Source organism: Seriola aureovittata, chromosome 13 (assembly GCF_021018895.1).
Source record: "Seriola aureovittata isolate HTS-2021-v1 ecotype China chromosome 13, ASM2101889v1, whole genome shotgun sequence".
NCBI lineage: Eukaryota > Metazoa > Chordata > Actinopteri > Carangiformes > Carangidae > Seriola > Seriola aureovittata.
Genome location: NC_079376.1, coordinates 13,703,024 through 13,755,168, shown reverse-complemented (window position 1 = coordinate 13,755,168; position 52,145 = coordinate 13,703,024). Strand labels below are relative to the sequence as shown.

At 41.6% G+C, this 52,145-nt stretch overlaps 6 protein-coding genes across 9 annotated transcripts; 3 read left to right on the top strand and 3 right to left on the bottom strand.

Moving 5' to 3' along the window:
• Positions 1–5,263: 5,263 nt before the first annotated feature.
• Positions 5,264–15,127, bottom strand: pkdccb (protein kinase domain containing, cytoplasmic b). The gene is made up of 7 exons (XM_056394415.1): positions 14,328–15,127; positions 13,357–13,497; positions 11,356–11,627; positions 10,924–11,003; positions 10,517–10,624; positions 6,639–6,815; positions 5,264–6,270 (listed from the first exon to the last, which is right to left on the bottom strand). The coding sequence occupies exons 1-7, from the start codon at positions 14,937–14,939 to the stop codon at positions 6,164–6,166; spliced, it is 1,497 nt and encodes a 498-aa protein (XP_056250390.1). The 5' UTR covers positions 14,940–15,127; the 3' UTR covers positions 5,264–6,163.
• A 3,284-nt stretch (positions 15,128–18,411) lies between these two features.
• On the top strand, positions 18,412–32,265 carry disp2 (dispatched homolog 2 (Drosophila)). Its single transcript, XM_056393907.1, has 10 exons — positions 18,412–18,675; positions 21,959–22,103; positions 22,264–22,541; positions 22,776–22,805; positions 22,935–23,058; positions 23,694–23,809; positions 24,438–24,553; positions 25,397–25,494; positions 25,714–25,872; positions 27,198–32,265. The coding sequence occupies exons 1-10, from the start codon at positions 18,581–18,583 to the stop codon at positions 30,537–30,539; spliced, it is 4,503 nt and encodes a 1,500-aa protein (XP_056249882.1). The 5' UTR covers positions 18,412–18,580; the 3' UTR covers positions 30,540–32,265.
• Positions 32,266–32,403: 138 nt separating this feature from the next.
• On the bottom strand, positions 32,404–35,666 carry rpusd2 (RNA pseudouridine synthase domain containing 2). Of its 2 annotated transcripts, XM_056393909.1 has the most exons (4): positions 35,514–35,666; positions 34,863–35,340; positions 33,590–33,886; positions 32,404–33,450 (listed from the first exon to the last, which is right to left on the bottom strand). In XM_056393909.1, the coding sequence occupies exons 2-4, from the start codon at positions 35,331–35,333 to the stop codon at positions 32,587–32,589; spliced, it is 1,632 nt and encodes a 543-aa protein (XP_056249884.1). In that variant the 5' UTR covers positions 35,334–35,340; positions 35,514–35,666; the 3' UTR covers positions 32,404–32,586. The 2 variants fall into 2 exon arrangements, with proteins under 2 accessions (XP_056249884.1, XP_056249883.1); XM_056393908.1 differs by having other exon boundaries at positions 34,863–35,655.
• A 605-nt stretch (positions 35,667–36,271) lies between these two features.
• Positions 36,272–39,183, bottom strand: pcmtl (l-isoaspartyl protein carboxyl methyltransferase, like). 3 transcript variants are annotated; one of them, XM_056393463.1, is made up of 9 exons: positions 39,110–39,183; positions 38,626–38,761; positions 38,326–38,430; positions 38,154–38,185; positions 37,929–38,033; positions 37,691–37,811; positions 37,506–37,591; positions 37,119–37,288; positions 36,272–36,963 (listed from the first exon to the last, which is right to left on the bottom strand). In XM_056393463.1, exons 2-9 carry the CDS (start codon positions 38,741–38,743, stop codon positions 36,951–36,953), a joined length of 750 nt encoding a protein of 249 aa, XP_056249438.1. In that variant the 5' UTR covers positions 38,744–38,761; positions 39,110–39,183; the 3' UTR covers positions 36,272–36,950. The 3 variants fall into 3 exon arrangements, with proteins under 3 accessions (XP_056249438.1, XP_056249436.1, XP_056249437.1); XM_056393461.1 differs by having other exon boundaries at positions 36,272–36,927; XM_056393462.1 differs by having other exon boundaries at positions 36,272–36,927; positions 39,071–39,110.
• Positions 39,184–39,284: 101 nt separating this feature from the next.
• ccdc32 (coiled-coil domain containing 32) lies at positions 39,285–41,818 on the top strand. The gene is made up of 4 exons (XM_056393494.1): positions 39,285–39,404; positions 39,699–39,934; positions 40,565–40,718; positions 41,001–41,818. Exons 2-4 carry the CDS (start codon positions 39,700–39,702, stop codon positions 41,188–41,190), a joined length of 579 nt encoding a protein of 192 aa, XP_056249469.1. The 5' UTR covers positions 39,285–39,404; position 39,699; the 3' UTR covers positions 41,191–41,818.
• A 4,946-nt stretch (positions 41,819–46,764) lies between these two features.
• Positions 46,765–49,827, top strand: prlh2r (prolactin releasing hormone 2 receptor). The gene is made up of 2 exons (XM_056393984.1): positions 46,765–48,051; positions 49,056–49,827. Exons 1-2 carry the CDS (start codon positions 47,134–47,136, stop codon positions 49,380–49,382), a joined length of 1,245 nt encoding a protein of 414 aa, XP_056249959.1. The 5' UTR covers positions 46,765–47,133; the 3' UTR covers positions 49,383–49,827.
• Positions 49,828–52,145: the final 2,318 nt, after the last annotated feature.

The window sequence follows — 52,145 nt, the reverse complement described above, 5'->3', positions numbered from 1 at the left end:
GACATACAAAAGTAAAATAAAATGTGAGTGTAATATCAAAATACACTACAGGTGATTGCCAAAAGGGAGCGTAATTAATAAGAGTGAAAAGGCCTCTAGCCTGTTTTAATGGGTCTATGTTAATGATCCTCCAATGGCAGCAGCAGTTGTATATGCAGGTACTAATGAACTCTTAATAGTGTTAAATCTAACAGCCTCTGAATGATTCCACTAACTGTTTTATGGCTGTGTGGGCAGAACCGTAATTGGGGACTTGTGGCAAAGATCTGCAGTTCACAGCTCTCCACAGGTTTAACAACCTGCACAAGCCAACTGAAGCTACACTTCAATGTGCCAAATATAAGTATCAAAATTACAATTATAGTTAGTTACTCTATTGCCAACAGTTTTGTCCATCAAAAATACAGCAAGGCATCTGGTAATACATGTAGAATGCTAAAGGAAGACATTGGTGATACAGAACTTTACAATTTCAAGTAACATACTGTATATTTACGTGCAAAATTTTTAATTAATTGTGCATCAAATAGCAGAAAGAGGAAACTAAGGGGCGTTTTTGATTGTGATAAAAGGCTTTTTACCTCATTGCACAGTCTTCAACGTCTGATAAATTGGAAAAATACGAGTGGTGAAAGTTTATGGATCAACAGGATTACTCTGAGGAGAGTGTTTGCTCATTGTGTCCAAAATAAAAAGGTCAAATTTTATGTGCAGAACAAGACCTAGACTTGTTTGTGTGTATCAAGAAATTGGAAAATCTAATTAAATTTAAAGTTCTGAATGCGCAAATTAATTTAATTTGAGTATAATTCAGTAACTCAGGGGAGGGTGGGGGGGTGGGCGGATGGGGTGGGGGGGACAAAGGATGTATTTGTGATAGAAGATTAACTGTAGAGAAGGAAGTCTTCCTCTGTCTGGGGGCAATGGTCCCCCCGCTGAGAAATGGCCGAGGTGTGACGGAGGGGATTCCAGAGCACGCAACAAAAGGCAGGCACTTTGATTTGAAAAGCAGCGGTAGTCAGCAACACACACACACACACACACACACACACACACACACACACACACACACACACACACACACACACACACAAACCACAGTCCCTGATCCTCAGCAGCCCTGCCCTCAGGTCTCAGCCAGTTGAAAGACGGGGGAAACTCCAGATGCTTCACAGCAGTTGTGGGCTGTGACTTGGAAGAAGACAGGAGCAGTGGAGGACTGGCAGGCGGAGGACACTGATGGAGGGTTGGAGTTATGTATGGAGTGGAACAATTTAACAGCAGTGGCGGAGGCCTAAATTAATAGTAAAGCAATGGAGGGTTTTTTGGCCTGAAGGAGTGTTTGAAACAGAGCGGGAGGGCAGCGGCAGCGGCAGCAAAGGTGGACGGGTGGGGTGAAAGGAGTTTCCACAGACTCTCTATGATGGATGGACTGGTGAGGAAGAGAGGTGGGGGGCGTGGGGGAGAGGTGGGGGCTTCAAAAGAAAAATGACCCAGCCTGCTGCTGTGATGTAGTGGGAGGGAATGCAGGGCAGAGGAACATGTGGGGATCTCATAACGAAAAAAAAAGGTTTTGCAATCCCTCCAAGTGAGGCTGCCCAGAACACAGATACTCAGTGAAGATACAACACTGAACATGAAATAAATTGACTGTTTTCAGGCTTTTGTGAAATATGCTATGGCTCAGATTTTTATTTCTTTTTTATTTTCAACACACCATTGTGAGGCAAATTGTGCAGCACTTTAATAATCAGTTTTGCCATATACCAGATAACTACGCAGTGGGTCCATGGGGATGTCACTGGATACAATGCTGAGCTATTACACCTTTCAAGATGCCTCTGTGGCTTTAGTGGTAGGTATAAACCTTTTGACTGGGGTTAACTTCAGGGCTTTTAAAACATGATCCAGCCACACCCCCACCCCCCACCCTTCACTGCAGACAGACAGAAATGAAAACCTCTCCTCGTCACACACACCTACTTGCTCTCTGCTTCAGGGGCCTGCTAAAGCCATTATGACTCTAAAAGAGATAGTATCGGCTCCAGGCAGACAGACAAATAGTTAGTTAGACAGTTAGATATACAGACAGCAACCTGCAAACTAAGAAGCCTCTGTGCTCGGGACAGGCCGGCTAAATGTCTGGCTACTCTTCAGAGGCTCTCAGGTGTGACCGGCTGGTCTCCTGTGTACCGCAGCCAAGGCGGCAGACAGGCACAGAGGTGTTTCTGTGAGCCTGGAGTCGAGTGAATATCTGCTCTATCTCTCCCGTCACAGGCTGCATACGCTCCTGTGAGCAACTCAAACACAAGCCAGATCTTCTTTCCTGCAGAACTATGCAGGCTTTCACTGAGTTAATGCATATTTTTAGTCTGAGCCAAGGTCAAACATTTTGCCAAAGACCTGCCTCACACGTAATTTTTCCCAGCAGCTGCGGTTTCTAACATTTGATGACTAACTTTGCATTTTAATCAAAGACTTTAGCCAGACCACAAATGCATTGCATGAGGATTTTAAGAGAGAATGATGGAGGCTTTGGATCTTAGCTCAGTCATAGTCATCTTTCTCGCTGCACTAACACATTGGTAGAGCCTGAACCCCACTGAAGAGGCCCTAATGTCCCCCTCCCTGAACATGCACACAGACAGACACACACACTCACACACTCACACACGCACACACAAGTCTTCCCTAAAATTGCTGATGGCTTGTTTTCATGGACATATATTATTTCCAGATGGAGGTCATGAATAAAACCCGACGGAAACAAGTCGGGTGAAACTGGAAACTTAAAAAAACAGAAATGGTGGGGTATGGAGCTGAGTAAAAAAAACAATCTTCCTCCTCCCCCGCTTGTTCCCTGAACCTTTCACAAAAGACCAACTTGTCAATTACACGGTTAAAAACAGAGGAGCACTGTACCACACATGAACATGAGGACAGTAATACCACATGATGGTTTTAAATGTTTCACCACGATGCAAACATGAAAACATACCTAAACAAAATATGACTCATAACTAACAAAACAAACAAGGAGAAAAAAGGGGGGCTCAGAGTCTTTTCAGCTTCCCAGCTAAATAAACAAAGTCAGGAAAGAAAGGGAATACTTTCAGACTCAACTGAGAATACAAAAACTGCACTGTGAAGACCTCCTCTGGAACAACCGCAGAACACGGTGCTGATTCACCAATCCCAGACTCTCCACCCATCCTGAATATGAAGAAAGATGCATTGTTGTGCTGTGAATATACACTGCATTCAACTGAATAACCTAATGAATCTATCTCTGCTCACATTACTGATGTGTTTCAAAACATTTGAGCATGTGCAAGCTCTGCATGAAGCCAGAACGTCCATTAGCTCTGTCAAAAAGATTGCCAAGACAAACCAGACGCCAGGCATTTTCTTCTCCGAGCTGACGTGGAGGAGGATGAACCACAGCTGTAAGTTTCAATAAATCAAAGCTTATCACTTGAAGAAATTGAAGGGGTGTGCTTTGTATTATCATGATATCGCTCCCATGTCTGTACGGTAATGAAACTATACCCAGCAGCCAGTTAGCTTAGCTTAGAACAAAGACAAAAACCTAGCTCAAAAAGGTAAAAAAAACAAAAATAAACCACAAACCAGCATCTCTTAACCTCACTAACTAGTATGGTATATGTTTGTTTAATCTGTACAAAAGTGTAAAAAGTGTCATGTAAAATTTACAGTTCACCATTTTACATGACGTTATGTGCCACGATATTTCTTGGCAGGTATAACTTCCCCCTAAAACAGCATTATCTTGTGATAGAGTCAGGCTAGCATTTTGTTCCCCTTATTTCCAGTCTGTATGGTAGGTTAAAATAAGCTAGCTGTTGGCTATAGATGTATATTCAGCAAGAAAATGACTCCCAAAAAAATCCCAAAACTATGCTTTCAGTGTAAATAACCAAGTGTTTCCAGTCTTGCTAAACTAAGCTAATCGGCTGTTCATGGTGGCCTCATGGTATCAATCTTCTCATCTAACTGTTGGTAAGAAAGCAAATACATTTCCTAAACTATTCCTTTGCTTTTTTGTTGCTCACATTTTTGTGGCCATCTGCAGTTCTTTTAGTCAGGTTTTAAGTCTAATTACTGTAACTCAGATAAAACGCACACTTATGTGGGGGATTATATCCCCTCCCCATGCAACCAGTTCTTCTACTCAGTCCTGCTGTGTTGGTCCAGTGAGTTGGTTTGGTCTTATCTAATCTGACTCAGACTCCTTATCTCCATAATCAGACTCTAATCAGCCAGCTTTGTCCAGACAAAAAGGGGCCAACATGAGGCAAAGAGGATCCTGAGGCCTCCCCGGTGTCTTAGCCGTAAAAGTGTAATTTGTAGACAGGACATGTCCTTTCAAGTCAGTGGTAGTGGTATGGCTGAATGGTAAAGGAATCACCACAAAACAATCTGGAATTGGCAGTATCTATGTCTATTTTTTCTTTCTGATTTCTGGTTGTGTTTCTCCAGCTGGATTTTGGATAATTTCAACATCAATAGATGTTATGTTATTAGAATTATTGAGAATTTAAACATTTTAAGATTTTTTTGACCAAAATTGAGCATCAAGATGAAAGTTTTAAAAAATGTTTTCTCTTTGCAACTGCAACAGGAAATATGTGAAGAGTGGGGGATGATATGTTACAGAAACCTCTGGCTTGTTTCAGGACATCGCAGGTATGTGGTCTGCTCTTTCTCTCCTGTCAGAAACCCTGTGGCTGATGAATCTTGATGCTACAAATCCTTCAGTCTGCCACCCTGCAGTCCTGCCATTATCAGAACCTCACCAGGTTCCTCCTGGCAGGCACAGATGGCAAGTCCATTCGTGTGCAAACCGCAGATTCAGCTCTGATTGTCCTGCTGACTGTCTTTGTCTTACAGTATCACCGCCTCTCTCACCATGAGAAAGGGCTGGTAAGTAAGCTAATTTACATGTATTAATTAAGGCTCATAATGAGCCCAGCATGACAAGGCATTTGAATGCATTCCTCTGGTATTGTGCAAACTCTGCGGAGCTCTGTAGGTTTGCAGTCTCACCCATTCAGATGGGCTACAGATTGTAGATGTGGGGGCACGCGATCAGATAAAGGACTTAAACACACACAAAACCAGGTCAGTATACACATGCAAGTTTCACCTCCCCCACTGGCGCCCACACACACACACACAAGGTGCTAAAGAGATAGTTACACTTAAATAAAATAAAAATGCAAATAACTACCACAGCAAAAAGTAGAAACAATACATTTATATAATTACAAATTGTAAAACTGTACAGGTACAATTAGTGAAGTATAAAAAAAACACTGAAGTGAATAATTTTTCATTGAAAATAAAAGTTTCACCCACAAGGTGCACGTAAGCTATAATGCACAATCATGTAAGAACAATTACATTTCATTTGATCATATAAATATTTAAGAACTAAGCAGGATAAACTATGTTTACAAAAGTGTGTAAAAACAGACTGCTTTGGAATGGTTTTAATCATCTTTGCTCATTGTTGATGTGTAAATGCTTACATGGTTGTTGCCATCTCATACCACAGCGCAGCTAAGCCAGGGAACCGTGAAAAAACAGCCGCAACCTCAGCGCATTAACATCAAAGTGTATTTCTATAAGAGCTTGTTTTCTTTTCTCGTCCTCAGGCTTCAAACGCTGAGCTGCAGTGGCTGTTCTCATTACCTCTTTGGCTTAAAAATCCTACAACGGGGACGCGGCCTCACTACGAAAGCCAACACACACACATGGCAAATAAAGACAAGGTAGAAAAAAAACATGTCAAGGGCACAAGGCTCTCCCTCCTTAATTGTACCTGAAGGGAAATCCCTTTAAATAGTAGTTGGCAGAGGCAGTGAGCTGGCAGGCAGATCAAACAGTCACTGAGCAGAAGCCCTATAAATACATCACATTCACTTGCCTCACTTCAAACGCCTCCTCCTCAGCCCCTGCGCTCCTCCTGTGAACCCACAGAGCTGAGCTACGTTCAACATGTTCACGAGGAGGACTCAGTTTCTGATCTTAAGCGCAACATTTTGCTTTGCTTCACATCACCGGCTGTGCGTTCTCTCTCATCCCACTCCACAGTAACTCCAACTCGATATAAACAGGACTGCTCTGTTTGTTCCTCACGTCACACTGTAGACGTTTCAGGAGCTTTGGTTTTCTTCACATAGACCTCTGATGTCCCATCAGGCACCAGATGACTGAAGCTGCTTCTGAAAGAGGCCAGGAGGCGACCTGCAAAGCACGGAAAAAGAAAGAGAGAGAGAGAGTGAGAGAGAGAAAGAGAGAGAGGAAAAGAGGCATGTTTAACACGTTGGCAACTTAGATAAAGTAACATGTTCTGGCTTGATATCCTTAATATCTGTGTACATTTAATAGCTTCATCAAGAGATTGACGAACTAGTGGCTGGGCCCAGTATGTTTACCCAGCAGTCTCAGTCATGTGACAAACATGATTTAATTGCTAATTATACATGCTTATTATAGAACATTCTCGGTATTGTAGTAAAGACTTAGCCGTTTGATGAGAAAAAACTGACAAACTTTTAGATGAAATGACAGAGCAGAAGAAAGAAAATCCATTAATCTGTAGCTTTACGAACCCGTCCACGTCTTCTGTCCGGTCAGAGTGAAGCTGTTGCACTGAGAATGGGAGTTACAGATGTACGCAGCCTCTCTGGCGCTGTGGACCGACAGCACGCAGCCCTGCTGGCTGTAGGACGGCCAGCAGCGGTACTCCACGTTCCCAGAGGTCCCCATACCTCGCATCACGGTGTAATCTAACCACAGAAGACAAGATGCCACTTCAGTACATGAGGCTAGTGAAAGATTTTGAAGTGCTCTCTGAGGATAAGATGAAAGTTTAATGATCCCTGCGCAGCAAGAAGAGAATACAGATACGGACATGAAGAACAACAACAAAGAAAACATGCTGAAGGTATTTGTCATGCAACCAGAGAGCTCCTACTGACTCAGAGGGATTACTATGGTTATGATAGACAGATTTAAAGTAAAAAGATACACCACTAGGATAATAAATCACAAGAAACAGTCTTCATTGAGAACGTGAGTGTCTGTCCTGACAAAATATATATAATGCTTTTAAGAAAATATTTAGTATTTGGCCATTTTACAGCCCTAAGTTACACAAAAAAAATTTCCTACAAAATATTTTCCAACATTTTATGCATGTAAATATTGACAAGGTAGCACAAAATGTATGATGACCATGAACATTTAGATTTACCTTTAATTTTTGTTGCCAGTTTTAGTCTTTGCCAGTTTTTCTCTCACAAGAACCAAAGAAAAGCAGCAAACCCTCAACTGAGAAGCTTGAACCACAAAACCTTTGGAGCTGTGCTTGAAAAAAGCCAAAATATAAAATAGTTGCTGCCAATCTAGTAATCGACTAATTGTTTCAGCAATGCTAACCACACTTTTTCTTTGTTAATAAACCAGAACCTTGAACATCTATTCTGGTCTTTGTAAAGAGAGAAAGCTGTTGCTCTGCACTGAAAAAAAAAAATCACCTTCCTCCTGCCCAACATTTGTGTTACATTCATCATTATAATTCTTTCAGTCAGACTTCTTGTGGATCTGGCCTTAAATCATCTGCTACACATTAGCAGGAGCAGAAAGAAGCATGCACACACACATGCCTACACGCAGACACACAAGCATGCACCTACGCACACATGCACACACACACGTACACACGTACACACGTACACACACACACACACACACACATACACACACACACACACACACACACACACAACACACACACACACACACACACCAGAAATGGACAAAAGCCTGGTCTGTGAGTCCGTATGGAGGAGGCACACTGTTACAAACTGTTAACCTTCCTAAATGGCAGGAGCTGGTGTGTGTGTGTAGGGGTATTGTTAAGAGGAAAAAGACACGAGGATCTGCCTTCTGGGTCTGAGAAGAGGGAACAAGGAGAAGGAGTATTTTCGAGGATCCTTCTCAGGGGAGAAAAAAAATGAGGCCTGCCGGGGAGCTGAAGGGTGGCAGGCCTCAAATGTTGAGGACAAAGAGACATATGAATATATGCTCTGTGTTCAAGTTGAACAGTGGGAAACAGTGTTGCTTTCATCTTGATTTATTAAACTTATTTATATTTACTACAGTGCTCAGGGCCTAAATAAATTCACTCCTTGCTTTTTAGAACACAACTAAATTTATACTTGCAGAAACAGACGTTTTAAGAAACTATCTTTACCAGATTCTGGCTTCCTTCATCAAATCACAAATGATGTCAGCTGTGGAAAAGTTACATCCACATAACCAATGAATCTCCATCTGTCAGCAATTTCAAATTAAGACTTGGGATGTGATCAGCATCTTTTTTTCTACACACATGCACATTCACGTTATTACACTGTGTTCCTCTTTGAGCTCTGTTGCCATTTGGCTTCTTTTATCAGGCTTTATGTTTGTGTCCTTGGCTGCAATTCTAATTTCTTTCTCTTGTGAGGAGACATGTTAATGAGCCCATGTGTTTTTTAATATACAATTGCAGGATCTTTTGATTTTTTTTCCTTCTCTGGTTGTTTAATAGTTTCACATTCAGAGAAATATGCTCCTTTACTTTTTTGCTGTGAGTTAGACAAGAATATCAAACCACCCTATTAGCTGTCTATTAAATATACGGCTAAAATTACCACACGGCTAAAATTACCACACGGCTAGCTTAGCTAAACACAAAGACTAGAGACATTAGTAAACAGCTAGTCTGGCTCTGTCCAAAGGTAACAAAATCCACCTACCAACACCTTTAAAGTTCACTAATGAACATATCACCTCTGGTTTGTTTAAACTGAACAAAAGCATAAGTGTAAAAATGAAAGTTTTATAGGGTGTTAACATACCTGACTATTTCTTGGTCTGGAGCAATCTAGTCTATAATGTGATTTAGCTAACCAGCTGCTACTTTTAGCCATATATTTACCAAACACTTTATGAGAGTGGTTATCTTATCTAATTCTTGGCAAGAATGTGAATAAGTATAAATATGTCAAAATAATAACGACCAAAACAAAATGAAACGAGGTTAAATTAAGCTGAACTAAAAATGTTAGCTTACTGTAAAAACTGGAAACGGGGTAATAGCAGGACAGGCCGTCTAAATATAACAAAATCTACCCCACTTATTAACGTGATGTATCTTGTTTGTTTAATCTGTATAAAATCTGAAGTGTACAAATGAGAATTTGTGGTTATGCTTGGCTAGTAGCAGTAACCTCCTAAAGTCTTGTCATCAACCAGTAGAACCTTTTAAACAAACAAGATATAACATATGCATCATATTTTTACCTTCTTGACAGAGTCAAGCTAGCTGTTTCCCCGTTTCCATTCGGCGTGATAAATTAAACTAACTGGCTGCTAGCTATTTACCAGACAAACACTGTGTGAAAGTATCAATCTAAAAAGTGAATAAGTGTATTTTTCCCCAATATGTCAAACTAAGCTTAACTAAATTAAACTAAACTAGGTTTATCTAAACTAAACAAAAACGTGACCAGGTTTGTCCTCGACCCAAACCCTACCTCTGTTTTGTCAAAATCCACAAAATGGTAATAGAATTTAAACAAATTTTTTTAGGTCTTATCACGCACACTCAGCAGCAGCAGCAGCAGGGCTGGCTCATGGCACCTCCTTGTTAAGCTAAAACACTCCCTCCCGGTGTCAGCTTCAGCGCCCAGGCCTCTTTACCCTGAATCTGTGATTAAATTCACAAAGCGCTGCTATATAAACAGTCCAGCATCTGGGGGACGGAAAAATCTCACCACAGGAACGCAGGCCAGTCATTCTGTTATTAATATTTCATAGAGCTGAGAGGAACGGCGGGAGGGGCGAGGGGGCTGCAGTGGAGGGAGTGGAGGCGAGTTGGAGAGAAGAAAAGTGAAGGACTTTTGGTGCTTATACTGAAAGTATACAAAAGTGGCATGGAAAGTTTGCAAAGAATTACTTTATATGACCATTTGGAAAGGAAAAAAAAATCTGTTAACCAGAGTTTTTTTTTTAGATAGGGAATTCAAAGGCAGGACAAAACATTTTATATATAACTATCCTTAAAAGGCAAAAGACCTAAATAAAACATTTCTTATGTAAAGAATAACTTGATGTAATCTCAGCAATGTTTTGTTAAATGAACGCCGACTGTGCTTTCTGAGCCAGAGACATGCAGGATTAATCCCACTTTGTTGGTCTTGTCCTGTCATTCCAGCTGCCTAATAAACCTGTCAAAACAGCCTGAATGGGAGAAGCACCGCCCCACCCCCCCTTCATTTTTTTAAAGATACAAAATGAAGGTGGTTTTGGCTGTCTGAGTTTTCTCAAAGAGTGAATCAAAAAGGAGGCCAAGCATTCTCTCCAAGAAAAAAAGGTCTACATGAGGGCCCACTGTACTTAATAAAAAAGCAGCCTTCATTCCAGTCTCCAGCCTTCTTACCTCTGATTATTGATGGAGGCAGGTTGTCCAGGTGCAGGCCAGACTTGTAGAGGAGGAGGATGTGTTCAAAGGCCTCCAGCGTCTGATTGATGTCAGCTTTCAGCTCGCCTGGACACACACAATGCATTAAGTCTGGTAAAAGATCTAACTGGCTACAGGCATAAAATCATCCAATATAGATGATTTGTGTTTTTCCCCACTATGCTCTCCCCTCTAATCCTAGTTGTGTGATCTCAACAGAACTTGTATACACTACCGTGTTACATGTCGTGAAGCATTTTGTCGAGCTCATTAAAAGAAGCACTTAAACCGAGACATGTCATTACACGACTCCAATAATGGAATGATTTGCTTTCTGATCTCCAATAGTTAGTGTCCCGTCATGTCAAGACGTCTCTTGTCCTCACCTGTGGAGTTCATGATGTGGTCTACCAGGTGTGTGAGGCCGGGCGGGGCCTGGTGAGGCAGCAGGTAGGTGAAAAAATACCTGGGGCCAGGCAGAGACAACTCATTCAGATAGACAGAAAGACAGACAAGTCCCATCACATAGTTCCCACAGAACATGACTTGTCTCACATTGGTGTTAAAACAAATAGTCCATAAAGCTGTCAAAAATCTGAAGGCCTTTTAAAAGGGGAAATGCACCTTTTTTTCCCACTGGCGCTACCAATATTTATCACATCTCCTCCATCAAGCCACAGATTTTTCAGCTATATTTCTTTACTATGAACAACATTTTAGGTGTCAGCTGAGCCTGTATTTAAGCAATCATTCATGTAGCTGCTGCTCCCTCCATCCATCACACGTCTATCATGTTGTAAAACTGTCACTTTTCTTACCTATAGGCGTTGTAAATGTTCCTCTTCTCATTCAAGCCCTCGCACACTCCCCGATACGAGCAGGGCAGAGTGAAATTTCTGTGCGGAAACTGTAGGGTGCAGTCTGCATCAGTCTGACAGGGGGTCTCCTCGGCGCTGGCGTCATCCAGGTCCGTGAGCTTCAGCTCGCCGGACACGGTGACAAACTGCCGGGGCTGGAAGTCCAGCAGAGCTACAGAGCCCAGAGGAGACTGGGAGAGGAAGTGGAGGAGCCTGACCAGGTCCAGACACACCTGGGAGGAGATCAGACATGCCAAACCCTGATCAGTTGGACTGATGACAGTTTGTTTAAGTGCACAGAAATGCAGTCGAGGAATAACATACTGTTCTGTGACTCCAAAAACATTTTAACTAGGGCTGAGACAATCAATCAGTCAACAGAAAATGTATCTGCAACAATTCAGATAACCAATGAAGTGTAATTTAGTAAGCGAAAGTGCAAAACATTCAATGTTTACAGCTCTATAGTGTGAGAATTTTCCTTTTTCTTTTTTTTTGATCATCCTTGACAATTCCCTTCTGAATTAATCACTTGGGCCATAAAATACATAATAAATATAACTCCCATCATGATTTCCTGAAGCCCTAGTAGACATATGTAAACAGCTTATTTTGTCCAACCAACCCAAAATATTCAGTTTACAAAGATACAACACAAAGAAAACCAGCAAAAATTGAGCTGAAATCAGTGTTTTGTTTTGTTTTTTGCAATTTTGCGGAGAAACTGAAAAGTGTTATCCCATTATCAAAATAGTTTCTGATTTATTTTTTGTCAATCTTAATGAAATCTTCTTAATGAAAATAATGGTGAGTTACAGCTGTAGCTCCAAAGTTGGGTTTGGTTTTCCTGGTTACCACAGGGTGATCTGATTTAAATAAAAAGCTTTTAAAAATGTTGGACGAAGAAAAACATTTCCTCGTGCTCAAGCTAAAAACTGAAGGTGACACGCTGGACAATATAATTAAGTTTCATGATCTAGCTAAAAATGGTAAAATATAAACTTTCAGTCTTGCAAAAAACACAGTGTTATTTACTTTTAAGACATTTCACCAACCACATTTGCAAGCCATTTCCTGAGACAGTTTTTATAGTACTCTTTAAACCCCATAATAAAAACAGAAAGAGAAAATAAGTAGGCCACTAAAGGCAAAATAAAGGCATTAGCCACGCACTGACAGAGCGTGAAATGATTCTGTCACACTGCAAACATAGCTGCAGTGTTAGGTAATGCGAGTCTATTGGACGTCACTTGGTGGGATCGAAGCACTGTAAAAACAGGGCTGGGTGAAACCAAACACCCCTGGATTACTGTAGTCTGCGCAGATGCAACGTAGCTGAAAGGGGCTGAGCAGCTTGGGGGGGGGGGGGGGGGGGGGGGGGGGGGTATTATGAACGGCTGTTTGAGTGATGTTGCAAAATGAGGCCCACAGTTGAGATGATACTTGCAGACTGTGATGCTAGTTTTGGTAATCCGAGTCCAAAACATGCAAACTCACGCACATCCATGACTTCAGACACTGATTAACTTACAATGTTTAGCTGTCCAGCATGGCAAACACACACACACACACACACACACACACACACACACACACACACACACTTGAATTCAGCCTCTGTTGACTCCCACTGTGAGCATACCTGTGATGGGGGTTGAGCTGAAGCTGTGTGTGAGTGTGTGAGTGAGTGAGTGAGAGGAGATGACATTCCTAGCCTCCAGTGGATTAACTCCAGGACCCCTCTCCATTTCAACCAGGGCCTGATCAAATACACTGAGGGACAGATGTCAGACCTCCAGAAGTTTCAAATGTCCGCCTCCCCTCATCTTTCAGTCTTCGTCTTTCCTACCGAGAAGAAACGAGGTCTTGCACATTCATTACGCGCAATGCGTGTGAGAGTGTGTGCAGTATAAACGACAGCGGGTGTATTGAGAGCTAAAGAGCGGGAGCTAATGTGCTTACCCTGAATCTGTCCTCCCAGGGGCTCTGGAGCAGCTGGATCATCTGAAGAGGATTCCCCTGCTCCAGAATGACTGTGACTCTTCCTCTCTCTGCTCCTCTTCCTCCCTGGCCTCTTGCATCTCCTGCACAATGACCCTTGAGCTGTTGAGTGGAGAATAACTGTGGTTAGTCACAGTAAAATAGCACAAGTGTTGGTTTGATGATTCAAAGAAAAAAATGGATAATGACCCTACTGTTTGTGTTTTTTTTCTTTTTTGCATTTTAACTCTACAGACATTGAATAAAGCAACAGGCTAAAGTGTCCAAAAGTTGTGAGTGAGGGGGTAAATTGAGAGGACATGATGTTCTGCCAGCCTTACTCCCTGCAGCTCAGACTTGTGACAATAAAATCACATTATAGCCTACAGGGGAATGTGCTCTGTACATTTGTGAGCTGGATTGAGCTGCCGGACACACCGCTGTCACACGACTGCTGGATGTGAGAAACAAACCCATCCGTTTAGTTTAAACTAGTTCTAAATTGGGCTGTAATGGTTTGAGTGAATAAGCACTGGGGGGGGGGGGGGGGGGGGGGGGTTCAGATGCAACCAGGGATAGTAGAGAGGACAGAGGCACATTGTCAGCTCTTGCCAAACTGGACCCAAAGGTCAGTAGAGGGTCAGTGAATTTAATTTAATTACATGGGAAGGTCCTGCGGAGCCAATGAGGCCTTTCTTTCAGTTCGCTGTGTGAGACAAAGGAAAATGTGAGCAGTGGTGCATGGATTATGGAGAATCTTGATAATCTTCCTTCAGTGTTTCCAGTGTTTGGAAGTGGGCAGCAGCTCCTGATGCCACACACCTTCCTTAAGTTTGAAATAAAATATATTGTCTTTAATGTTGTGTTAGTATTTCAACACTGACTTTACTTTTTAGTGGATAAAAGGTTACAAATGGATGCACACAAAGCAGAGAGAGGTGCAGACACTTTACCTTTATGACGTTTGGATGCTGCAGCCTCTGCAACAGGACTATTTCTTTCTTCAGCTTGTAGGAAACGAGCTCGCGGCAGCCTTGTGGGTCTTTAAAATCCTCCAAACACTTGCCCATATCTATCCCCTGCTCGTTGACCAGTTTTAAAGCGACGGGCTGACCTCCGGCTAGATTCACTTTGACAACCAGCTTGGTGTATCCAGACCCGAGGACCTCCATCGCCTGCATGTCCACCAGAGAATCACAACCCATTTCATCCATATGCGCTTTCCTGGAGCCGTGCGTGATCTCATTCCACAGATTATAATCCAAAGGTGAGTATAGTTGGGGAGAAAGTCGAGTTCCCTCCGACAGTCCGTTTTCATCATCGTCATCATCATCACCACCATCGGGCAAAAGCAGCGGGATAATTTCTTTGCGCCTCTCGTTGAGTTGGTAAATCAACGCCCCGCGGAGCGACGCGAACTCCTGCTCATCCACCGCAAGAGTTGCGTTGGAAAAGTGCGATACTCCAAACTGCTGCACGCTGCTGATCAAGAGTGACACCAGAATAGAGAGAACCACGAAAGCCAGGAGGGCAGCCGCGCGTAAAGAGTTGCCCATCTCGGGCATTTCGCCGTCTCTCTCTCTCTCTCTCGCTCTCTCGTGGCACGGATACTGCTGCTGCAGGAAAGGACGCGCACAGCCGCGGGCTCCGGCCACCGCTCGCTCCGAGTGAAAGGACTCCTCCTGACTTTTCTGCAGGAGAAGTGATCAGCTCCTTGTTTCCACCTCCCCGGGAACTCCCTCTAGAGGTGTGTCCTGCGCCGCTCGTAACTTTACACCCGCTGAACAACTTTGCAGGAGAGCTCGACCTCATGTTGTCAACTCAGTCAGTCAGACAGTCCGCGTGTTGAAGCGCCTCCCGCAGCTGATTTGACAACAACAATCAGACGCTGAGGTTGTTGTGTCTGAAGAAAATCTGCTGCCGGACAAGAAACTACATGTTCTACTGAACACACGCACACTAAAAGGAAAAAAACAAACAAACAATGAAGTTAGAAATTAAATCTGCACTTAAAAATTGATTAAAAATATAAACCTAAATTAATTTAATTGAATATATAAGACAATTATGTAGTTATAAAGAGTTAAAACGTGTGTTCATATAGTGCTGTATATTTTACAGTATGAGGGAGAAAGAGGGAAGAGGGTGACTGCTGTCACCTCCACAATGTGTCCAACAGGTGGCGGCAAAACACCCTTTTTGTTTCTATGATACAACATCCCATTGAGAGACAGATTTCTTAGTCACCGGGAGCTTTATCAATCCAATCAAAATAACACATCAGATCTATACAAGCTCACAAAAACACAAGGGTTTTCCTCTTTGTTTCCACACAGTTTTTTATGGCGGAGATCTTGTTGCATCTCCACTTATCCAACTGTATTTGTTCCACAGATCTGGAGGCAGCGTTGAAGCTGTAATGAAGCGTTTCCCAGAAATCTGCCACAGGAAATTACCATGGCTGTCACCTCAGCACCAGCCAAAAGCCAAACCCCAGTCTCCTCAGCCTCTCATTATGTGTGTGTGTGTGTGTGTGTGTGTGTGTGTTTGTGTGTGTGTGTGTACATATGTGTTTGTGTGCTTGTGTGTGTGGTATCCTGTAGACTATGTGCCTGTCAGGCTTCGGGTACGTGTGTGTTTGCAGTGTTTGCATGTTTTTTTTCTTGTGTGTGTGTGTATGTGTGTGTGTGTGTGTGTGTGTGTGTGTGTGTGTGTGTGTGTGTGTGTTTGCCATGTTGGACAGCTAAACAGTGTAAGTTAATCAGTGTCTGAAGTCAACAAGACATTAGCCACGTCAGCTGCAACACAGGCTGTTCAGAAAACGACATGCCAGCCACCAGCACAGCAGGCCTTTGTTGAATACAAAAGGACTTGAGCTGGAAGATAGTAGAGAAAGTCCTCAACAAATCATATCGCCCTGTAGCTTTGACTGATTCCCTCTCTCATCTACAGCTTTGAATCTGTCAGCTTAGATGTTTACTCCACCTATAAGGATGAATCAGTTTTGAATGTCATGACTCACTGAAGCCCTAATATATATAAATGAGGCTAGATCAGTGAGATAAAAATAAAGATATCCTCCACCACTGTCTCTGCTTCTTATTTCAAATAGGACTTTAATCTCTCCTACAAAACTTTCTCACACCCTCCTTTTCCTGATCTCTGCCTTTCCTCCAATAAATCACTTCCTTCTTTTCCAGCGTGGCCCTCAGAGACGAGGGCCCAGTGCCATGATTCATATTTATAACCAGAGCCAGACCAGCGGCCGCCTCATTAGCAGCGAGTCACACTGGTCTGCTGTGTCGGTTTCTCCTTTCTTTTGAGCTGCTCGGCCTTGGCTTTCTTTCATACTTCTCTTATTAATAAGTTACCCAAAGTCACGTTCTTCCTTCTTTCTTCCTCTGTTCTCTTCTCTTCTTACTTTGTTGCTTCATTATGTAAAATCTAGAGCAATTTCTAAACCCACTAAAGCTTAGTTTACCCTGATTTTTCTTGGCCATTGCAAATCAGTACCATACTGACATAATAAAAAAGAAGTAGTTTATAGTATCACAAAATTGATCTTCCTTTTGCACAATCCACATCTCGACCAGCTCAAAGCTTGAAAAGGATTTGCGGGAGTCTCTTTATCTGCAGAGGACGGTAACAAATTAAAGAGGATTTAGAGATACTGCTTAAGGATCTCCATGTTTTCCCTCTTTATAATTGTACTCCAACACATTTAATCAAGAACTGTATTTTATGGCTGTAGGATTATTCACTCTGCATGTGAAACACAAGCTATAATCTCATAAATATGAGAAAGAATTAGTGAAGTATGCTGTACTACTTTCTGGTAAGTCACCCCTCATAGAGAGCTTATAAATTGTAACAGATTATGTTATTAATGGTTAATGAAGAAACATAAGTAGCAAATGCACGTAAGTATCAAACTTGGGCCTAGAAACATTCCTCAGCCAGGTTTCCTTGCATTGTCATCGCAGTACAGTAACAAAGAAGAAGCATTTTGATGTTGTAGCCAGTCCAAGTGATGTTAATTCCATTTGTTTATAATAAAACACCATTCATAAAGCTGTAGACATTAAGTTGTAAATACAGTGGCTTTATTAATGGATAATAAATAATTTACTCTTGCCTTTTAGATCAATCATGAGGTATTGATAAGAGCAGCGTTTAGGTTGCCAGGTTGTGAAAAATCCATATGTCTGGTGTTTAACTTTTCTGTTTGGCAGTAATAATGTTAGTTAATGTTAGCTAGTCTGCAAATAAAAAATAAATTAATAAAGGTAACATATCTGCAGCTGCACATGGTAATGAAAGGCTTCTGGTGTATAAAGTGTCAAATCAGTTCAACCGCTAAAAGGAATTTTTCACAACCTGTCAATTATTAATGGCTTATAACTTATTAATCATCATTAGAAACAACAGTATTAAAGATAGACTTTAAAAATGTTACTGTAATGAAACAAAGGTAAAATGGAGAAAGCTTAAGACAACTTTCAGGCTCTATTTGTGACACTTGGGTGGATTCACCATTAATACTTAAACAAAAGCTTAAATAAAAACACTTGTTCTTGTAGCCTAATGGGAGTGTTGTTTGAGCATTTGTTCAATGTAGGAATCTAATACGGATTATCTAACCCTCTCTTTTAGTGATTGGCTGATTGGTGTAGATTTAAATACAAGAAATTGATTGGGGGATAGTGGCTTTTACCTGAATTCACCTCATCAGCAGTGACATGTGGAGCATTCACAATATTCAGTGCCTCGGTGGTGATCAGCAGCTGGAGGTCCCAGTTAAGTTATTGTTTAGTTGAACCCAGCATCACTGTCTGTGCACCTTCCTAACGTACATTAAACAGCAGCTGTAGCTCCTGTCCGAGTCAGTTGAGCAGGCACTGATGCCCACTATCCGTCACTTTGAGCTCCAGCACCGCGGCCGGTTGGACAGCGACCAGTGAGCGTCCTCCTCAGCATCACCGCGGCTCCGCCAATCAGAGCGCAGCTCGGGGCAGATTAACCCAAGCAGCCCCGGTGCTGCTGTGTAGTAGCAGCCTCAGACACAAGCCCTTGCCTCCGATCCTCGTGGACCAAGTCTGGGCAGATGGGGGATTGTTTGGGTTAACCCAGGTCAAAATAACAGGAAATTCATAATTGCCTCTTTTGAAATTTAGTTTTAGTTTTCAAAGGCGAAAACAGGAGGGAGATGGATGCTCGCTCGATAATAGGAGAAAGCACGGATGCGATAGTGATGGATGATTCTCCTACAGATGAAAGGGATATTCAGGAGGCTTGCCAAAGGTAGGTTGTGTTTTTTTTTGTCTCAGGATCTTTCTGTAGCTTATTGGGGAACTTGATTAGTGGAGTAAAAAAATAAAAGAGATTTACAGTGAGTAGACATGGATGTGTTTTTACCCTCCTGTGGCCATTGTGAGTATTGTTCAATGACACTCAATCCAGCTGTGTTTCTGCTGTGGACAATAAGATTATGTGCAGGATGTGATTTCTGCTCTTGTTATTTTTCCATAACAGTATCACAATTGTTTTCTCAGGATCATTGACTCCTGATTATGTTGCTTTGTTTGTGCTGTTGAAACCAAAAGATGCACATGCGCTGTTGTAAACTTACTTTTCACAATTTATGTTTGGTAATCACAAAATTTACATGTTTCGTATTATCTTCTTTAATTTACGATCATAGATTTTTTTTTTTTTTTTTACAGATATACAGTATGCAGTAATATATAAACTCTGTTTCACACTCACACTGCAGTTGACTCAAGGACTGTGAGGTCTGTTCTGTGTCATCGGCCTCCTGCTTCGGTCACGCCGGCTCTCTGGGTCACTGCTGTCACCCTGTCACTCACTCCATGCAGCAGCCCTACATATATATATATATATATATATATATATAAAAGAAAATCAAATGGCTGAGAGGCTTCAAACATGAAATTGGGGCTGGAAACAGCTGAGGCCTGCCACTCTTTAGCTCAACAACAGGCCACATTTGTGCCCCTCCAAGAACAGTCCTCTCTGCAGATCCTCAAGCCCTTTTCCTCTAATAATACCCCCTCAGAGGAGCAGCTCAGGCTTTTTAAGAAGGTTAACAGTTTGCCTCCTGCATACAGACTGAGCTTTAGTCCTGTTTTGGGTGTGTGTGTGTGTGTGTGTGTGTGTGTGTGTGTGTGTGTGTGTGTGTGATTGGCAGTTCAGGAGATGTTTGAGGACATGACACTGACTGGCGTCCAGAGAGTTGATGAATGAGACATGTGCTGTAGAACGGGTGAAAGACAGGCCTAAAGGCAGACAGAGGGGAGAGCAGAGAGCGCTGACACGACTGTAGCCTCAGAGAGACTTTGTTGAGTCTCCTTGCTGGAGTCTTTCAAATGCCTTAAAGCTTAGTTTGGCTCCAAATCAGCAACTCATGCACTTTACAACAACTATAGTCAAACTCAGTGCTGACCACAGTAACATTACAGCAAGTACATTTTGCTAATAATACTTGTGTGTATTTTAACTTTAGTAACACTTTCAAGGCAAAACCTTTACTTGCAACAGAAAATTTTCACAGTGCGATATTTCAATATTTACTTGCGTAAAGGATGTGAACGCTTCTTCCAGCACTACCTACACTCAGTTGCTGGTTAGTGAATTGCACCTCACAGAAACTGATGCAGTCTAATGGAACAGTCCTGCGATAAATGCTACCTTCATCAACGTTATAATCTTCCCTTTTTCAGTTGAAACTGTTGGTGTTGGTTCAAATTTATGGTTATGTTGGAGGTTGTAGTCTGTGGTGATGCTGAACTGTAATACTGAGAGGTGTTTCTTATATCTGGTTTACAGCCATTGTTATTGCCGGGCCTTTGTGTACAGATTTAGGAGGCCATTGTGATGCCATTGTGATGTCAGTCAGTGTCTGTTTTTGTTTTTGGAGCATCTCGGTGACACCTTACTGGATGTATTTTTGTATTCATGCACTGAAATATTGATGAGCTCCACAAATTGCTCTCCTCATATGTGTGTGTGCACACTGGCCATCCCTGTGAAAAACCACCAAAGAGGAGTAATAGGCTTAAATACTCATATCTTGAACCCTGTGGTGAGGAGGCAGCCAGGCACAGGTTACACAGTATCTGCTAATAATTCAGTGTATATTCTAAACTGCACTGACTTCTGAATGGGTGGAGTTTATCGCACTACAGCAACAGACATTGTGTTCAATTAGTTGACTGTTGACTTCCAAATTGTTTTTATGAGTGTATTTACTCACTCACTCCAACTTCTAAATAGGCTAAACCAAATGACAAACATTTGCTGTGTGACTTAGAGCTGCTGAGGACACTGTGAGCTATTTATTATTTAGATCATGTTACAGTTTTATTGTGATAGAAAGAAAAAAATACTGAGGTTCGGTTCCTCACTGAGCTCCGCCATTATTCAGCTCCGTAATCCCTCTGCTACCGTATACCACCAATTCAGCGGACCACTCATCATCTGTGCGCCTTATTATGGGATGCAAATAAAACCGTGTGAGGTCATTCAGGCTCTGTTGACTTACTCCGTTGCCATGGTGACAAGACAGGAAATGCGGTTGCATCCAGTCTACTGTGGAAAAACAAGCATGTGGTAGACTACGGAGACCTCATGGCCCCTTCACTGAGGCACAGCCAGGGCGTCAGTTCAGCTGGGTCCATTTATTTACTCTAGCTTCAAAATCATGAGACCATAAGAGTTTTTTAAAATCAAAATTCTGGAAAAAGGTGAAAAAAAAAGTAAAATAAATGATTCTATCTGATTGAAAGGCAAGACTGTGATCAGATTTAATTCCTTAATATGTAGTTTCTCCCTTTAAGTAGATCTAAGGTTGGAAAACAGTCTTTTTCCACAATGACAATATTGCACTGAGTATATACAGTATCATCTTGTTCCATTTCTTCCTTTTAGCTATATTATAAGTATAAGTATGTAAGCTTTTTACAGGACGTTTATATGAGTGATTGAGATTCCACAGCCATGCCAGCAGCTCTGAGTCAGTAGGATTCATCCTCTGGGGACCATGAGTGTCTGTACAAAATTTCATGTATATCGTGCCAGTGTGCGTAAAAACAGACAATTTCTTAAGTTTCATAAAGTGACCATCATATTCTATAAGAAGGAGAAAGGAATATGTTACAGCCTCAGACTGGATAAGCGTATCATTACACAGGTAAATGCAGTGTTCTCCTGACTGCTGCCATAACCCATGAGTCATCACTCAGTCTCATGATATCTATCCTGGACAGCCACCGACTTTTTTTTAATAATTGGGCCTTGTTGCATCCAGTTGCCACCGTGTGTTAGAAATCCATTCCTTACCTCATTAGTTCTGCTGGCCCGTTCAGTTCTCCATGGAATATGAGGAGAAGCTGAAACAAGAATATAATCAAGAAGCTGAGATGTCAGTCAATGTGTAGTGGGAGAGATACAAGCTCAAGTTTTATAAACAGGCTGAACTTCCTCACTTTAAAAGAACTCTGTTGCTTTGATGCATTTTTCTCGTACTTATCTGTCACTTTTCTCTTCTCTTCTCTTCTCTTCTCAGTGAGATCCCAGCAGTTTCTCTGTGCCCCCCTGACAGCGACTGCTCTGCCGAGGCCCCGTTGACAGTCATCCAGTGTGAGGGGGAGCTATGTGACAGCTGCAGCAGCCTCGGCAGACCCTCTTCGTCCTGCCAGCTTTATCACCAAGTATGCCTGAACACTGACTGTACTGCGTGGTGTTTAGGACAGATATATGGGGAACCATTCAAATGGGCCCAGAATGTCTAAAAAGAAAAATAGTTAGACATAGATCCAGGATTTGACATGTGTACAATTTCTGTATATTATATTGTCTTTTCTCCTTTAGGTCCCCCAGGGTTCTCGATCGAGGGCCTACGACTCAGCGCAGCCCCAAAAATGCCCCCACTGCAGCCATCATGGGCCAATCAAACCACACACCTGCCACGACTGTAAGTCAAACACAACTGGTCCTCATGCTGAAGGAGGTGTAGTGGTGAAAGTGGGACATAGCTGTAGTTCTGCTCATCAGACGTCACGTCACGGCGCGGTGAGGTGCCACTGGCTGCACGGGTCAAATGAGAGCGGGACACAGAAACCAACACAGCGACACGTGGTGACAGTAAGGTGCGTTTCAAGGAGACGGCTTGACATTTTGGTAAAATATGCTCATTCGCTTTCTTTCACGAGAAGATTGATACCACTCTCAAATATGTGAGTGGTGGCAATCTTCTCATCTAACTTTTAGGAAACGAATAAGCACATATCCAAAAACTATCCTTCTAAGGACACTTTGGGTGGCATCCTTTTCAAATTTGTGTGTGGAGTCATTATTATAATTAACTCTTCAACTATTAACAGGGATGGAGGACTCTACTGCATTCTTAGACAGTAAGTACTGAAACCAATTTTCACTATAAAGCCCAAAGCTATTGCAAATCACACTTCCTCTGATCATAATAATGAATCTTTACTCGGTGCCACCGACAGCTTCTTCTTCTGTGGTTTTCTATTTGGCAGTTATTCCCAGGTGATAGTGGACTACCCGTTAGCAGTGTTGGTGGGTTGTGCTGTTCTGCTGCTGGGATGCTCATTGGCCGGACTCTTCATCGGTCCACTGCCTGACTTCTCTGACCCGCTGCTGGTGAGTCTCACACACACACACACACATACACACACACACATTCATACACACATATACAAAAGCATACAGTCGATAAAATGTAATCCTAAAGTCTCCCTTGTTGCAGCACATGCATCTGTGCTGTCACGCTTCTGTCAGATCTACAATACACACCTCCCTCACGACCTTAAACTGAGTGTTAATTACTGTTTCCCTAATGACTCACAGTCTCAGCCGCATCCATTTACTTCAGTCTCATGTCAGATCCAATGGACCGCGCTGAATTAGATCACACTCGCTGTCATCTTAATTAAATACATCTTCTCACCTATGAGATGCAGGTGTACAGGACAAAGGGCGATTAAGAAATTGTTCTGAAAAACGCAACATGTGATTCACAACAATGAGCTGTCAATGAGTAATCTGAAAAGATTCACATACAAAATTAATATTGGGTTATACAAGGTTTTCTGTTTCGTGAGTGTAGGGCTCTTTCTTTTGAGGGTGCTTGTGATGCTGATTAATTCAGTGAGCTGCTGCAGTGCATTGATGGGCACCAGCATTTACACTGTCTCTAGCTTTGATGTCTGTGTGTGTGTGATTGTGTGTGATTGTGTGTGTGTGTGTGTGTGTGTGTGTGTGTGTCCTTTCTACAGGGTTTTGAGCCACGGGGAACATACATCGGAGTTCGCCAGTCCAGCCTGTCCGAGCTGCAGGAGAACACTGGCCCGGGGAAAACTCTGTCTCCTTTACCGCAGCAGCTCAGCAAAAGGTCAGCAGAGAGTTTCGGTAGAGCGCTGGGTTTCTGCACAGGGGGACTGCACCACACAGATGGTTTCCAAATGGATATGAGCTGCACACATAGAGCAGTTGTGGTCATGTCGTGGTGTGTGTGCACAGGGGTGTGTGTTTGTAATAAGTCAGGGTTTGACAGTAGAAAAAAAATAGACTATGAGAATATGGATAAAAGAACATATGATTAAATGTAGGGAGAGTCAATATCATTCCATTATATCAAATTATGAAAGCTGCTCTATCCATATTTTTTATATTAACAATCACATGACTGCAGCTTTTTCGTGCCTTTCAGCTTGTTGTTTTGGTGTCACAGCCTGCAACTCTATCTTTTGTTCACTATTACCAATCTCTGCAGCAACTGTTTGCTAACACGTTCAGGCCGACAGTATCTATCAACTGAAAAGCTAATAATCTGACACTGTTGTGTTTACAGCTTGTTTTTGCTGCCCACAAGTGGCCAAAAAAAAACAACAATTAATGCTGGTTTAAAATGACTCAATTGTGAATATGATCAGTTTTATACTTGTTCAAAATAAAATGTATGCGTTTGATGACCGGGAAAATGTGTGTGTGTGTGTGTGTGTGTTTTACCTGTGCTATAGTTTTGCGGCTCCTGTCAACGGAGACAGTAGTGATGGGCAAGACACCTCCAGACTTCGCTTCAAGAGGATGCTGGCAAGAGACTCGTCTCCAAACACCTTCCTGTGTGATACTCCAGGTGGGTCAGTCCTGATGAGGTCATCCCTTTCAATAAACTATTAATTCAGTGATGATAAGAATAAAAAATCTTAGATAACACTGAGAACAGAAACAATGGAAATAACAACCACATCGAAATAACAACCATAACCTTAATTGTAGATTTGTTGCTGTGTGAAGCAGCTTATGTAACACAGTTGGCTCCAGTACACTCAGCGATGCGGTAAATTAAATGGAAATATTAAAACAATATAAATAAGATGGGTGCCAATTCTGCGATTAAGCAAATTTTCATAAATAATGTGAGCTGAATGCAAAACCCTCCAGCTTCTTAGGGAGTAATCAGCATCCCCCAGCAAAATAAAAGGGAAACAATACACCATAATAAACAACGGTAACTACTTAATAGTTAAAAGCATATGTAGAAAAAATAGTAAGATATTAAGAAGATGTGAACAATAGCTTTTACTGTGGCTTCAAAGAGAACAGTTTGCTGAGTGCTTTTTCTTTGGGCAGGTTATCCAGGATATTCTTCTTTCAGCTCTACTTTGAAATAGTGTGCTGGTAGATCAAAGACTATACTTGTGTTTGCCCCATAAAAACACAGAAAGCTCCCTGAATGGTTTTATTAGCACCTCTGAGCCTTGGGCTTTTTCATTATATGATGCCTAATTTTTATTCAATACAGGCAGCAGGATATAACACACATGAAATTGGTTGTCAGCTTGGTTTTACCTTTATGAATGTATACCCCCTCAAAGTTGAACCAATTTGAACATTTCTAACCAACCCTATGAGCTGATGAGTCACTGCTAGTCATCCTGTTACTGTACATTGAACCCATCTGTCTGTCTCCATGCAGGCGAGCGTTTGGCCCAGCTGGTGTTCCGATCAGAAAACTCAGCCAGTCTCTGGAGCCTGAAGGCCATCCACGCCATGTGTGAGATGGAGCAATCCAGGGTTCGCTCTGATCTACTCAGCCCTTCATGTCACCTGTAGTGCTCTGCCTTTAGCCATCACCCTCTGTCAATCTCTACCCTCCCCTCTACCCGTCACATTTGAATGCTCTGCAGCAATTAAAAAACACTATTTTGTATACATTACCTTTTGTACATAAATTCCCTTTTCATTTCAAAACTGGGCATGCGTTCAAAAAAATCTTTCCCTCGTCTGATTCAGATTCGCTCCCAGGCTCAGTTCCAGGACCTGTGCCAGCAGCATGTGAGGGTGGAGGCTGAGGGAACGTCCAGGAGCGGCTGTTGTCCGAGCTGGTCTCTGGGGAATTACTTGGCTGTCCTCACTAATTCCTCCTGCTGCCTCAGCCTCACCTCACACCAAGTACTTTAGCCTTCTTTTCATTTTTAACATTAGCATACAAACAAATTACCATATAAATTATAATCATTAACATGAGGTTTTACTAAATAGCACATTACAGTACTTTTTTTCCATTGTGAAAGGTTGTTCTTGACCAAATAATCTTGAATCGAAGTCAGTGTATTTGATAAGAAACAGTCTGTAAAGTGAACCTTGAATTACAGTAAAATTATGTTAAGTCCATTTGTTTGTTTAGAGGTATTTTTTTAATTATTGTCAATGAATGAATAACACATATACAACATGTTTTGTGTCAGACCCTCACAGAAGATAGATGTAGGACTCACTCATAGTTTTACATTGTTTAACATTCATAAAGAAAAAAATATTCAAAGCGAATTTCTAAACTGACAGTATACCACAATGCACAAAACCTCATGGGATATGTGAAGAAATTGGGAACTAAAGTTGAAGTTGATGATGTAGGTTATAGGATTGTAATATCCTACATCTTATATTTTTCTTCGTCTCAACAAATCCCATGAAAAGACTGAAACTAACAATGACAGTGTTTGTGTAACTAAAGCCTGATATAGCCTGTTTCTTCTTCAAAATTAACTTGGGCACTTGGTTTTGAAGCTCAGAGTGGGCTGCTCCACTGTTGGCATCTTGGCAGTGCCTGACTCCCTAACTCCCAGCTAATCTAAAAGGACAAAGACGTGGGTCGTGTGGAACTGAGACTTTGGTGAAAGGTGGTTTGTGGCAAGCATACTCTCGCCCACCTGTCACCTAAAACGACGTGCCCTCAATTATGCATAACTGAGTTTTAAAATTTATATGGCTGAATTATATAAAAATCCACCCCCTATACAGTTGTCAAGGACCAAAACCGTTTTTTAAACATGTTTATTTCTGCTGTAAATTTGGGTATTTTAACATGTAGGTCTATGGGGAATGACTCGCTTTTGGAGCCAGCCTCCAGTGGACTTTTGAGGAACTGCAGTTTGGCACTTCCGCGATTGCTTCATTTTTCAGCCCCAGAGCTTGTTGCTTAGAAAAGTATTAACCCGCCACTGAAAACAGTCCTCATAAATGCATTTCCTCTTGTTTGAGTAAACATTTGCTAAAAACTACAGTGCCCAGCTGTTTCAGGAAACAAATTAGCCTTTTTAAAAATGTAACAACATACTGTACATGCTATATGTTGTTAAAGATTAGTTTTTCGTATTTTCATGGGAATTGCTGGCAATATAAAAACTACAGAATAACAGCACCCTCTTTCAACAAGGGAAATTGATCGTATTGTAGTGTCTGAATGTCATTTCATTTCCTCCCTTTTACACCAGGTTTCTGAGTCTCTGAACCTTCTGCGGACATGCGCTCTGTACTATCATGAAGGACATCTAGTTGAAGCCTGTGTGGACAGACCCAAACATGGCAGCTGTTCCTCTGTCCCATCCCGCTGCAAACAATCACGCGTGGTGTTCCAGATCCTGCACTTCCTGGTTGATAAAGACTTCCTTGGGCCGCAGACTGTTGAATACCAAATCCCAACACTGAAGTACAGCCTTCTGTTCTTACCCCTCGACAAAGGGGAGCACATGATGGAGATGTATATGAGCAGTCTTGAAGGCAGGGATTTGACCTACAATAATACCACTATCACTGGCATGGACTTCGGCATCAAGCAGACACTCTTCAAGCATTACCTTGCAAGAGATTCAGTATATCCTGTCCTAGCTGTTGTTTGTCTTCTCTTCACTATGGCTCTTTATCTCCACTCTCTCTTCATAGTAGCATTATCTGTAATAGCAATCACAGGCTCCCTCCTGACCTCTTATTTCTTGTACAAAGTAGCATTTCGCCTGACTTTCTTCCCCCTGGTCAACCTCTCAGCAGCTCTTATCCTCTTGGGAAGCTGCTCCAATCAGGTTTTCATCTTTGCTGATTTCTGGAATCTGCAGCTATCCCAGAACCCCTCAGCCTCCCTGGAGAAGAGAGTATACAGAGCTTTGCAGGAAGTCGGCTATTTGATTCTAGCGTCCGGGCTGACCTCCAGCGCAGCGTTTTTCTCTGGTTATCTCAGCAGCATCACAGCAATCAGATGTTTCTCTGTTTATCTCGGAACTGCCTCTTTCATCAGCTCACTCCTGGCGTTAGTGTGGCTGCCGTGCTCATTTGTTCTGCGGGAACGCTACACTGAGGCGTCTTCTGCATCGTTGGCAGTGCAGGGATGGAAACCATGCTGCTCCAAAAACACAGGCGGCTTCTGGGATACAAGCTCACGCAAAAAATGCCTCTTCACTCTCGGCCAGAAGCTGAGAGAATTAAAACGAGGGCTCACTGACACTTCAAATTTATTATTTCTGAAAATTTTGCCATGTGGAGTGGTAAAGTTTAGGTACATCTGGGTGTGCTGGTTTGCGGTGCTCGCTGCCGGGGGCACTTACATGTCCTGCATTGACCCAGGCATGAAGCTGCCCACCTTAGAAAGCAAGGTCACCCAGCTTTTCCGCTCCAGTCACCCGTTTGAAAGATACGACGCAGAATATCGCCACATGTTTATGTTTGAGAGACAGAGAAATGGAGAGGATAAACCTGTTACATTAAAGCTTGTTTGGGGCGTCAAGCCAACAGATAACGGGGATCACTTTAACCCTAAAAGCAATGGGTCTTTGGTTCTCGACCCAGACTTTAACATGAGCCAACCAGATGCTCAGGTCTGGTTAAGGGACCTGTGTGGACGGGTCCAGAATCAAAGCTTTTATTCCCCCCCATCACCTGAGGATAGAAACGTTATGACAGACAATATCTGTCTTGTGGAGCAGCTAATACACTGGGTATCTGTCAGACAGTGCTCAGAGAGTGATGACGCCCTTCACTTCTGCTGTAATGACATCCCTTTCCCCTACCCTCCCAGTGTTTTTGAGAACTGCCTCAGCATGATGCTGGCAGAGAGGTACGCTGAGGGCCATCTGGCCCACAGCGGAGGTCTGTACTTCCAGCCAGATGGCAGGGTCGCTGCCCTCGTGTTGGCATTCAAAACCACATACCTCTACAGCTTCAACTTCAGCAGAACCAGTGCTTTTTACAGAGAAATCCTGACATGGTTTAACAAAGAAATCTCAGGAGCCCCACAAGGACTCGAGAACGGCTGGTTCATCAGTCAGCTGTCTCTTTTTGATCTACAACAATCCTTGAGCTCAGAGACTCTCGTAGTAGCTGGCTTCTCAGTAGCTATCACATTTGTGTTGCTTCTTTTAACCACCTGGAATATTCCACTGAGTATATATGGCACTGTAGCTGTCGGAGGCAGTGTGTTTGTCACTGTCGGCCTCCTGGTTCTTCTTGAATGGCAGCTGAGCGGCATTGAGGCTCTGTTTATATCATCAGCAGCAGGACTTTCTGTTGACTTTATAGCTAACTACTGCATATCCTACAGCTTGGCTCCTCATTCAGACAAAATTGGGAAAGTAGCACACTCCACTAAAAGGATGGGATGTCCTGTAGCAATAGTTTCTGGTGCATTTTTCTCAATGGGGATCATCATGTTGCCTGCCACAGCGTTGCTGTTCAGAAAACTGGGGATTTTCCTGTTTTTGGTGAAATGTGTAGCATGTGGATTTGCAACCTTCTTTTTCCAGTCCCTGTGCTGTTTTTTTGGACCCCAGAAAAACTGTGGAACGATCACGCTGCCGTGTTTTTCGGACCAGGCTGACGGCGTACTGTCAACTTGCTCGGCAGCAGAACCTGGTTCCTCCTCAGCTGCTAATGGCGACTTTGGCAGATCTAGAGTGAGGAGGAGTTATGACAAAGAAGCAGGTGGCTATCTCTACCCCAACCACCAACGTCAGCACAGACAGAAACAGATTGGGGCAGGAGGAGGAGGGGGTGGGGGTGGGGGCAGAGGGCCAGAGCAGTATGAGCTGCAGCCGCTGGCTTATCGGCTGAGTGACAGCTTTGAGAACAGCACCTGCACCAGTAAACTGTCCAACCGGCCCTCTGTGCTCTCTGATGAGATTGAATATTGCGGGAGAGATGTGGGAGGAAATAGCATGGATGGGGAGAGTGAAGAGAGATGCAGTCGTCAACATAAGATCTACCAACCACCTCCAGCCCTCCAGACTTCATCACCTTACAAAGAAAACACCCTGCGGCCTGTGGGACCGGCCCAAGAGGACCTCGCCAAGGACAAGCTGCTGTGTAAGACATGCAGAGGTCAGCCTGGTGCGGTGACGCACTGGGGCAATACATCTTTCTCCTCATCTTCCAGCATACAGGAGACTATAATCAGCCACACACTGGAGACCATTGACCAGCCATCTCTCAGCACAGAGGAACAAACCACACAGGAGCATCTCCATCACCACTCCCACAAAGAGCACCTCTCCTCCTTGTCCCAGAGCTCCTGCGAGGGTCTGGAGGATTCCTGTGAAACATGCCTCAGCGACATCGAGCCTGGGCCTTCAAACCCACAGCAACATGAAGAAGGAGAGGCTCAGTTACAACCAGGATACCTAAATGGGAAGAGAGATACGCTTCGCCTCTCACTGAAAGAAACTGTTTATGAGACTTGTAATAAGGGCCGCACCAGTCAGAGTGAAGAAGTGGTTATTTTACCCAACAGTAAGCCAGACTTACCAGATGTTTGGATAAAGAGAGACGGAAAACAGGAGGATACGTGTTGAGCAAAGTTGGAGGAATCTTTGTAAACACTGTGCATTAAATGCTCTGAATTTATATTTAAAAAAAAAAAAAAAAAGGAATACAAAAGCATATACAAATTACAAAAGGAACATACAATGTTTCTTTTGTATAATACTCAAAGGAAATATAAGCTAACTGCAAATGTAACATGTGACAGCATGTTTGTCTTATGTTGCTGCTAAGGTTGTTACAGTTTCTTTCACAAATGAGGTCAAAGCATGAGTGTTTCTTCAGAAAAAGGTCAAATCAAAGCATGAGTTGTTCAACCCAGAATTTCCAGGAAGACCATAAAAGATGAAGCTTTTTTTTCTGCCTTGATTTTGCACCAAAGTCACACTTGAAGAAACTACAGCTACAAGGATGTCAGCAAAAAAACAAAACAAACAAAAAACACTAAGTACTGCACCTGCTGCTGCAGAATTTACTTTGTGCCTGGAACTTTTTAACATCTGCACCGACTGGGTTATTAACAAATACAGTGCCACCTCTGTGCAACTGCTGGCCTTTCTCCATGCTGGAATTGACCTTAATGAGCCATATACATTCATGGACTTCATAATATTAAAAGATAAATGTGAGATATACAGAGAGAGAGATGCATTATGTGTGACTGTGTGCAGAATTACATACAGTATATTGGCAAGAGTCAGTTATCACATCTACAGTAGCAAAGAGCTCTCACTAAACTACAGTCAGTTGAGTTTGCACTTTGTGACAAATGATATGTACAGTATGTCATTGTGACCATGACGTAGAAAATCAAAAATGTGTCATTTCTAGTGTCATGGTTTGGTTGCATTTAATGTTTCACTGTCAATTTAAAAGTCAGGCTGTTTATTCCAGTGTCAGTGCCAAAAAAATGTAATGTTTACTTACTATACTGATTCTAAAAGGCAAAAATGTTTCTAATTCAGATATAACACTATACTGTGTACACTGTGGGTTTATACACTGTTGGCAAATTAAGGTGCATACTCTTGCTGGATCTGTGGATGTCGGTATATGCCTTAGCCTTTGTAAAGAAACAGGAGCGAGTTCTTATTTCGATTTCCAAAGCAGTAGTTGTACCATCACATGCCACAGCTTCAACAGCTAAGAATTTGTATATAAACCTTGCTGCACCACTGTTAAGAGAAACGCCAACAGGCAATTATCTGAGGAACAGAACGCCTTCCTCTACAGCCCATCCCACAGCTGAGAGGTAACATCACGTGTGTCTCAATACCAACGGTATTTAGGACATGAGCATGTGCCAAATGTCTTTCAATAGGTTGAAGCTAAAAATGTGTGTTTTGTGCAAAGGGTGTGTCCTTTAAAAAATAAGATGTATTTATGGTACTCAATAGGATATTAAGTATAAAACAAAGAGGTGTAAGAGTTGAAGTGTTGATGGTGGAGCCTTGACAAAATTATTATAAATATATATATATATATATATATATATGAAACATGCCTATGAGCAGGGTTATTTTCAAGCTCTCTTGTTGTAAGAAGTGTTTGCTTTTGACATCTTAACTGTATAATCACAATTCTTCAAAGAGCCTTCACTTTAAAATCACTCAGCAGAATTCTCTGCCTTAGAGAGGAATAAAATCAATCACAGGCTTTCTACAACAGAAGAAATGAAAAAAGGTTGCCACCACTGTTATTTACAGCTGTTAATGTTGTTAATTTTTCACCAAACTGAAATAAAATGAAATACATTTATTTTTCCTGCAGACTGGCTTTAATTTATTTAAATTTTTTGGCTGTTGTACCAGACAGATTACAGGCATAAAAGGATGAAATTAAATTAAAACTATATTCTTGACATTAAAAAACAGTCCTCAAAGTAAAATGAGAAAGAATACAATTTCATTTTCTTCTTGTGTTTAAGGCATAAATAGCTTGGAGCCAAAAGAAAAACATATTTTTGCAAAAAAAAAAAACTATCCAAAGAAATGCAGCAGATTTCTGGTCTTTTCCATGACATGTCTGACCGCAGTCACCTGAATGCCAAAGTCTTCATCAGTGTTCATCAGGCCAGATCTAATCAGCTTCGACCCAGTCTTCTCTGGCCCAATCAGGTAAACATGTGGAATATTCAAAGTCAGGTCCTTTGTAGCGTAAAGCGTGGAGATACATGATGAGCTCCTTTTCTGTAGGATCTGGTCGTACCAGCTTACATTCACTACACAGGAGGTCTCTGGTCCCTGGAGGAGTGTTCTGGGTAGAGTCAGTAGCTTCCGTTTGATTTCCATTTGATTTGTGATGGCTTTGAGACTCTTGGAGTAATGTGCTGTTACTGTTTGGGACTGTGCAGCCCTGACTCACCTTGTTTATCGTCTCACTGTTTGAGTGACAACCTGTCAACACCTGTGTCTCTATCTTTTTGTTGCCACTGCACGCATCAGTCGGTGCCTGATGACTTTGTCCAGTCTTGCCAGGTTCAGACGCACCATCTGACTTGTCTGTTTTCTCAGATGTTTTGTTTTTTTCTGCCTCATTCCCAACACCGTCACCTGGTATATCCAACAGCTGCACACTTTCCTGAGATCGATGTTCCTCTACCAGAGCCTGCAGCAGCTCCTCATCGCTCTTCCCCACCAGACCCCCCTTACCTCTGTGAGGACCCCATGCTGAGGACCCATAGATGGGGTCATTGAGGATGGGGAAGCCCAGGTACTGGAGGTGGACCCTGATCTGGTGTGTGCGGCCAGTAAGGGGTAAACAGCGGACCACGCTTGTTTTTCCGTTAAAGCTAAGCCTCTGGAAGACAGTTTGGGACTCCTTTCCCTTGGGGTCAACCCGGCAGACGCCGATTTTAAAGGAAACAACCAGAATGGGCTCCTTGCAGTTCAACTCACCCTCTGGAAACTCCCCCTCCACTCGGCACACATACTCCTTTTCAAGCTGGGAAAGAGAATAAATGTAAAGAACTTCTAAAAACCCAGTAGTATATTGATCATAGTCAGAAATCAGTAATGGGGTACTTCAAATTTGCCTAATCACCTGAAAGTCAGAATTTAAATCCAAACCATCCTGAACGTACCTGTCTGTCTCTCACCAGCTGGTCCAGTTTCTGTGAGGTCTCCAATGTTCTGGCAAACAGCAGCACTCCAGAGGTGAGTCTGTCCAGTCTGTGGACAGTGTGAAGCTCTGAAATGCCCCGCTCTTTCCCCAGGATGAAAATCACTGTGTTGTGGCGAAAGCGACCACAAGGGTGGACTGGGATGGAGGCAGGCTTGTCGACCACGAGCACTTCACCGTCATCCGCCAGAATCTCCAGGGGTCTGTCGACCACGGGTGGCTCGTGACGGTGGACAGTGTTTCTCATGTGGTCATTATTCTGTGGATAGTAGGACAACATAAGTGGATGTTTCATCCAGGACGTTTGCCATCCTTCACAGGTTAAAATTCAAATGTTTGAATTTTGTTAGGTTGCCTATTTTATGAGAGGAATAGTTTTTAAACCTCGGGCTCGATCATATGAGATATGTCTGTCAGTGCAAGAAAAAAATCAAGACACATTTCCTGCAGGATTATTTGATATAGGAAGAAGACCATTTCAATATCATTATGCTGCACACCATCATATAATTGTTTAGGCATTGAGAATAACCTTTTAATTATTTTCTGCTGATCAAACTGGTGGTCCTGGTGGGTCAGTGGAACTGTAATTTTCAGATGGCATTGTCAAGTATTTCAGAAATCATTCTGGAAAAAATCTGACTTGATAAATCTTTGTATCACCGGACAATGAAATTCTGTGTTGTAATGTAAAATGGAAAACATCTTAAAATTGCCTTTATCTAATTAACATAACAGGCAAACAATAGATTTTAATAAATTAAAAGTCTTACAAAATGTGAAATATTTATGTATAGCATATTACTTTTTACCATGAGTTGTCAAGACTGGTGCAGATATTGGTTTGGTTACAGTTCATTCTCCACCATGGAAACGGGACATGACAAAACAATCTCAACTCAAACTCCACTTCAACATGGATGAGAAGTACAGGAAAATTCATAACTAATACAGCAGCTGAGCAAACTCAATCTGCCGATGGGGATCATGTGATGCAGGCACTAGATCCAGAACAAGCCTTAAGTTGAGTTGAGATTGGTTGTCAACTGATTATTATTTACTTTTGGCTCAGATGCATGAAATCTAGTGACGAATACACGACTTTTAAGTGAGCCCACATTAGTATGGTTACATCTACCATGCTGTTGAAGACCTAGCTTCATAGACCACACCTGTGATCCTGAGTGTTACCTGTATAATAAAATCATATACATGTGTGTAGTGATGACACTGACCCTGAGCACCACAGACAGGTCCTCCACAGTGGTCTCGTTGAGCCGGATGCGACCCTCTTTGGCAGCCCTCTGGTAGTACTCGATGGACTCACTTCTGAACTCGCTCTTGAACACCTCCAGGAGAGTCTTCCCAACCCACCGACCTTTGCAGTAGGTTTTGAAGTCAAAGTAATATGGACGAACTTTGCGGAGACCACCTTCGAAGTAATAAGAGGTCTCGGTGAAATGCTCTTGGCTGAAGCTAACACCGGGGTTCCGTTTCTGCGGAGGAGGGATGTATCTCTCGCCCGGACGGAGTTTCTTCCCTCCCGCTCCTCTCCGCCTCTTCCCTCGGCCGCTTGTTTCTGGTTCGCCCGGCTCGTCGCTTTTACGTTTGCCAGTTCCTGCTGCCTCATTAGCGGCGGTTCCCTGCGTGGACACTGCGCCGCTCACCTCCGCCGGTGACCCTGGAGCAATAACTGCCTGCTCCATGGTCGAGCTGCCGTATCGACACCGTGGAAAATAAAAAAGGCGATTCAGACTTTTAGTAACGTCAGAGGACGAAACAAAGCGTTGCCCTATAGAAACTACACGCTTACTAACTTCAGTTTGACCCACGAAGAATAAATAACATTTTCTTAAGCCCCTAACCAAGACACTCACGTGCATTACCTTCTAGGTCCTTCTCGTTTGAGGCGTGTAATGATGACGTTAATATGTAGTCCAATCAGACGAATGTGTAGTCCAAACGATCAAACGCTCATGGTTCTTCTTCTGATTCCTTGTCTTAAAGGGGACATCACCTCCTCACCGGGTCATTATCGCCACCAACTGTTCACAATGTGCACTTAGTTAGATTTTATAATAAATGCTGTGTCTGATAGACAAGTCATAAATGACTTTACAAACAATGTTTACAGAGTAATAAACTAATACGAGGCTGAAACTGTATGCCCCTTCTGTTCCAGGTTTTTGTGTAAGAAATAAGATCTTGGGTTGTGTCTGTAGAAATCTCTACAAAAACATCATCATTAAATGTAATAAATTGTATAGAAATCCACTGCAAGTCTGAACATAATGAATAATGTTAGTGTTTAGTCATCTGTATTTTTTTTGTGTATTTGTGCATCTTTAATATGTACATGGGTTGATGAATGTATATCCACACATTATAAGATTTTTCTCCTTGCTCATTTTGATAATGGAATGACATTTTTTTGTTATAGAATACCGATTATATTCTGTGTAAAATATTGTGTTATTGCTCTGAAGTGAAAAAAGAATTAATGCATCTGATTATGATTAGTTTTTATATGTGCTACTCTTAAGGAGATTATGATTTCCTTTACTGTACTGTACCTTCTCATGATCCCAGTTCACTTTGACTCAAGTTTAATTTTCAGTAAAGCTTGACAACAATCAATATGCTATCCATTTAATGGGTTTTATTAATAAATCGGATGAGTGTACACATAATTACAGTATTTGTAAATTTCAAAAAGTTAAGTGCCTCAGTTCATCAATTTTTGGCACAATGCCCCTTCTGTTCTACAGTAACAATGCCAAACAAGACATGTCCTACACATACAGTGAGTAAGAAGCAGTTCTTACCACAAAATATATAATACTTAGTTAATTTTGCAAAATTTTCATTAAAACCCATTGTTATTTGTTACTGCATTCATAACCAAAGCATTCCCATAAGGTTACACACAACTTCAGCAATTATACATCCATCTGGATTGAACACAGACTGTAGCTCTTCAAGCTGTTATTGCAATTTTGTCACTGCTGAACTTCACTGACTTACCCATAAATAATAATGAGACAACCTTTTTTGTCATCCACAATATCCTTATCAGCCTCTTACAGACTCCATGGATTCTAGTAGAAAGGTTATTAGTCCAGCAGTGGTCACACTCTTTCAGCACTCTTGAAAGACAACCTGGTCAGGAAAATAGAGCGAGATCCTCCTCGTACGTTGCTAGGTGACAACCCAGCAGGGCAGGTGGCAGTTAAGTCTGGAGCTCAGTGAAACCATGAGGAGTGCTATGGGGTGCCGGAGACGCAGCACCAACGCCATCTCCTGCAGGGGCAACCACACTGCAGTCAGAGCTCACCTCTGAGGAGAGAAGGATAAGGATAGCATGGATGTATAAAACACTCTTATGCTGGTAATCCAAAAATAATGTGCAGCTTTGAGTCATTACATAAAGTGGTCTTCCCTCACTTATTTTGCTTTTAAAATGATAGATCAGAAGAGCTTTTGTGCAATACCCGGGCCACTGATGCCTCTTATCAGTCAGGGGGACGTAAACCACTCCCATCAGTGCTTTCTTGAGGAAGGTCCCGTCACTCTGACGATCATACTGCTCTAACACCTGACTGCCACCATCGGGGCCCACCGGGAGAACCAGCCGCCCACCTGGCTTCAGCTGCTCCAAGAGCTTTAACAAAGAGAGGGAAGCACAGAGAACTCTATGATGATGGTACAGTTCAAGAGGCGAATTCAGTCAGTTCAGGTGGAGACACAAGAAAAATATTTTACAGTTCACTTTACTATAGCAGGGTCTTTAATCTTAACACATGTGCATGTTTTGTCTTATTCTCTTCTATTCTTTTCTATCCTACTTTTATAAGAGTAAAAGCCATATGTATCCTTACAGCCTTAGGAACAGTAGCTGCAGCTGCACCAACATGAATTGCATCGTATGGCGCTCCTTCTGGGAAGCCCAGTCTTCCATCTCCCACTGAGGACAGATGTAAGAACGACTCTTATAGTGCTGTGTAGCTGTGCAGTGTGAACATCTAAATTTCAGATGGTATGACCTTGTCATTGTATGACTCACCTACAAGTCTGATCCGTCCAGAGGAGAGCAGTTCTGGGTCGTCAGCTTGCACGTTTTTTATTGACATTTGAACCAGTTCATCGATGTGTTCAATACCAACCACTCTACCACTGGGTCCTGTCTACACACAATAAAAAAAATGCAGCTGTTGCGCTCATTCATATATTTTGTATCAATTCATGTGAGGAAATACCAATTCAGCTTATTTGGCAAGATGCCAAGTTTATGTAGAACTTACCATTCTTGCAAAGCAGGCAGTGAGGTATCCACTTCCTGAACCCACATCCAGTGCTGATGCCCCTTCTTTTAGTTTGTCACTTAACAGCTCCAAAGCATGAGCATGCTGTCAAACCAGGCCCATAAGAAAAATGTCAATGAATGTGGATGTACAGTATATAAGTGAATTATTTAGCCCTGCCCACTGTATAAAACATATGAAGTCCTCTGAGAGTTTGTTACTCACCATGTGTGGTGCACTGATGGTCGCCCTGTAGCCTGTGATAAAAAACAGCGCACATCTGTGCTCATGAAATGGCTATTACTTTCAGGCACAAATGTATTAACTCAAACACCTGTTACCATATTGATTAGCATGTGTCTTTGCATGTTTTTTTAAGAGTGACTGGAAGGAATACCTATAGACTGAGGAGAGTCTGCATAGGGATAGTCTGTAGAGTAGATCCCTCTGTCAGTAGCCAGCATGGCATCAAATACTCTGTCGTTGCGGATCACTCCATGATCTAAAGGAGAAAAGAAAGGGAAATGACACTGAACTGAACTAGCAAATGTGGCAAATGTGAAATTCTGTTATGCTAAAGAGCGTAATTCTTTCTATTTGTGTTTCCCTTTTTTTTTTAACCTGAACCAAAACCACCTCTACCACCCCTAACCATAAAGACTTTGGGATATCAAAGCTGATAAATTCAGTCCATTACCCCTCAGCCTGCTGATGAGCTCGGGATGTGTTTTGCCACTGGACATCCACGCCATTGTCCGAGACAGCAGCACACCCATAGGGAAAGCCACTATTGCCAGGCGCAACGCTGGTCGCATCTCCTACCCTGGGAATCCCTGCAGTGACATGATGATCATGTGTCTTTTATTTAAGATCACATAACTGCAACATAACATTTATAGTCTGACTGCCTCCTCCGTGTGGCAATGACAGACACAGTTGTGGTCATTTTTTCATTTGTAACAGGTCTGTCAACAATTCCCAGCAGCCTGTGAATCAGATTATTCACATGTTAAACTGAACAGTTAGCCAGCGAGCGTCGTACTTTACAGCTGTGATAACAAGTTCACGTTACATGTTAAACAGATAATATTGCATAACGGCTGCAAATGCTAATCAAGGTTCTTCAAATAGTTAACACTCACGAATAAAATAATTCAACAGAGGTCAGGGAACTTGTTTACCTTCGCCACCGCTCCTTCCTGCTGAGACAAACTTCCTAGCTCACTCCTGAGTGACCCGCAGCCTCGACCAATAAGACGGGGACTTTCTAAGACAAAGCCAGACAGAGCCAATCACATCTCAAAGCAGTTAGATAGGCGGTCACAGTGTCCAATCATATGTCCCCTAAATAAGGAAGTGGGCTGTCGCTCCTTAAAGCTTGTGGATCATGGACGCAGTTAGCTAGCGAGGCTAATCTTTAATCTTTAACTTAATTCATCAGAAGAAATAACAGTTTACCTGCCGATTTTCACCAAGGTAAGATGTTGAGAAGACACTTTGTATTTCATTATAGTGTCAGCGTTTGAAGAACATTTGAAATGCCTAAATAGTCTATAAATTAGGTTACACACCAGTTTAGCTCAAGTATATTGGTGTAAATTAAGCTCAGTATTTGATTTTTCTTTGCTTTGTGAAATGTGCATTGTTTCAATTTCTGTCTTTTATCTAAATGTCCTAAGAAAGTGTCTGTCGTAATGCTTCTGAAAGAGAAAGGCACAGGCTAAAGCTAAGTGATTTTATAACTGATGTTTACATCTGTGGCTGCACCAGAATGACCGACGACTTCGAGAGTCAGGAGGTCCGGTCCAGCGGGGAGCTGTGGTCCGAGATCTGCTCCAGTCTGCCGGAAGTGCAAGCTGAAGCAGCTCCAGAAAACAACCCCGAGTTTAAAGACTCATTCCAGCCAGCAGCTCAAGTAGGAGTGCAGATCAATGGACAATCAAATGGGACAAATGTTTCCAAGTGGGAACCCATGGAGGATTCTGAGATCTACATTGCCAGTTTAGGTATTTTCTTGCTTCTCGCTGTCCCATTCATGACTTTCCAATTTTGCTCACCTTCCATCCACCTGATCATGCCACCCAACATACATCATTCTCATTCAACATGTGTGGGAGATAGTAGAGATGAGAGGGCTTCAAAATACTTAAATAGCAGCACAACTCGTAAAACATATACCATGTTTTTGTTATGAGCTATTGTCCCCTTCCAAAGGGTGGTATTAGAAGTTGTTTCCGGGTTACCCCACATGTAGTCTGTCATTTTTTCATGTGACTTACTGATTTTTTAAAGATCATCATGAATACAAATGAGTAAAACAACATTACAACAATATTTTCATAACAGTTTTAGCAAAATAAAACATCTGCGCTCACTATGTTTTATATATAAGTAATGTCACCTTAATTTCAAGTGAAGTGAGCCACTTGTGCTTTTAAATGTTGTGGAAAAACCTGCAAGAAAAACCTAACTGAGCACAAATACAAAACTTACACTTTCATAACAACCTTTTCAAAAATAGTTTAATAAAATATCAGTCAGAAATAGTTTCCCTTGAGCCTCCATTCAAAAAATGTTAATTATAACTTTGATGTAAGACGTAAAACACAGTATGTTTTGCCTATATTTTCCTGCAGAGAACCGTCTGAAGAAGTTAAAGGGCCAGTCCAGTGATGTGACCTCCAGGGACATGTTGCGCTCGTTGTCTCAAGCTAAGAAAGAATGCTGGGATAGATTCCTACACGACGCCCAGACCTCAGAGCTTTTCCAAGGAGGGGACATGGATGAGAGGTAGGACATGGATTTGATGCAAAGGGTTATCCAGGTGGAGTATATATATATATATATACACACACACATCACTATTTAGTTTTCCAAAAACTGCCCCATTAAATCCAAAGAAAAGACGGTATCCTACACAGTGAGCGCTTACTATATGACAAATCAATGTCACTAAATACTGTTGTAGACGACAGATTTACATATAATACAGGCCTCCCAGGTAGTAGAGACTTTTAGATAGACCTCTTCTCTTCTTAACGTCCTTGACTTTTTGTGCACCTCCCTACCCAGTGCCCTCGAACACTTCAAGAGGTGGTTGATTCCTGAGAAGGTGGCCATCAGCGCAGAGGAGCTGGAATATCTCCTGAGGCCGTCTCAGAATAAGGATGCAGCAGGACCAAACCAAACACAAAACGGAGAGGACACAGAGGGAGAGAGAGACAACACTGAGGAAGATGAAACTCACAGCCCAGAGAAATGAGTGTGTTAAAATAGTAACACTAACAGAAGACCTAATTTGGAGTGTATTCAATGAGGTGGACTTGTTAGCCACTGCGTTCATTTCGAGCTGTGTTATGTCATACTGCTGTTTTTGGCCAAAGCTTTTGTTATTAGCGGTCAAAGAAGCAATTACAGCCCTTCATCGTTCTCCGTATCCCCAGCAACTGAGTGTTAAGTACTTATTCAGTCACACATGTTTTGTCTTTGCTCTTCATCCCTTCAACCACATCACACCATTAAAAATATATATATAAAAAAGAGTTTGAAATTACACTTGTTTGTCCTCTCGCAGCAAAATTATAGTGTGTAGTCTGTGTAGTGACTAGACTAACTCTATCTGTGACATGAATAGCTCGCTACCCGACACTCACACGCAAAAGTTAATGAAGGACCACGTGCAGTATCATCTTGTAATTTAGACTCGTAAGACGTAAGCAATGCATTATTTTCCAGAACCATTATTTTTCTGTCTAAAAATTGTGATATCTGAAGTAGGAATACTCTGTGATTTATTCCTATATTGTAACATATTGTGTATCATCTTTATTTTTGCCATGTTGATTTTACATAAGTTTTACCCACGTTGAAATAAAAACAAGGAGAATTGATTCTTTTGATTTGTCTGCTCATTAACAAGCTGAGGTGCAGCTGAAATGCAAGTAAAATGTAGAATATTCTGTGACACTGAATTGTGTGTGTGTGTGTGTGTGTGTGTGTGTGTGTGTGAGCGCGCTTGCAGTGTGTTTGCATGCATGCTGTTTTACTTGTATCTTTTGTGCGGACCAATTTAAGATTCAGACTTTGGGATTGAGGACATATTGGCAAAGTGTGGACTGTTTTAGACTTAAGGTTAGAAGTATGTTTACTTCCGTGTACGGTACAGTTGGGGATAGAGATATAGTTGTTTTGGGCTGGGGAGTGCATTATATGAATGAGGGCCCTCATATGTTTAAGTACAAACATGAGTAAGTGCATGAAAGAGAACAAGAGAAAGGGTAGGAAGTGTAGGTTTTGTGTATCTTTCTGACTATAGTATCTTTAGGTGGCAGCAAAGAACCAGATTTTAAAGTCAAAGTCAATTGTGAGCGGTCCTTTGAAGGAAATCTGTGAGAAAGAAGGAAACATTTAATATTTAATATTTAATGTCATAAACACTTGGTTGAAAATATTGGTAGTATGAAAATGGGAATGACAGTGGGAATTTCCCGTCCCTCACTGAAATCTCACATGGTGTGTAGAGTTTCCCTTCACTGATATAAAAAGGATGCTCAAAACATTAATCACACTTCTCAGTTCAACAGCTCCCCAAACTAAAACCTCCAAAATGAACACAAAGCTGAATCCACACCTCTCTGATACAGTCTCAACAAAAAGAAGGTAACCTAAAACATCATAACCTTAGTGAAGGTAAAATTAATTGCAGAGTCGTTGCATAAGACAGCAATAGTTTTAGCTGGATGTAACTTATAAATTGAGTGTAATTCTGAATTTAATCAATTCAGCATGGGGAAACTTTCTCACATAGTGTTCATTTGAATAACAGCAGCCATGGCTTCATTTCTGTGAATCAATTTCAATGGGGTCCTTGACATGAAAACCTCAGGGGACGCCCTGATTAGCTCACTGTCTGTCTTCTTCTAGGCCCCAGAAGCTACTGAATGCAGTAAAACTACAACAGTGTTTGTCATTTCCCTTTCAAGTGGAGAACATATTCTGCCAGTTATCTTGACATAATAAAGTGGACTCCTTTTAACATATTCCAGAGAATCCTCATTACAGTTCCCGCCTCAGTAAGAATAGTTAGTGACTTGCCAACACTCGAGGTGTCACAGAGTCCTGCCTTGTGGTAACAGGTTGGATTGGGATGACAGAAAGTGTGACGCCCCGAATGGCAGGAAATTAAAAATTGATTGGCACCCATCCTTGATTAAAATGTAATTTCCTTCTCTGGAAGGTGTTAATAAAAATATGCGCCTGTGATGTCCCCTGATACAAACAGTCAGATCAACCATTTAACACTGAATGTCATCGCTGGGAAAAAAAGAAAAAATATTTAACCTTAAATTATAATAGAATATCATAGTGTCAACACAAACCGACCTCTTAGAAGTCATTTTCATCTTCCTTTTTTTTTTTTATATTAATAGAGTTTCCAAAAGCTTAAAGTGTATATTTATCATTTAATGAGAAGACTTGGACTGATTCCTTTGCAAGGAAATTACAATAATGAATTCTGGAAACACATTGGATCATTAAGGGATACAGTCACAGCTGCTACATCAGTGTAGCTTAAGGCTGCAGCAAGCAGACTCCTGGAGAACAGAAATGGATGATGATACTCCTCCACCACCAAAAAAACTCATCCCAGTGAAGTCCCTAGGACATAAACTCAATCCCAGCAGCAGCTACAGCCCATTCGACCCGTCCAAGCTGTTTTTCACTGAAGTAGCAGTTAAAACTTAGTGTATCCTCATCTTCTACACTGCACTCCTGAAACTGGGAGACAGCTGCAAATACTGAAGACAGAAAACAAATCAAATCTCCTGCGATTCTTACCACTTTGATGGCCCATCACAGGTGATATCCATGAACTTTCACTTTCGGAAAATAACAGAAAGTGACAAAAAATGAAATACTATCAATAAGCATCTTTTCCACCTGGGCCTCCTGCTTCATCATATCAAAGACAGTTGCAAAACCCATTTCCACCCAGGACAAAGTGCTAAGGCCCAGACAAGATATGAGCAGTAACATGAAAGGAAAAACCAACCAAATGGGGCTTTGAGCTTTTTGTGTCGGGACACAGTAGCAGCGATGACACATCTGACTTTAATGTGTTAAGGCTTTTCCTTCAGGGGTTCGACTGGCTCATAACTCAACAACTTCCCTAGTAAAGCCTGCCATGACCTTTGGGGCCACTTGTGTTTGTCAAATGGATGTGTCCATGTCACACGAAGTGGAACAGACACATTGCTGACACACTGCTGCCTGCTCCACTTCATGTGGCATATTCCAGTGGCACTGTGGCTGTCGTATGCTCCACAACAAACACATGGGAGGTGTGGATTTAACACATCAGCGTCCACCATGAGGTGGTACCACTCATTTTTCACTTTGTGTATATTGCAATCACAGACATCTACATCTGTCACGAGAGACTCGCTAAAGAGAGAGGAAATAACAGCCCACGACCCTCCTGGCTTTCTTGGAGGCGCTCGCAGCTCTCACGATTCTGTCCCCATCAGTGTCCAGATCGATCCGAGGAAAAAAGCATCCACTGGAAGGAAAGGCTGTGTGCTCGGCAGGCAGACCAGGCAGGTCCTGCAGACCTCGTCACAGTAATTCAATATGTGTGATGTCTGCATTATCTTGAACGGAAACTGTTTTGACGTGTGGCAAGAATAAAAATCACACCCAGAAATGAATACGGACAAAAAAAAAGTGAGACAAAAATAGTTCTGTTTTTCTCTGTAGAGACTCTATTGTAAAGAATACAAATGTGAAGCCTGCTCTTCTGATATCAATTGCTTGCCTGTATCTTACAGTGCTGAATTTACACACATTTTTAAATATTAATAAATCTAAGGCATCAGTACAAGGAAAAAAAAAAAAAAGACCCCAAATGTTGAAACTGATGTGAAATGCAACAGTTTATCGCATGGCAGGAAAACCTGAACTATGATAAAACAATGATAAATATTTCCCATGTCCACCGGTTCATGGACATCTCCATTACCTTCACGATCAGCCCTCTGTTCCCTTCAAGTAGTCCTGTGCTAATGAATTTATTTCCTGGATCGCCCTTTGCCCCTCACTTGATGAATCACACAGTCACACTGGTTTTGGGCAGCTCTGGCACTAAGACTCACAATCATTAAATTAGGTTTAGCTTTATGAATATGTAAGATGTGTACTTCCGGAGAAAGATCGTGGTTTGTCCCTTAATTGCTCAATTTTTGTTCTACTCTCTCCTGTTGGTTTCTGGGGTGTGTTTGTTAAAAAAAAGGGGCCACGGTGTGAAAAACCACACAGCAGGAAGTGTGCCATTCAGCATTCAAAATAATGCAGAGAAGATGAGGACACAGGCTGTTCAAGATTTGTTTTTTTTCTCCTTATTCTGATCATCTGTTGAGATGTCTTTTTCGAGATACAATTGGGATAACAAGTGACCGTGTAGGAGAAATAATATCATAAAATGCCTCAGAGTCACTATAAATTGACTACATAAAACCTGAGACACATTATAAGTCCCAACAGGAAAATTATAGTGATTCCATGGCAGATAAAAAGTACCATAAAACAGGGCGAGGTCATTATAAATTCACTATTTATTACCAGGGAGCCACCATAGTTCCCAAGAGGAATATCATTGGAGATTAAAATGATTGTTCATTGTTGGTCATAATTGAGTGAGACTGAGTTGACAGACAAGCCATGTGACTCACTCTCATGAACACGCACTGTATGCTGTATGATGAGAGAGACAGAATGAGCACACCTCTTTATTCTGGATCAGACGGGCTGCAGTGAAGAGGAGAGGCTGACAGAGGACACACTCTACTGTCCGTCTGACAAGTTCCCAAAATCTGACTGACATCTGACGTCTCCAAGAGGTACTTTTTCTTTTAATTTGTACTTTCTGAAATTTCATACACCGGCAATTGACAGTTTTGCATGAGATTCTTTAGATGCATGAGATGTTTATTTTTAAGTTTAAGATTGGGGGATTTATCAATATCATTTTTTTTTATGTCTTTATGTCTTAGGAGCTAGATCATAGTTGTGTGAATCACTTATAAGGTCACGTCAATAAGGTAATGAGCTGATTCACCATGTGAAGAGAATCCCTTTATTCTGATCTTTACTGTAGATGATTTAACCAATCTTCCTTGGAAAATTCATATAATTTAGTATGAAAACTGTGGTCAGCAGGTCTTGCTCAGCCTAAGTGGGTAATTAATAAGCACTTACTCTTTACAGTAGGCCAGTGACAGTTTTTCATTTACAGTTAACAGTGTAATGAAGCAGCTTCCACATATCATTTTGCACTATTTGGAGTTTGACAAAATCTGTCCTACATACTGATTGTTTTCCTTTTGTTGTTTATTTTTGTTAGTTTCGTAGATACGGTGTGATTTATTATTTTTTTTATGAATGATACTGACAAAATGAGCATGCTTTCTATCGTCCTCATATTATCTTGCAAATTTAAGAAGAGAAGCCATTGCGTGCTCTCACGGCTCTCTTCATTGCTGTTTTGTTTGTTAATGAACCTAATCTCCTAACCCACAGCCCTGAGAAATACATATTTTCTAAGCCTCAGTTCAAAATGTGGAATTGACGTCAGTGTAGATTACCTGCAGATGTATTAGCAGATGTTCAGGATGACAATCTTCAAGTATCAGTTTGACTATAAAGAACTGAGAGAGGAAAAAAAGCACCAAAGTGAAGCTCATGTGGATTGGATGAATGACTGCTGGCTGGTTACAAAAAAAAACAAAGCAAAAGTGTGTCAATGATGAGATGGAAAGGATCTGGAGAGGTAGAGAAAAATAAGAGGTAAGAAGTGTCGAGTGAAGAGGAGAAGAGGAGAAGATGTTGTAAAGGTGAGCCAGATGAAAGTAAATGGATGTATTATTGTTGAGGCAGACTTGCAGCACAAGCCCTGCTCCAGCTTTTTAATGACATTGATTGACTGAGAGTTTTGAAGACAGTTACTAATTAGTCTGTCCAAATGGGAGTCATCTCTTCAGTCTCTATATCTTATCATCATGTCAAAACCACTTTGGGCTCAATCAAAAATGTTCAATAAATATGTGTTGGCAATTAGGATGGTAAATCAGGTATGTTGCATGCAAAACATGCAGCAGGTTATTTGATGTGATCTCATAATAAATTGTTTTTCATTCTGGCTTCCGCAGCTATGGACTGGGAGAAGTCACTGAACCCATCCAGGGTGAACTCTTCTACTCCAGCTCTTCCTTCTTCATCCCCAGCCATGTCTGACTCTTCATCCTCCTTTTCCTCCTCTTGCTGCAACTCTTCTCGCCCCTTCTTCTTGACCTCCCCGTTCTCAGCTTCTTCCTTTTCTGGCCTGGACCTCCTATTTAACCTCAAGCTCCTCTTCATCCCTCTCTACTCTGCTGTGGTCCTGATCGCCTGCTCTGGGAACGTCCTACTGCTCTTTCTCATCTGGCACAACAAGAAAAGACACAACACCACAAACTTCCTCATTAGCAACCTGGCGCTTGTCGACCTGGTCATGTCCATCTTCTGTGTCCCTTTGACGGCATCCTACGCTTTTGACAAGCGTGGTTGGGTATTTGGACCCCTCATGTGTCATTTTGTCACTGTAATGCAGTCTGCAGCTGTCTACGCAGCGGTCCTGTCCCTCATGGCCATTGCAGTCGATCGTTACGTTGTTGTGGCTTATCCCATTCGCAAGAGAGCTGGTTGCCAGTTTTGCTGGGCTCTGGTGGTCCTAATCTGGCTGTCTTCTCTGGCTTTATCCGCACCTACAGCGCTGCACACTGTCTACCTGGACCTGCGGGCTGCAGGCCTGCAGATGGCCGTGTGTGAGGAGTTCTGGAATGGCCAGGAGCGAGGTCGCCTCATCTACTCCTGTTTCATTCTCTTCTTCTCCTACTTTGTCCCTCTGGCTGCTGTCTCCATTTCCTACTGTGCTATATCCTATCAGTTGAAGCAGAGGACCACATCTGGTTTGACCGCATGTCCAGAGCTGAGATCTGCGAGGGCCACCTGGAGCAGACGGAGGAGAAAGACTTTCTGCCTGCTGCTGGTGTCCGTCCTCTGTTTTGCCTTTTCATGGCTCCCCTTACAGGTACAGGTGTGAAATGGGAGATTTATAGTTTGAGGGATACATAGGGGATAGTTAGACATACAGTATGCCAACTCAATTTCTTGCCAAGAGTGAGTCTAAAAGATTGATACCACTCTTGGCTGCTACATCCAGGGGCAAGTTAGCTTAGCTTAGCATAAACACTTCAAACAGGGGGAAAAAGCTAGCCTGGCTGTGTCCAAAGGAAACAAAATCCATCTACCGGCACCTCTGAAGCTCACAAATGAACATGTTATATCTTCGGTTGTTCTTGATTGCACAGTGACTTGTAATGTAAATGATGTTGCCAGGCAACCAGTGGAGACTCCAAGAACCCTCATAAAACCACTCCACGTCTGTTATACACTTCCCTTTTTGCATATATTAAGCCAACAGGATATAATGTGTGTTTTAGAAATGCTGTTAGATGGATTGTGCTTCCTTTCGACAGAACGAGGCTAGCTCTTTCCATTCCCAGTCTTCCTAAGCTCTGCTAATCAGCTGCTCAGTTCGTTCTTAAATGCTTATTAAAAGGCAGCGAAAGCCACAGAAAAAAATCATACTCTGATAATTCTGTCGCAAATAGTTGCTTGCTAATCTATTTAACGTATAAACACTGTTTGTATAGGCCTAGTTTAGTAGTGAATGAAATGTAATCAACAGCTTGAACCAGCAACAGGCTAAACATAGTGCTGAAATGAAGACAGAATAATGCTGTGGGAGAATGAACAGTGATTTTTTTATTTACTAATGTACATACTGAAGTAATTTTGAATGGGGATGCAAACAACAAGCTACATAGTCAGTGACTACAAATGTTTGAACCAAACTGAACTGAACCAAACATTTGGGATTCCTAATTTACACATCAAGAGAATAATAGTACTTCCAAAAAAGTCAAACTATTGCTTCAAAATAACAAATTCCTAAAGGAATTAATTCTTGAATTGATTATCAAATGAAGTACCTTGAATGAATACCTCAGATAACATAGTTTACCTTTGCAGGTGGTGAATCTGATCCGTGACCTTGACACAGACTTCTCCATCTTGGGGAAGAATTACATTAATGTCATCCAGGTGTCGAGTCACCTGTTTGCCATGAGCTCTGCTTGCTACAACCCTTTTATTTACGCCTCATTACATGACAAGTTCCTGTCCTACCTGTGTCGCCACATCCTGTCCCGGAGAAGAGGAAAAGGAAAGGACCAGGGTCGAGTGTCAAGCATCCTGACAATGTCTCATAGAATGCCACGTCTTCACAACTCCACCATTGTGGCAGATTTTCCAGGTGCTGCTGCAAATAACATGGTTCTTCAAGACAATTACGCTTAAGTTGTTGTTACAGATGAACAGACACAAGAATTTTACCCAACGGTGAATGTTAATCTCTGCATCAGAAATCATCTTCAGATTTAATATGAATCTTGTCAGCCTTCATACTGATAAATGCAGTGAAAAGAGAATCCATTTAAAGTACAGTGAAATTCAAACAGCTCACACAGTGGAGTTGGCTTTCATGAAACAAAAATTACACACTGTCTCGATCATTGAATTTATACAGATGTAAAAACATCAGCCTGTTTTGATTTAAAGGATTTATTTGTGTAATGACTTTTTTACTTTTCATGTATGGATGTTTATGTACTGAAAGTCCATGTAGCACTGAAAAATATGATAACGTGAGTTTAAAAATATACTTCAGACAGTGATTTTGCTCTTATCCTTGCAGATAAAACACAATGAAATTTAGTTTTTCCATCCGATTCTTGTACGTATTCATAATCTTGTACATGTGAAATTTTCCACATCAAATTTAAGACATTTATGTATATAAAATGTGCTCTATGAAAGTTTAATATGTTTATTTGTCATTCTTGTACACTTTGATTAATTGTATGTGTGTATTACAAGTGTAATATTAGATCTATTTTCCTGAAATAGATACTCAATAAAAGGGTTTATTGAAAACATCTTTCACTCTCAATTTAATCACCATGGTTGAATAATAAAATAGGAACATGAAGAGTTTCTATGATAATGGGTGAATAATGTGTTTCTGTCATTCATTTTGGCCTTGAGCTACAGAACGTTTTTATCACTTTCTGCTGCAGCTGTGACATTTGATGAACAGAACGCAATATGCAAAATCTGAAGCATTGTTTAAATGTCAACTTTTAGATGGTGATTGAATAAAAAGGCATAATCTGTGCTGTTCATTAGGATATATAAAAAATATTAGAATGAATAATTTTTGACCCTATTACACCACCACCCGCCAAGATAAAACAACATTACTAGTTAAGATTTAAAATCTGCTCATAGCGATAGCTACATTTTTCAAATTGTGCTTACTTAATGTATGCAGATGTTTCACATGCATTACTGCAAGATAATGCACTTCTGTATTCTGTCTTCTTGCACTTGTCACAAAACAATTCACAATATATAAAACTCCCATATTTACGTTTTGATATCCATAGGAAGATATATTTGTGGTTTCAAGTAGGTTTCTCTCTGGAGCCACAGGTAGTGGATCGTAGCCGACTATAGTAGCTTGGTAAAACTCACCAGTCATGCAAATGGCGATGGTCAGTCGGTGCTGAAATAAGATGAACAAACAGACTTTCCTCAGCTGCTAGACCCTGCGGGCAGACCAGTACAGTGCCAGTGGACATCGACACCAGCCAGGGGAGTGTGTGTGGCCACAGAATCCAAGACCATTGGAAACATCAGTGAGGTGGGTGATCGGACAGCTAGGACAGCAAGAGTGGAATATGGCAAGTGGATTAGTAGGAGAAGGAGAAGGGACAGTCTACCCTTCTGTAGCTGTCAGACAGTTTAAAATGTTGGATTGGGACTACAGACAAGAGACCAGCTGTGACGTTAAGTTAAATAATAATTACCATTAATAAGAGTCCTTAATAGAGATTGAATAAGAATATGGCAGAAACCAAATCCTGCAAGGTCGGATGGTAGGTCCAGGTGGGCCATGCAGGTGCATGGCTGAGGGTGGTGACATCACAAAATTAATGAAGTCCCAACGGCTTGTTTAAAGGCACAGTTTCTGAATACAGGCTGTGTGCATTTCTTCGTGCATCAAGCACTTTGATTCTTTCACAGTATTTATACAGCATCTAGACCTGTTTTATCATCAAAAAAGACATTGGTATCTCATTTTCTATAATATAGGTCCTTTAAATATTGTCCATACAGCACCACTTGTGTCACTGATACTAACAGCTCAGAGCGTCTTGACTGAAAGTCAACAATATTATTGCCAATGAAAGCTAAAGATTATTCAAAAGAAGTCTTATTTTGTTAGAACATTTTTTAAATATAATCATGATGATGAGACTTTGATACTCCATGGAAAAGGAACAACTGAAAACTATTCTATCTTTTGACATGCCAATAATAGTCCCTAATGAGCAATTAGATCAAATATACAGCCTGATATCTGAGGGAAACTCAAATCAAACACAGTCCTTTTTTGTGTGCTATGATGTCTCTTAAGTTAAGAAGCTCAGTGGTGTCTTTTTCAATATATTTTTTTTTAAAAGAAGAAGCTACCTAATGCATCCCATTGTACATTTTCTAAATGGCTCTTTTTCCTGATCTCATTCTATCTCACAAAAAAGAGCATCTGACTGGATGTTGGTGGAAAGGCTGCTTTTCATTCAGTATCCCAGATTTCCTTTTTATCCTTTCAGACCACGTTACAGGATATAAAGTATATGTTTTAGCAGCTGATGGTTGGGAGATGATTGTCAAGCACAAGCACTGTAAGTAAGGATGAGCTGCAGTCTGATATATGAGTTTACAGCAGAAAATAATATAATAACACCACTCGTTGAATATCATATCAGGGAAACACAACTGTTGTCACCTCTGATAATGGGTGCATGAAATTATCCAAATGCAATACATTAAAGGCAGATCACATTTCTACTTATGCATCCTGCCATTCTCATGTTGCGAACATCCTTTATGAAAATGCAAATGTGAGCAGACTTAACAAAGTCTTCACATGCAAATGTCAGTGGTCTTCTTTATGTGGTGACCACCGATAGTTGTGCTGTGTGTATAAAGTCAGGA

What these genes read in the sequence shown, in the direction of transcription:
- ccdc32 (XM_056393494.1), top strand. Translation starts at nt 39,700, where the DNA reads ATGACCGACGACTTCGAGAGTCAGGAGGTCCGGTCCAGCGGGGAGCTG. An exon ending in GATCTACATTGCCAGTTTAG is followed by an intron (nt 39,935 to 40,564) that starts GTATTTTCTTGC and finishes ATTTTCCTGCAG; the next exon opens with AGAACCGTCTGAAGAAGTTA. An exon ending in GGAGGGGACATGGATGAGAG is followed by an intron (nt 40,719 to 41,000) that starts GTAGGACATGGA and finishes CTCCCTACCCAG; the next exon opens with TGCCCTCGAACACTTCAAGA.
- rpusd2 (XM_056393908.1), bottom strand. Translation starts at nt 35,510, where the DNA reads ATGCACGTGAGTGTCTTGGTTAGGGGCTTAAGAAAATGTTATTTATTC. An exon ending in ACCTGTCTGTGGTGCTCAGG is followed by an intron (nt 33,887 to 34,862) that starts GTCAGTGTCATC and finishes TACTATCCACAG; the next exon opens with AATAATGACCACATGAGAAA. An exon ending in AGCTGGTGAGAGACAGACAG is followed by an intron (nt 33,451 to 33,589) that starts GTACGTTCAGGA and finishes TCTCTTTCCCAG; the next exon opens with CTTGAAAAGGAGTATGTGTG.
- pkdccb (XM_056394415.1), bottom strand. Translation starts at nt 14,939, where the DNA reads ATGCCCGAGATGGGCAACTCTTTACGCGCGGCTGCCCTCCTGGCTTTC. An exon ending in GCCTCCATCAATAATCAGAG is followed by an intron (nt 6,816 to 10,516) that starts GTAAGAAGGCTG and finishes TTCTGTGGTTAG; the next exon opens with ATTACACCGTGATGCGAGGT. An exon ending in CGGACAGAAGACGTGGACGG is followed by an intron (nt 6,271 to 6,638) that starts GTTCGTAAAGCT and finishes CGTGCTTTGCAG; the next exon opens with GTCGCCTCCTGGCCTCTTTC.
- pcmtl (XM_056393461.1), bottom strand. Translation starts at nt 38,743, where the DNA reads ATGCGACCAGCGTTGCGCCTGGCAATAGTGGCTTTCCCTATGGGTGTG. An exon ending in GCTCATCAGCAGGCTGAGGG is followed by an intron (nt 38,431 to 38,625) that starts GTAATGGACTGA and finishes TTTCTCCTTTAG; the next exon opens with ATCATGGAGTGATCCGCAAC. An exon ending in CCATCAGTGCACCACACATG is followed by an intron (nt 38,034 to 38,153) that starts GTGAGTAACAAA and finishes CTGGTTTGACAG; the next exon opens with CATGCTCATGCTTTGGAGCT.
- disp2 (XM_056393907.1), top strand. Translation starts at nt 18,581, where the DNA reads ATGGATGCTCGCTCGATAATAGGAGAAAGCACGGATGCGATAGTGATG. An exon ending in ATTCAGGAGGCTTGCCAAAG is followed by an intron (nt 18,676 to 21,958) that starts GTAGGTTGTGTT and finishes TTCTCTTCTCAG; the next exon opens with TGAGATCCCAGCAGTTTCTC. An exon ending in TCAGCCTCACCTCACACCAA is followed by an intron (nt 25,873 to 27,197) that starts GTACTTTAGCCT and finishes CTTTTACACCAG; the next exon opens with GTTTCTGAGTCTCTGAACCT.
- prlh2r (XM_056393984.1), top strand. Translation starts at nt 47,134, where the DNA reads ATGGACTGGGAGAAGTCACTGAACCCATCCAGGGTGAACTCTTCTACT. An exon ending in TTTCATGGCTCCCCTTACAG is followed by an intron (nt 48,052 to 49,055) that starts GTACAGGTGTGA and finishes TTACCTTTGCAG; the next exon opens with GTGGTGAATCTGATCCGTGA.